The sequence below is a fragment of the Diabrotica undecimpunctata genome, chromosome 2 (genome assembly GCF_040954645.1).
Source record: "Diabrotica undecimpunctata isolate CICGRU chromosome 2, icDiaUnde3, whole genome shotgun sequence".
NCBI lineage: Eukaryota > Metazoa > Arthropoda > Insecta > Coleoptera > Chrysomelidae > Diabrotica > Diabrotica undecimpunctata.
Window position 1 is genome coordinate 64982015 of NC_092804.1, and position 72089 is coordinate 65054103.

The following is a 72089-nucleotide window of genomic DNA, read 5'->3' on the forward strand; positions in this document are numbered from 1 at the left end:
CTATAGACAGGAAAGATCATGTACGTCACCAATACTAAATCTTGCCCAACACAGCAAAGATGGGTACAAAAGATATTAGGTATGAGGAGTGGTATTTGTCAATCTAAGCAGCAATTTGCAGTTTTCATTCAACATCTAAGTTACGTTATGCCCTACTCTACGTCCTCTCTCTTGTATGTTAAAGAAATTTATTTAGTCATCTGGGAAAAATTTCTCAAACGATATTAATATTAAAAGGGACTTTAAAGAGCCAAAGCACGCTAAACCGTAAGGTGACTAAACCACACAAAATGGTTATTTGAGAAAAATTATAGCTCGTTCCAAAAAGAATTGTAAATATAACATTAATGTAATTTAAAAAGAAACGCTGAAGAAAAAAAACAGTAGCGGTTAGCCTAAATAAAGAAAGACAAAAAGATGTAATTTAATGTTTTGAAAAAATCTGATCCGAAGACTATCTGAAAAACATTTCATAGTATAGACATCGAGCGCGGCGATGCCTTTGCCGTCTGGCGGCCTATATACTACCATTTGACTATTTGTGTACGATTTTGTGTATGGTTAAGTGGCACACCACAAAAAGTGTTTTTATTTTCTCTTTTGTTCAACAATTAAAATGTATTACTATACTTCTAGATGTTCCAATACAATAAAGGATAATAAACATAAAGCACAGGGTACAAAATTTTATTATTTTCTATGTGCTAGTTATTATAAACACATAAGCTATACTACAATCAAAAACTATGACCACTATGAAAAAATACGGTAGACTATAACTACATTTGTGCTTTAGCACTATAGTAAGAACAAGATAAAAATCTAAATTCCTACATAATTATATTAACGAGAAGTTAAAAAAACTTTTGTTCGTTATCAGTAATAGAAAGCGCATTTCAGAATATATTATGAAAAATGTTGTTGATATTACAATATCAGATGATAGGAATACAAAAATAAAAAACAACTTACCTTTTCAAAACAACAATGAATCACTTCATTTTATCACGAAAAATTTAAAAATTGCAATGTAATTGAACCCATTTTGTGAGCTATAGTTACATTGATACTTATGTGGCAATTAGCTGTAAAGTCATTAGTCTTTTCCGTCGTATCATATTTTCCTAATATTTTTTGTAGGCAAGCGGTTTAGTTTGTGTAATATAATATCCCCAATTCGTCTCATAATATTTAGTTTTCAAAACAGCTGTTAATAATTCGTTCACATTTTTTAGAGCTCTTTGCAGTACATTTGAAAATAAGTCGACAGTAAGATACTTTACTTGTAGATTACTCCTTGTTAAATTAGTTTATTAGGTAAGCCTAGTTCTGCCATGGTATTTCATAGTTTTATTCTTATGATTATATCAGTGTTTGTTTAAAATCTATAAATAACTAGTTTAATGTTTTTTTTTGTATTCCCAACATTTCTCATTAACTGCCTAATAGTGAATAATTGATCAACGATTTATTAGTTTTTCTAATTCCACACTAATAGTCTCCTATTTGATAGTTCACCTATTCACTCAATCGTTCCAGGTGTATTAGAAAAAATACTGTACATCCTAATAATTAATAGATATATAGCTTATATATAGCTTATATCGCTATAGTTTGTGCAGTACATTTTATTATCCCTTTTGTGTATGGTATGCTTTTCAGCAAGTTGGTACTTGCTCTTACTTCTAAATTGACAGATCAGCTGTTTAACTGCTTGTACTGAACTTTCTTCTTCATTTTGCAAATATATATAAAAATTAATAAAACTCTGACATACCGTTAATTAAAATATTGGATACCCTATACTATTCAATCAACGGAAATACTAAGATCACAAGAATCTATCTCTATCTAATTAGCCTTTTTCGGTCCATCTTTGGACATAGGCCTTCCCAATCCTTTTCCATTCTTCTCTGTCTGTCGGTATAGTCATCTACCTAGAGCCCACGTGCTTCTTGATATCATCTGCCCATCTCATTTGGGGCCTTCCTCTGCTTCGTTTATATTCCCACGGTCTCCAACTTATAAGAATTTTGTTTCATCGGTCTTCTTTTTGTCTTATATTGTGACCGGCAAATCTCCATTTCAATTTTGCAACTTCTTATCTAACATCCCTCACTTTTGTTTTCTCTCTTATCCACTCGTTTCCCTTTTTATCCATTAGTCTTATGTGCAACATTTATCTTTCCATTGCTATTTGGGTTTTTATGGTTATGTCCATGTTTACTTTTGTAAATGTCCACGTTTGGGAACCATAAGTTAGAACAGGGAGTACGCATTGATTGTATACTTTGGTCTTAAGATGCTGTGGATATCTTTTGTTTTTAAGAATGTAGCTTAGTTTGCCAAATGCCGCCCATGCCAGTCTAACTCGTCTTTTTATCTCTGCTGTTTGGTTTTCTTTGTTACGTTTTATAGTTTGACCCAGATATATATAATCCTGAACTTGTTCTACTTCATCTTGTCCGATCCTCATTGTGATGTTTTCATCTGTATTTGTTATAATTTTGGTCTTGCTGTAATTCATATTAAGGCCTATCTTTCCAGCTTCTACGTCCAGTTCTTTCATCATTTCAAATAATTATTCTCATTTATCTGTTATCAGTGCGATGTCATCAGCGTATATTAGATGGTTCAAGCGTTGACCATAAATTTTTATACCTTTTTCTTCCCATTCTGATCTTTTAAAAATATCTTCCAGAGCCTGATTGAAAAGTTTCGGTGATATTGTGTCACCCTGTCTCACGCCTCTATTTATTTGTATTGATTTTGTTTATTCATATACTTTAATTGTTGTTTTGGCTTCCTTATATATATTGGCTATTAGTTCCGTATATCTGTGGTCAATTCATTTTCTTATTCATTTTTCATTATTCATTTGCTCGTTCTATAAGTATTTTCATACTTAGTAAATGGTCACTTGTGCTGAATCCCTTTCTAAAACCAGCTTGTTCTTTTGACTGGTATCCATCGAATTTTGTCGTCAATCTATTGGTTAAAATTTTTGTTAGGAGTTTATACATTACATTGAGGAGTGTTATAGGACGGTAGTTTTTTATATCTGCTTTATCCCCTTTCTTGTGTAGGATAATGGTTACGGATTCCTTCCAGTTGTTTGGGATTCTTTTTTCTTTTAATATCTTGTTAAAAACGGAATGTAGATTGTTAATTACCACTTTTCCACCATATTTCAGCATATCTGCAGTTATTCCATCTTTTACTGGCGATTTGTTGTTTTTCATTTCTTTCAATGCCTTCTTTATTTCTGATTTGCTTATTTCTGGCTGTAGCTCTGAGTTGACATTTTTTACTTTAGCCTTAAATTGGTTTTTAATTGTTTCTGGTGGTTCCTTTTTTGTTTTATATAGTTCTGAGTAGAAATGGTGGATAATATTTATAATGTCATCTTTAACGTTTGTTTCTAGTCAGTTTCATCTTTTTGTTTGTTTATTTCACACTTACCTAATTTCGGTCTTAAGCATTTCATATTTTTGTTGTTTTGTATTACTTTTTCTATTTTTATTTCTTGTTCTTTTCGCTTATTTTTTCTTATTATTCTGCTTATTGTTTTATTGATTTCTACATATTCTATAGCTTCCTTCTTTCATCCATAAGCTTCTTTGTTTCTGTTGATATATAATTGTTCTTTTTTAGATCCTTTTTTGCTATTTCTTTTTCTGATGTAATCATCGTTGCTGTAAGTATGTTGTCTATTTCATCTATATCTTTGTCATCACTGTCTAATTTTTAAGTAAGTTGTTCTTTTAATAGGTCTTTGTATATCTCTTTATATTGCCCTAGTTTGTTTCTATCTACTAGATCCTAGTTTTTAATTATTTTTCTTTTCATTTCATAGTTATCGTCAACACTAATTTTTGCTCTGACCATCCAGTGATCGCTACCTGTTGTGAATCTGTTAAGAACTGTTACATCTTTAGTGATATATCGTTCCGTGGACAGTATGTAGTCGATCTCATTTTTTGTGGATCCATTAGGACTGACCCATGTCCACTTTCGTTGGGGCTTCTTTTTGTAAAAGGAGTTCATTGCGTATAGATGCTTTTCTTCTAGGTAGTTCATCAAAGTAGCACCTCTATCATTTCTCTGACCATAGCCGAAATCTCCTATTTTAGTTTCTTCATTGTTTAGTTTTCTACCCAGTTTGGCATTGAAATCTCCAATTACTAGTATAAGACGATTTTTATGTTCTTCCATAGTCTTTGATATATCTTCATAAAATAGTTCGATATCTTCCGTCATCATAAGCTGTCGTGGGGGCATATACCTAGATAATTTTAATTAATGTTCTTCTTATTTTAAGTATGACATAGGCTGTATTCGGGTTTCTTCTTTTCGTCGAGTTTCTGATAGGCCTATGATATCTCATTTTATGGTTGTTAATTCTTCTTTCAGTTCATGTACTTATTCATCCGTAGACATCGATCTAATATTGTATGTCCCTATTGACAGGTTGACGGATTTTTTTGATTTATGTTGTGTTCGTCTTAGTGGGTTTTTGTTTATATCTATCAAAAGCGAATTATTGCGTCTCCCAGATACAGCGAGGCAGACCTTTGAGGTGTGGGATAATATTATGGGTTATTTCTGGTTTCGTCATAATTTACACTGAAATTACTAACAAGAGAGTGCTCTTACTTCCACATGTTCAAATTGATATATAGTACCAACAGATGCTAGTTATATACCATCAGTACTAATAAAATGGAAACTATCAAACTAATGTCAATTTCATTGAATAATCAAAACAATCGAAAATATAAAATATACCAAAACAACACAATAAAAGTAAAAGTAGAAGAAGAACTAACCGACCCTATTGAAGCTGGTAATGGGATAAGACAGGGAGATTTCCTGAGTCCTCTATTGTTCAACCGGATTATGGATGAAATAATAAAAAGTAAGAAATAAAAGAGGATACCAAATGGGAGAAAAACAAATTAAAATAATATGCTATGCAGACGACGCAGTACTATTCTTTCAAAGTAAAGATGATTTACAACGTATGCTACACCAATTTCATATAACCGCCAGAAAATTTAACATGTTAATTTCCTCAAAAGAGACAAAATGCATGGTTACAACAGCAAGTTTACTAATATGTTAATTGGAGCTAGAAGGTCAGATAATAGAACAAGTGATGAAGTTTAAATATCTAGGTATCACATTATCTAGCTACGGAAAGCTCGAAACTTAAGTGGAAGATCCACTGAATAGAGCAAACAGAGCCGCAGGCTGCCTAAATGAAACAATATGAAGAAATAAAAATATCGGGAAAGAAACCAAAGGCAGAATTTACAAAATTTACAATAATGACATACGCAGCAGAAACAAGACCTGACATAAACAGGACAAAAAGGATGTTAGAAACAACAGAGATATAAACACTTAGAAAAATTGATGGTAAGACACTATGGGACAGAGCTAGAAGTACAGATATACGATGTAGATGCAAGGTGAAGAACATCAAGAACTGGTTAAGAAATAGAAGAGTAGAATGGAACGATCATATAAGCCAAATGACAACAAATAGAGTAGTAGACACGGCAAGACACGGTTACCCAATAGGAAGACGATCAGTAGGAAGACCACGAAAACCATGGAACGGCAACTTACTGGAGGCACATTGAAAAACAGACAGAGTCATGGCTATATAAACAGAAGAAGAAGAAGAAGAAGAAGTAGAAAAAGATACACAGGATAAACATTAAAATAGCTGCAAGAAAGAGAAAATGAATCAGTCATATTAATGTAGAATAGCAGAGGACAGAATGTTTAGAGAAAATAATGAATCAGTCATATTAGGACAAAGTATTTGTCATAGCCTTGGACAAGTGTCCAATTGAAAAAAGACCACAGGTCGTTCAAAAAAGACGGAACTCTAGAAAGAAAATAGAATAGATTTAAAAAAAAAGCATAAACGTGTCTTTTCCTACTCTTTTAATATTGAAAATACGCAAATAGAACCTTGAGTTAAAATGTAACCTTTGATATCTGTGATAAACCCATCACCTGAACAATGGCACCGATGTATGAAGTTAAAATTTTTTACACCTATTTTAACTGTTTTTATTTTTTTATTATCTATATATGAGTTGCGAACGATATCACAAACTTATTTATTTTCCACAAACAGGCTCTTTAATACCTTAAATTATTACTATACAAATCTGATTCGAAATATCGTCAAAAAGTAATACACGGCATGTAAAATTTAAATTTTCAATAAAAAGTAAAATATTAGGCATTACTTATGGGGTTCAAAGAACGAGCCTTTACGAAAATTTAAGTACTAAGAAAACCACCACAATCGGGTATACCCAGGGTAATGATTAAATAATTAATCGGCTAATTCTTCAGTCACCCCTTTAATATGATTTTGTCAAATTGGTCCTTTTTAGGACCAACTATTCTAATAACATAATGTTTATAACTGTTAAGGGTATATCTAGAGATCAAGAAATTTTACTTTCCTTAAACTTATCAGACATATGCGCTAAACACGAATCTGACTTATTTCTAGTGCAGGAAACACATATAGGGCCTAACGTAGGGTATTTGGAATAAAGCTTATCGCTGAAAACCACATTATAGATATAGACATGCTATCTCTGTCGGAAAAAAAGCAAAGAATAACTCAAAGTAAGAAAGGACAAAACCAGTCAGCTTTCATAGAAACTTTCAACGATGTTGAGCTTGGATCCACCATCTACATATTTAATGAAAAATAATACAACTACCGACATTGAGGATCTGAGCACAAAGCTTATTACGAAATCTGGACCAAAAACACCACAATGGCTTATCCGGATGATGAACAACTGTATTCAAATTATGGAAACACCCAAAATCTAGAAACAAGCCAAAGTTGTTACCTTGCTTAAACCTGGCAAAAACTCCAACGACCACAAAAACTATCGGCCAATATCTTTATTTTGTCAGCTATTTAAAATACTTTTGCACAAGATCGTTAATATGATTTCACCGATATTTGAAGAAAAGCTCAAATTAAAAGACAAAAGTGGCTATAGATAGGGAAGATCAGGTACATTACAAATGCTAAATCTTACCCAACACATCAAAGACGGGTACGAAAAATATCGGGTATCAGGGGTGGTATTTTTCAATCCAAATGCCGCTTACGACACCTTAAATTACAAAATATTTCTCGAAAAATTATACGATATCCCCTTAGATAACAAACTCACTTATATTATTTGCGTATGCCTACACAAGAGAATATTTTTTGTATCACTCAATGTTAAGAATAGCAGATGAAGAACGGTCTCGCTTGGGGTAGCATAAAGGCACCTACACTGTATAACATTTACACAAACAAATTATCCATACCGGTAGATACTAGGACTTCTATTATATAGACGAGACACCTATTATTGCACAATAAAAATAAACTATGAATCAATTTTCAGCCAAAACCCCTGAAAAACTCGTGGGTGCTCCTTCAATTTCCTCGACATAGACGTTTTCACAAAACTGAACATCCAATCTTGTCATAAAATCATTGAACTGTAGACTTCCTATAAATTCCTTGAAAATAGTTTGTATTACACCGGGTCAGTCACAGATTATTGTTTAAAACTAAAAGGTAAATTGAGGACCAGAAATAATATTCTTCGCAAGCTTGTCAGCTAAAAATGAGGCGCACGTCCTTCCGCCCTTAAAACATAGACGCTTGTACTATATGCTTCTGCTGCCGAATATACCTTGTTAGACAAATTAACCATTCTTTCTATTAATTTTAACACAAAAATATCTATTGTAGCACTTAACCATATTTATTTTGAGATAACCTTCTATCAAGATATCATATGTAGTACACAAATAAGACCAGAACTAAAATATTAAAAAAGCTTTATACAATATATCGCAGAAGATTGGATAAAATAAAAGTAGTTTTTATTATTCAGATGCTTACCTAAAATGTACAAAGACATACTCACGTAAACAAAATATATTACGAAATTTCTTGAACTAATTGAACTAATAAAATTATATTAAATAAAAAAACAACATCTTTAAAAATACAGAAAAAATAAAATTTTCGATGCAAGCGAACATTCCATTCAATAATAAGCCCAAATCCTTTTGTATCTACATACCTGTTTTTTAAAGAACCAGTTAATTTTAGTACTTAGTTATACCAGGTAATATAATATCCTCTGTTACACAGTGTAATGCGTATGACATTCCACTGTCTACAAACAGTAGATAAAAATAAGGAGCCCATATAAACCGTTCAGGGTATATGTTGAAAACATACGGTATAATCGCACAGTTGCCAAACTCTCAGAGCTTACTTAAACCGATAAACGTATGGTTCAAATATACAATGAAGAAGATCTGAACGACCCCTATAATATATACACGTGAACTAAGCGATATACATTTATGATACAGGGGTATTTACGGGCTCCAAAAAATTTTTATAAATTATTAAACTCTACATGTTGATGAATCGACTGAACCAATATTACGGAATTGTCAAGTGAGCTCCGTATATCGGTATCCACTTGACCACGGAGCTCAATTGAACCTGAATTTTAACATGGGCGGAGTTCACTTAATGCCGTAGATATATATATATATATATATATATATATATATATATATATATATATATATATATATATATATATATATATATATATATTTATATATATATATATACATATATATTTATATATATATATACATATATATATACATATATATATATATATATATATATATATATATATATATATATATATTGTTATGATGTGTTGTTTTGTTTGTATGATGAGCAATGAGTATTTTTAATAATATAATATATAGGGTTTTTATCGCGGTTCTCAAAGAATTAGCTTGTAAGTACTTTTTTAAATTATCTTTATTATAACTATTATGAAACACACATATATATCTAACCTAGCCAATGTAAATTTAAAATAAACTATCTTTAAATTGATATTCTTATAAAACTAATTAAATTCTATAGACAATGTAAAATTTAAACAAACTATCTTCAAAATTGAAATTGTTATGACACTAACTAAATTATATTAACAAAATTTTGTACCTTTCTTTCACTGAATGCCTAAATGAACTGTTTTCCACTATATAGATTCTAATCATCACTGAATGTCTTCGTACTTCGGTTATCCTTGTTTTTGTGAAATTACTTTTTTCAATTATCAGCTTCTACCAATTTAAGATATAGTTTTCTTCACCAGCATTTATACACCACCAAGCAAACCAGCAAACACCATTTATATTTATTCTTCTTTTCAATATACCAATATCCAATTATTATAAGTTGATTTATACTAATCTCCAATCATAATATAATTTTAATTCCTTCCAATGTCCATCCAATATTCTTCTAATATACTTTTATAATTATATTAAACAATTTGACTATTTGTAACTGATTCACTGACTCCAACTAACTTTCATATTTCTTACTAAACTTTTCTGACTGACTTCTTGAAAATTCTGAACAATTTACTTCACTAACTAAATGTGTCTACTAACTTTCATAATAAACTGGCCTGACTTCTGACTAAAAACTGCCCTCTTGAATCCAAATCACGGGTATTTATATCTTTTTGGATATTCTAGAATCATCTGGTAAGATATCATGTTCTATTTAGTTCTATTTAATACATGTCTGAATTTTCTGGAACAAACCATTTCGCAAACATGGCCATCTCCGGTGATCCAGAGAATTCCATTCTTTTCTATTAATAATTTTGTTGACATTTAGGCTTTTCAGATCAGAATAAACATTTAAATCATCAAATATATATAAATTAAACATTTTAAACTAACATTATTATTATAACCCCACTTTATATTCGCAATTATTTCCTAAAATGTCACTTGGAGAGTAAGTATATCTGTCTATCACTCACTGTATAGTTGGTTGCCTATGCACATGGCTCACTTAAATATATTTACAACAATAAAATACAACTTTTTACAATTATTATATGCTAATTTATTAAAAATGCCCTCACATAAATATATTTTTATTAAATTCTCTAGTATATAACTTCTTAAAATAATCAAATACTTTTTTATATCTAATATTATGTAGTATATAACTTATAAATTATTTTCTATAAACCCCAATCGTCACAATACCCCAAAATGATATTTAAAATAAATAATTTACCTATTATTTTTTTAAATATTAATTTTCTCATACCTTATTAAATTTAATAAATCAAAATTTTTTTTTTTTTTATTTAAAATGTGTTAAATACATCCCTGTTCGCTGTCTAATGTCAAAGCAGAGAACAACGGAGAACAGTTCGGCTATTCTATGGTCAAACTGTCATGTCAAATGGAGCAATGGATGATGGATGCAATATCAGAGAATAAAATATAACCTTAATTAAAAATATAATCGATATGGTGTTCTGTTTATTTATAGACAAAATCTAGGAATTATTTCCATTCAAAATAACTTTCATCAATATAAATTGGTAAGTTTTTTCACTTTATTATATTAGAAAGACATTTTTATAGCAATTATAGTATCAATTTTGTGTCTAACCCCAAATTATGATTTTTAGGGTACAAATTAATTTCCATATATACAAAATTCAACACGTATGATGTCAAATTGATTCAAAATAATGAAATCTACCATCTATTTAACAAATCAAGTCTATTGAATAAAATAGATATTATATCAGTAAGCTGTTAGTGTTAAGTTTATAACCTAGATATATCACTACTTTTTGAAAAAATGTACATTTTTCTTGATTTATTTTAAGTCCAACTTTATCTAATCTGTTTATTATAATTTTTAGGTGTTTCTCATGATCTTCAGCCGTTTTAGAAAAAATTAATATATCATCAATGTAGTGAATTACAAAATGTTCATATTGATCCAAAATATCATGAAGACATCTACATAGAGCACTGCAAGATGATTGAAGTCCAAATGGTACTACTTTGAATTGATATACTACTCCATCTATCTGAAATCCTGTATACTGTCTACTTTTTCTTTCTAGAGGTATTAACCAGAAACTATGCTGTAAATCGATTTTAGTGAAAAATGACATTCCTGTAATTCTTCCTAATATTCCATCTATACTCATTGGTGCTTCAAATTGCTTTTCAGTAATCTTGTTAATATTCCTTGCATCCAAACATAACCTGATTTCACCTGATCTTTTTCGTACTACTACTATGGGGTTAATAAAACGTGTGTCTGCCTTCTCAATGATCCCATCTTCTAACATATTATTAATTGTTTTGTTTACTTCTTCTCTGTATTTATATGGTATTGGGTATGATTTTGTTTTAAAATCTTTTTCTTCTTTAACTTTTATACTATGGATATAATTTTGTGCAATTCTATTTTCTTTATTGACAAGTCCCTTGTGTTGCTGCAATATGGAAATGACTATTGATTTATATTCTTCAGGGCAATTTAAAACTTTCATCATATCTTCTTCTTTACAAATCACATTATTCTTCAATATGTACTCATTATTCCTTGCTTCCAATTTTACGCACTCCGCCTCGTAGGCATCCATCTGCTTAAAATTTCCATTCCTTAAATATTCACTACAATAATTATTCTTTACATTCTTTTGGGACATTTCCCTATCATCAAAATACATTTCTTCTTCATAAACATCATTATTTTCTTTTAATAATATCCTATCAACTCTTATTCCTTCTTCCACCTCATCTTTCTGCATAAATTTAATTATTTGCCCTTCCAAAGTTACCATTTTTTCTTCAAAATCTATCTTTACTTTCTTCTTTTCCAATTCATCATTTCCCATTAATATATCAACACATAAATCCTTGACAATAAATCCTTGCATATTAATTTCTTTATTAAGAATATTAATTTTAAAATTGGCTAGTTTATCAATTTCACCCAACTTCTTATTATTTGCACCAACAATTTTAATTTTTGGAATCTTTATTATATCTGATAGTTTTAATGTATTAAAAATAAAATTCTCCGAGACTAAAGTACTTTCTGAACCAGTATCTATCATAATCTTAATCATTTTATTTTTGGCCAAAGCATTTATATAAATTAAATTAATAGATTCAATAATTTTCTCTTCATCTAAAGAAATAAATTCAGAAGGTTTTTCATAATAGCAATGGCCTAACTTGTAATTCAGAAAGTTTACTGCACAAAATTTTGATTATTAGAATTGTCAGATTGTATCTGACCACTTGGATCTGATGTCCTATGTCTTTCCCTACTATGACTTCTACTCACATTTTCTTGCCTTGTACTATTTCGTTCCCTGTCTTCGCAGCTCCTATTCCTTTGTACACAATTTACCTGTCTGTTATAGTTAGGTCGCTCTGTATTTCTTCTATTGTTAAAATCTTGTCTATTATTATTAGTACTGTTATTAAAATGTTGTCTATTATAATTAGTATTATTATTAAAATTTTGTCTATTATAACTAGTATTATTATTAAAGTTCTGTCTATTTGGATTACTGTTATTATTATTAAAATTTTGTAAACTATCACTATACCTAGTATTATTGTTATATGATTGTCTATATTGTTGATTATCATTTTTATTATATTGAAAGTTATTATTGTTTTTTCTGTTGTTATTATTACTTGTCATATTGCCTCTTTGTATTCTTTGAATAAAATTAATAAAACTATCTATTGTTTGAATATTTTGTACAGTTACGGTTTGCACAACATCAGCATCAAAATGTCTAGATACATTTAAGACTGTTTCATCCTCTCTAAGTGGTGGTTCTAAATATTTTGCAACTGTTATCAGTTTTAATGCATAATCTACCATATTTGATTTTAAATTGTGATTATACTTTCCAAAATATAGAATTTCTCTAAACTTGGCTTGCTCTAATTCACCCCAATAATAATTTAAAAATTTATATTCAAATGTTTGAAAATTATCTAAATCATTCTCAATACTAGCAAACCAAGTTGCTGCATTGTCATTTAATGTCATTCTAATATAATCTTTAATATCATTAATATTATTCACAAATCTTAATTTATGTTTTAAACTATTTATGTATACTCTAGGATGCAAATTTTTTATATTACCAGAGAATTTAATCCCAGTCTCATTTGTTAAATTTAAGTAAGGTCTCCCTATGTCTCTCATTTGTGAAATATCATCTATTCTCTGTTCCACATTTCTTATTTGATTATTATTTATTTGGATATTTTGTTGTATATCATCTAATTTTTCTTCTGTGTTTCTCCTGTCTTCGTTAATTTTTACTTCTAAGTTACATTTTTGCAACTCTATTTTCTGTTCTATATCTATCTTATTATCTTGAATAATCCTCTTTACTTCTGTCCTCTCATTGTCTATCCTTTTCTTGTAGTCATTCCGTATACTTTTTATTTCATTTGCTACTTTTTTCTCTGCAGCTTCAAGTTTTTTATCCATTTGTTTTACAATTTTATTATTATTATCTTCTATTTTCTTTTCTAATTTTCTATGATTCTCTTCCAATTTCTGTTCCATTTTTTTCATGTCTTCTTTGACTTCTTTTGAATTCTGTTCCATTTTTTGTTCTATTTTTTTCATGTCTTCTTTGACTTCTTTTGAATTCTCTTCCATGTTTTCGTATTCTCTTCTATTGTCTTGTTCATCTGCATCATTAATGACATCAAAGCTGCCATATTGACATTTTCCTCTCTTTCTGGATTCATTTCTGCAGTATCTTGTGGAACTTGAACTAAACTCTCCTCTTGTATAGGTTGTGTTTCTACTTCCACATCTTCTTCATTCTTTTTGCTTCTTGTACCTTTCTTTCCTTGAGACATTTTGAGACTTTACTTGTTCAAATATAATTAAAAATAAAATCTATAATTTTTTCTTTCTACTGATAATTAATTTAATTATATGAGAGCACTTATCTTCCCAAACTAATTCTTTTAAATAGAGAGCCCCTCGTTGGGCTCCAAATTGTTATGATGTGTTGTTTTGTTTGTATGATGAGCAATGAGTATTTTTAATAATATAATATATAGGGTTTTTATCGCGGTTCTCAAAGAATTAGCTTGTAAGTACTTTTTTAAATTATCTTTATTATAACTATTATGAAACACACATATATATCTAACCTAGCCAATGTAAATTTAAAATAAACTATCTTTAAATTGATATTCTTATAAAACTAATTAAATTCTATAGACAATGTAAAATTTAAACAAACTATCTTCAAAATTGAAATTGTTATGACACTAACTAAATTATATTAACAAAATTTTGTACCTTTCTTTCACTGAATGCCTAAATGAACTGTTTTCCACTATATAGATTCTAATCATCACTGAATGTCTTCGTACTTCGGTTATCCTTGTTTTTGTGAAATTACTTTTTTCAATTATCAGCTTCTACCAATTTAAGATATAGTTTTCTTCACCAGCATTTATACACCACCAAGCAAACCAGCAAACACCATTTATATTTATTCTTCTTTTCAATATACCAATATCCAATTATTATAAGTTGATTTATACTAATCTCCAATCATAATATAATTTTAATTCCTTCCAATGTCCATCCAATATTCTTCTAATATACTTTTATAATTATATTAAACAATTTGACTATTTGTAACTGATTCACTGACTCCAACTAACTTTCATATTTCTTACTAAACTTTTCTGACTGACTTCTTGAAAATTCTGAACAATTTACTTCACTAACTAAATGTGTCTACTAACTTTCATAATAAACTGGCCTGACTTCTGACTAAAAACTGCCCTCTTGAATCCAAATCACGGGTATTTATATCTTTTTGGATATTCTAGAATCATCTGGTAAGATATCATGTTCTATTTAGTTCTATTTAATACATGTCTGAATTTTCTGGAACAAACCATTTCGCAAACATGGCCATCTCCGGTGATCCAGAGAATTCCATTCTTTTCTATTAATAATTTTGTTGACATTTAGGCTTTTCAGATCAGAATAAACATTTAAATCATCAAATATATATAAATTAAACATTTTAAACTAACATTATTATTATAACCCCACTTTATATTCGCAATTATTTCCTAAAATGTCACTTGGAGAGTAAGTATATCTGTCTATCACTCACTGTATAGTTGGTTGCCTATGCACATGGCTCACTTAAATATATTTACAACAATAAAATACAACTTTTTACAATTATTATATGCTAATTTATTAAAAATGCCCTCACATAAATATATTTTTATTAAATTCTCTAGTATATAACTTCTTAAAATAATCAAATACTTTTTTATATCTAATATTATGTAGTATATAACTTATAAATTATTTTCTATAAACCCCAATCGTCACAATATATATATATATATATATATATATATATATATATATATATATAAAAGCTGATAATAAATATAAAAGGTGTAATAATTCTCAGGTTTAGCATTTTTGCTCCATAATTATGTACCTACCCTGTTTCAATCAAAGCATATTTTTTGGCAAAATACTTGACACAGGCAGATCATCGTCATCACTAGATAAGAAACTGTGTCGCCTTGTTGAACTGCTACTTTCAGAAACATAGTCTTGAATCGTATTTGAAGATGTATTTCGTTTTCTCTTACTAGTACTAATTGTGGGTCTGCATTATATTTAGGATTAAAAAAATTTTGCTGTCGCTGTTACCACCAAAATAAATTTAATGATTACTTTATAGATGCACCAGTATATATAATTAGTAAAATAATTAAACCAAATATAAATTTTCAGCATTCCAACGATTTTGTTCGAAATAGTTTGTTCCTATCTTATGTATCAGAGGAAGATATCTTAGACATAATAAAATATAAAATTAAAAACAAAGCGCCGTGTGGTTTTGCTGAATTATCAGGTATAGTAATTAAGAAAAATGCGTCTTAGATTTTAAAACCTGATTTAAGTATTTCCATCAACGGTGAGGGTATTTTGAGTGAGTTGTAGTGGTGTGAAGTTTTTAGAAGTGACTTTTGACTCTCATTTATCTTTTAAGACTCGTTGTTGGAATCTATGTAAAAAACTTAATTCTAAATGTTATCAATTGAGAAATTTGGGTAGAATACTTAGTCTGCAACACCTTCGTCTTTTTTATTTTGCTGAGGTGAATATTACGAGAGTGTATCTGTGAATGCCCAAGCTGCAACATAACCAAATTTAGTATAACTAAGAACTATTATCCTAGCGGTGTACTATTTTCATGCAACAGACAAGTTGTGATATACTGTTATCTTTAAGAACTTGCTTGTTAAATTTAAGCTGTTGAAATCAATAAGAAATTGCAAAAAATAACAAAATATCGTAACGTGATCAATACGTATGTCCGAACGGTACAGAAGCTAAACAGATACTGGTCGAAATAACAACCCGTTCTTGTGTAATGTACAAATAACAAACAGCTCGTTTATTTTTCAACCACTGTGCCTCTATAAAGGGTTAAAATCAACATCATCAGTGACCACCGTACCGTGCAATAAGGAAGTGTGTATTGATAAAAAATGTAGTCGTGTGTTATATTCTTGGTAGATTTACAAATATATAATTGTTTACCTAATAACTAATGCAAGAATCCTCAGGCGCATATACATTACATATACAATTATTACATAAAGACAATGGTTTTTGTAATCATCTGACAAATAATGACAAATGCCACAAAGGTCGTCGTTTTTTATTCGTCAATAAATAGTTCACTATCGAGGTGTTAAATGGTAATAACTGAGGCACACATCGATACATGTCTGCAGGCTATCCAAATAAGTTTCTATAAAAGCATCAGCGACAATAAACGCGTTGCATAAAAGCTTTAATTTATTTCAACGCACGAATTTAAATAACGAAAAATATTGTGGATTAATTAGCGGTTAATTTAATGTTAATTAATATGTATAATTTAAAAAAATACAATTATTTGGAATAAAAATCAAACTTTTCATGCCTCCTTTGAACTTAATTTATATAAAAAATGGCAATAATAAATTTTATATATAAACTTAAAAATCAAAATTTTTTGGTGGATTAAGTTTAATTGCTAATATCACAAATTTTATTTTTTGACGCTATCCTGTGACGGCTCTTTAGATTCCATGATATTTACTTAACACTGTTAAATAAATTGAACATAATATTAGTCGTATAATAACCAAGTCACAGCAAAGCGTGGCCGGGTCAGCTAGTATTATATAAAAATAGCACAAGTGATGTATGTTTAGTCAACTTTTGAAAATATTTTTGCCAGTTTTGTCGTCTTCTCTCTTCGTTGATTATTAGTTCGTCGTTATCTTTTATACAGTATATATAGTTACAGAGTACAGATACGCAGTTAGGTCTAAAAATTCTCTTTTTATTTGACACCGATTTGTGAAATGCTTGAGTGTTTGACTCTTGTCTATTTGATTTTTGCATTGTTTTACGTATTATTTGCTTCCACGGCATTTTAAAATAATTGATTTATTCTGCTATATTTAACTGTTATCTTATTTCCAGTACGTATTTTTCTTGATTCTCTTTATTATGGCGTTTTTAGATATTTCATTGTCCCAATAATTCTTCGTTTTGAGTTTTTGTGACGATAACTTGTTTTCGCTTCTTATACTCCTTTTAGACTTCTTGCATCCAGAACATTACTCTCATGTCTAGCATCGACAACTATGTGGTCAATTTGGTCCCGGGTGAAGTTCTCATTAGTCCCAAGATTGTTTATAAATATTTTTATAGTCGCTCCGAAGATTCCTTTTAGGATAAAATACGTATAAGCGGATACACAAACGCACTGTACGTGAAATCAAATCTTAACTGTCTTTCCTTTTATTTCGGTATACTCTCTATGACTACTAGAAACTAATTCGCTAAGGATTTTTGCTTAGTTAAGGAGATATGTTGTGGAATGAAATTTTAGATTCCCCATGTTTCTAATTACATCTTTATCAACGTCTGTTTTGCCTTGCAATTCTTAGAAGGCACAGATTAAAGCAGAAATCTGAATTTGTGTTCGACAATTAGAAATCTTCGGATTTCATTTTGTGATTTATCATCAGATGTCGCTATTGTGTCCATATCGAAGCCATTTTATTGTTGCTTACGACAGGAAAGATTGTTTTCACGTTCAGAGCGTTTGTGAATAGCCGCTCTAAAGATTCCTTTTAGGATAAAATACGTATAAGCGGATACACAAATGCACTGTACGTGAAATCAAATTTTAACTGTCTTTCGAACAAAGCAAACTTTACAAACGTGTTATTAGCCGATGTTAGTTCTACGAGATTTTACTCATAGTTGCATAAAAATGCGGGAAGAAAACAGGTTTTTTAAGTTTTACAGGAAATATAAAAAATTAATAAATTAAATGAATAAATAAGTAGGAAAATTAATGACAGACCACTGGGAATCAGTGACAAAAAGGTTATTGTGAGACTTCTACAACCAACAAAACAAATATGGAGGTTCATGAGACAACAGAAAAGAAAAATGAAAGAACTTATTGAAATTACACAGAATTGGAAAATATTTTGTCAAGCATACAGTTATAGGATCAAATAATCAAATAAAATCACATAGCTAATGAACAGTTCAAATATGGGGAAAACATGCATATTAAACAAATCCATTGACTAGTTCATAAAATCATTACGTATCAGAACCGAAGATTTAAAATGGTTATATTATTAAAATGGAACACTATCAAGAAAAAGCAAACACTTTAGCAAAACACTCAGAAAATGTATTTTAGCGGCTAACAAACAGGTTAAATTAAGATAACGATATCTATGAATATTTAGAAGGTCCTTTTTAACTAAACAATCTATCCAAATATGCAATTAACGAAGTCAAAAGTTTAATAATAAACCCTAATAAATAGAAGTCGCCCAGACATGATTGTCTGGGAGAGACTGCGCTCCCGGTAAAAAGACATCGAGGTATATCGCAAACCAAACACAATTCATTTCGATATTTTTTTAATGACCAAAAAGTCGAAAGAGTCAGGGTATGTAAAACATTTTTTCTAACGACTCTTGGATTTTCAAAACAAAATAACTTATAAATAATTTTAATCATAAGAAAATTAACAGAAGCGTCATTAGAAATCATATAGAGAGTTACAAACCATGTATTGCTCATTACAGAAGAGAACATGCACCAAATCGCCGATACCTCATAAATGATGTGACGATTCAAAGGATGTATGATGACTTTAGACAAAGTGAAAACTTTTGTAACTGTTCTTACGATGTATACAAAAAAGTTGTTAAATGAACTCAATATATCATTTACGAAACTCGGTCATGAAGAATGTAGCATGTGCTTCAAGTCTAAAGAACATAATAAAGACCACATTCAGGAAAACTTATCATGAGATTATTTGGTTTGCGTCTGTTGAAAAAGCCATATTGCAAAATGTACAGAGTCAAGACAATTATATACAGAGCATACAATGACACCATGTTCTTTTGTTCATTTTTTTTTTAATTTAAAGATTCTTATGTTAATGTTAAAACCATAATTTTAACATTGAAACAAAACCATTTACACATTAAATTCATTTAAAAATATCAAAACTGTGATGCTGGAGAAAAAATTGGTTTTCCTTGTCTCCTGTAAAATTTTGTTCCTGTTTGGAGATAGGGTTTTTTAGCTTATGAGGTCAGAATGTATAATAATTAAAATAATAATATTATAATATTAACTAGTCAAAACATATCATGTGGATGCATGACGATTCGTTATTAAATAAAGTATTAGAAGCTACCGACATAGGCAAAGGAAAATAAGCAAAACAAGAAGAAGATAAAAAATACAATAAAAACCTTAGAATAATGGGAAGTAGAAGTTTGGATGAAATGAAATGTTTAGTACATAGAGATAAAGATTAGGAGCTGCATGTGAATAAATCAAAAAATCAAACACCTGTGATACGTACAAAAATTTACGAAGAAGAAATAACACTTTTAATATTGATTTATTTTTTTAACAGGCTTTTAACGTAACTAGTTATACTGTTTAAATAGGAATATAGTTTTCATATAATTTTTTAGCTAAAATACGCATTATAAAATTTTTTAAATTTATATGCACATTATTCTCCACAAAAAGTTTTATCTCCTCAAAAAGGATCCCGTAATTTTGCTCTGCATTCTATTAAGGAGTTAAAAATGTAATATTTCTCCTTTAGGAAAAAACAATGAACTGTTCAGTTAACTTGCTTTCTACCGTTTTATTTTGAACTCAGTAGTTTTTGCCTAATATTAAGCAGTTAAAATTGCAACTATGTGCAATTTACGCCGGAAAAGGGGTTTTCCATGCTGCACTATATCATTCTAGGAAAAGAAACCATATATCACATATCCAAAGGATGGTAAAATATAGCGTATGTTCTTTTTACAAAAGATTTAAGATATTTGCTACGTCATTAAGTTTTAAGTTAAAAATAGTGTTACCACACAAGTCTTATTAAAATGTTTCTTTATTGGGAACGGCCTGATGACTTTTTGTCAATAGCGGGCAAACAAATGTGGATACTTGTTTATTTTTTTTAGAATATATATATTATATATATATATATATATATATATATATATATAAGAAAAAAGAAGTACTTGTGACTCGTTTGGAACAAATATATAACTGTTTTGGATGGGTTGGAGTCAATAATAGGGCTATTGGTTAACTATTTTTTTAATCTCGAGCTTTCAATTGTGTTTACAATTATTATCAAGAGCTAAAAAAGACAAAATACTTACAAGGTTGAACTAAAAAGAAAAAACAATTTTTGTTAACTTACCAAATAAAAATTAGTTTGGTAAGTAAAAAATCACTGCTTACATGTTCAAAATATTTTATATAAAAATGTTTTGATCTAACAAATGTTTCTCTGAAAATTTCTATAATTTTGAAAACATTTTTTTAATATAAAAATAATTGAATTTATAAATAAGTTCAAATAGCAACCAATTACAAATAGCCTCAATGTCATAAATGCCAACATAAAATTTTTATTTTTGACAATTATATTGCCAAAAGTAAAACTTCGTTTAAACATTCTTTTTTGTTTAGTAACAAAAAGAAGAAGATTTATTCACCCTTGACAGATGTCTGAAAGAATGTGACAGATATATGGAGAATTGAATATGACATTTTACAATTTTTATATATAAATCATAAAGAAAGAATATAATTATATATTTTACTTAAATTTTGAATCTCAGATCTTTTGTTTAAACTCTTATCATTTTTGCTAATACAAACCATTTCCAAAAAAGTCCTTTTAAATTTATTACTTTCACTACATAAAATTTTAATGTTATCAAAATCCATAATATGGTCTTTATCGATTACATGTTCTGCCAAAGCACAAGATGGTTTTTTAATTCTGCAATCACTTTTGTGAGAAATAATGCGATTTGAAAGATTTCTTCCGGTCTCACCAACATATTCAGCCTCACACTGAGTACAACTAATGCTGTATACTAAATTCGTTTTTTCAAATTTGTCTATAGGATATTTAGTTTTAGAATATAAAGATGAAATAGTTTTGATGTTCTTTGTTGCTATTTTTATATTGTCAATAACCTTTAGTGTTTGTATTAATTTAGGTGTTAATGATGGTATAAAAGGTAGTGAATGATAATAGATGTTCTGATTGTTAGATACAATGTTTTGAGATTGAGCAAAAAATGGTGTTAAATTATTTATATTACCAATATTAGAAAAAAGCATCCTATGTAGCATATCTGGAGGATAAGAGTTTTCAATTAGAATATTTTTTAATAACTGAAGATCTTCCTGTAGATAATCTGGATGAGAAAGTTTTAAAACACGTTCTTTTAATCCTGTTATAAGGTTCATTTTCATTTTATTTGGATGGTGAGAGTAATAGCTTATAAATCTATTACTACATATGGGTTTTCTGAACCATTTGGTTTTCAACATATTGTCTGTATTTCTTACAATTCTCATGTCAAGGAATGGTAGAGAATTATCTACCTCTTCCTCAACTGTGAATTGTATATGCTGATTATGACTGTTGAAAATGTTGACTGTTTCATGAATTTTGTGTTTAGGAAGTGCCAAAACTAAATCATCTACATATCTCTTAATAAAAGGAATGAAAAAAGTGCAATTACTGATACAATCACTGATAACATCATCCATGACATAGCTACTTAGAATGGGTGAAAGACTAGATTTTAGTTCTTTCATTAATAATTTCCAATTACCACAAAATTATGTTTTAGTTAGTTTTGATGTAACATCTCTTTTTACTAATTTGCCTTTAGATTTAATCATAAGTAGTGTTGAAAAACATTGGAATGAGATTTCACAACACACTAATATTGACTTATTACATTTCAAAACACTTATCAACTTTGTTTTTGATTCTAATATTTTTATATTTAATGGTGTATTTTATAAACAAATTTTTGGTAGTCCTATGGGATCTAGTCTTTCACCCATTCTAAGTAGCTATGTCATGGATGATGTTATCAGTGATTGTATCAGTAATTGCACTTTTTTCATTCCTTTTATTAAGAGATATGTAGATGATTTAGTTTTGGCACTTCCTAAACACAAAATTCATGAAACAGTCAACATTTTCAACAGTCATAATCAGCATATACAATTCACAGTTGAGGAAGAGGTAGATAATTCTCTACCATTCCTTGACATGAGAATTGTAAGAAATACAGACAATATGTTGAAAACCAAATGGTTCAGAAAACCCATATGTAGTAATAGATTTATAAGCTATTACTCTCACCATCCAAATAAAATGAAAATGAACCTTATAACAGGATTAAAAGAACGTGTTTTAAAACTTTCTCATCCAGATTATCTACAGGAAGATCTTCAGTTATTAAAAAATATTCTAATTGAAAACTCTTATCCTCCAGATATGCTACATAGGATGCTTTTTTCTAATATTGGTAATATAAATAATTTAACACCATTTTTTGCTCAATCTCAAAACATTGTATCTAACAATCAGAACATCTATTATCATTCACTACCTTTTATACCATCATTAACACCTAAATTAATACAAACACTAAAGGTTATTGACAATATAAAAATAGCAACAAAGAACATCAAAACTATTTCATCTTTATATTCTAAAACTAAATATCCTATAGACAAATTTGAAAAAACGAATTTAGTATACAGCATTAGTTGTACTCAGTGTGAGGCTGAATATGTTGGTGAGACCGGAAGAAATCTTTCAAATCGCATTATTTCTCACAAAAGTGATTGCAGAATTAAAAAACCATCTTGTGCTTTGGCAGAACATGTAATCGATAAAGACCATATTATGGATTTTGATAACATTAAAATTTTATGTAGTGAAAGTAATAAATTTAAAAGGACTTTTTTGGAAATGGTTTGTATTAGCAAAAATGATAAGAGTTTAAACAAAAGATCTGAGATTCAAAATTTAAGTAAAATATATAATTATATTCTTTCTTTATGATTTATATATAAAAATTGTAAAATGTCATATTCAATTCTCCATATATCTGTCACATTCTTTCAGACATCTGTCAAGGGTGAATAAATCTTCTTCTTTTTGTTACTAAACAAAAAAGAATGTTTAAACGAAGTTTTACTTTTGGCAATATAATTGTCAAAAATAAAAATTTTATGTTGGCATTTATGACATTGAGGCTATTTGTAATTGGTTGCTATTTGAACTTATTTATAAATTCAATTATTTTTATATTATAAAAAAATGTTTTCAAAATTATAGAAATTTTCAGAGAAACATTTGTTAGATCAAAACATTTTTATATAAAATATTTTGAACATGTAAGCAGTGATTTTTTACTTACCAAACTAATTTTTATTTGGTAAGTTAACAAAAATTGTTTTTTCTTTTTAGTTCAACCTTGTAAGTATTTTGTCTTTTTTAGCTCTTGATAATAATTGTAAACACAATTGAAAGCTCGAGATTAAAAAAATAGTTAACCAATAGCCCTATTATTGACTCCAACCCATCCAAAACAGTTATATATATATATATATATATATATATATATATATTGTGATGGGTAGCTCTTTCGGGGCGACAGACTCAGTAAAACACAGGTTTGAAATAAAAATAAATCTATTTAGTATATATACAATAAATAAAAAAATAAAAAAGGAATTCTACGTTGTATACTTATAAAACAAAAATAAAATGAATTCTACGTTTCCGTCTGGGTCCCGCGATGAATGAATTCCCCGGCGAACGTCTATAAAAGAAAAGAAACTAATTATTACTAATGAAGAAATGAAATAGCAGACCCACGGTAATGTTCAATACACAAATACCGATGGGTTCCGCTTGGCTAAGGACAGAGTACGATCCTCAATACGGAAATCTCTCTGTCCGGCTTGGCTCTGTGCAGATCCACGGTAATGTTCAATACACAGTACCGATGGGTTCCGCTTGGTTAAGGACAGAGTATGATCCTCAATACGGAAATCTCTCTGTCCAAGATGGCTCGCAGGTTCACTACACCGGCGAGTCAGGGAGCCTAGAGCGCTAGCTACAAGACTGTCTAATTCCGCTATTCACACGCCTTAAATAGCCGTTCTGATTTCCACTTCGCCGTCACGTTGTAGAAGTGGATGCGCAAATATTGACACTCCCACGGTTCGAACTGTTAAACGATCAGAGCATCGTTACACCCCCTTCTCTTTGAAAAAAAAAAAAGTAACATACCTTTTTTTTTGTGTATATGGTGTCTACAGCCTTGTGATGTCATCTATCCCTCTCGGTATCTTTATCACAATCTTCCTCCCCACGGTTTTAAATCTTTTACATGCGCCGTCGTTTGCTTGCGGCTACTACTATCGGCCAATTTCAGTTTTACTATTACTGGTGATATCACTGACGTTACTATGTATGGTCCTGAGTACTTCGGCGCTAGTTTGCTGGTGAAAGCTGCACTAGCCGATGATAGATGGTGTTCCTTTTTCATGACTCGATCTCCCGGATGTGGCTGCCAGTCTCTTCGTCTTAGATCGTAATGTTTCTTTTGGTCCTCGAAAGCGTGTTCCATGTGCACTTTCGCTAGTTCTCTTAACGCTTCTAACTTGTTTAAGTTTTCTGCATACCCCTGTATATCTTGTCCATTTGTCGCCTCTGTTGTGTCTAATTCCCTTCCGAAATTAAGAAGCGCTGGTGAAAATCCTGTTGAATCGTGTCTTGACGAATTTATGGCGTAGCAGAATTCTGGTATGAATTTGTCCCAGTCTTTATGGTTATCCTCCACGTAAGTAGCTATCATCGTTTTCAGTACTTTGTTCATTCATTCTACTGGATTGCATTGAGGTGAGTACGGCGGTGTTAGAATGTGATTTATGTTATAGGACTTTACGCCTTAAAATTTCCGCTTGTGAATTGCGCGCCGTTGTCCGAGATGATTTTCTTCGGGATACCGAATTGCATGACTACTTTTGATCGTAGAGTGTCGATGATTGAGTTCGTAGATGCTGCTCTTATTGGCTGGGCGACGACCCATTTGGTAAACCGGTCTTGCACGACTATTAAGAAAATGTTTCCTTTTGCAGATCTTGGGAATGGTCCCATTAAATCAATTGAGACAGTATGCCAAGGCTTTTCTACAGTGGACGGTTGCATTTTCCCGGCTGGTTGCATTTGAGACGGTTTATATTGGAGGCACTTCGTACAGGCTCTAACGTAGTCTGCAATTTGTTTAAACATCTTAGGCCAATAGTACTTTTGCGCTATTCGGCAAATTGTTTTTGCAATTCCTAAGTGGCCTGCTGTGGTCGAGTCATGATTTTCCTCCAAAATATCTTTCCTTTTATATCTTGGTACGCATAATTTCCATGGGTTAGTAAACTCTGGGTCGGCTAAATTACGGCTGCTCCAAACGTGTTTATATAATTTCCCGTTTGATATTTGTAAATCCGGGAAATCGTCTGGGTTCTGGAGTACATTGATATATAAATTATCGTACCAACTGCATGATTCCAGTTCTGATGCTAATAATTCCGACTCTGGTTCTTCGCTCTGGTTTTCTTGTGGTTGTCGTGACAAAGCATCTGCTACCTTGTTGAGGACTCCCTTTCTATATATTACCTCGAAATCGTACTGTTGCAGTTCTAAACTCCACCTGGCTAACCGACCTGACGGGTTTTTAAGGTTCTTTAGCCATTTGAGGGACTGGTGGTCTGATATGACCTTAAAATTGTATCCTTCTATATACGGCCTCATTTGCTTTATCCCGTACACGATGGATAGACATTCTTTTTCCGTTGTGGAATATTTTGTCTCGGCTGGTGTGAGGGTTCGACTAGCATATGCAATTACTTTATCCTGGCCGTCGTATTTCTGTGTTAGTGCAACTCCAAGTCCACAGTTCGACGCATCTGTTTGCAGGTAAAATGTTTTCGAAAAATCGGGGCATGCTAATACTGGGGCCGATGTAAGTTTTGATTTTAGCTCTTCAAACGCGTTTTCCTGCTTATCGGTCCATTTCCATCTTATCTTCTTCTTCAGAAGCATGTTTAGCGGTCCTGCTATTGTCGAATAGTTCTCTATGAATCGGCGGTACCATGATGTTATTCCTAGGAACCGGCGGAGTTGACGCACATTTCTCGGTGCTGTAAGTCCGGTTATCGCGTTGGTTTTCTCCGGGTCGGTTTTTATTCCTTCTGCTCCAACCACATGTCCTAAGTATCTGAGTTCTGACTGGCAAAACGTGCATTTCTCGAAGTTCAGCTGTAATCTGGCTTCTTTCAGTCTTCGGAAAACTTCATGTAGGTGATTTAAATGCTCTTGGAGCGTTTTAGATATTACTACGATATCATCCAAGTAGGCAAACGCGAATTCCATATCGGGAGGTATTACCTTATCCAGTAGGCGTTGGAAAGTGGCTCCTGCGGAATGCAGTCCGAATGGGGTGGTTTTGAACTGAAAATGGCCTTTTCCGGGTACGCTGAATGCTGTCACTGGGCGGCTTGTTTTTTCTAGGGGTATTTGAAAATATCCCTGTTTCAAATCGAGGGTCGATATAAAATTTGCTTCCTTAAGTCTATCCAGAATTTCCGATATTCTGGGTAACGGATATGCGTCCTTATCTGATAGTTCGTTGACTTTTCTAAAGTCAATGCAAAATCTGTACGAGTTATCCTTTTTCCTAACTAGTACAATCGGTGAACTCCAACCACTTGTGGAGGGTTCGATGGTTCCTTCTTTTAACATCTTGTCCACTTCTTGGTTGATGATCTGTAGCATTGCGGGATTATGCCGCCTATAAGGCTGCTTGACTGGATCGCACTTTTTCTTCAATTTTATTTCGTGTCTTATTAAGTTCGTGGGTCCTGTTATGTTCTCAAACTCCCTTAGTTCTTTTCTTAGGAACCTTACTAACTCCGTATTTTGAGTGGAGTCTTTTAAAGTGTTACATGTCTCTTCTTGATGTTGTATGTATTGTTCGGTCGTATGTTTATCGAATTTAAGTTCGATAGAATGGTTCCTGAGGAATTCCACTCCTAGTAGGGCATCTTCCGTCAACCCTGGCATCACTATGAATGTTTGTCGGGTTTGTAACTTATCGATCTCGCATTCAATTGTCAACTTCTGGTTAAGCTCCATTGACGCTCCATTTGCTAGTCTTGTTCTCCCGCTGTAGCTATCTAAAGAGTCCTTGTATATCTGAGCTATTCTATCCCCGACGTAATTTTTAGTAGTTCCTGTGTCGATGAGCGCTCTGTATGTTCTTTGCCCTATTTTTAGTGATGCGAACAGTCGAATGACATTGCTTGCTGGCTGTGTAACGGCGAAAACGAATGGAGTCGAATCTTGTTTTACAGACTGGGACGACTCCTTGTTTCTCTAGTCTGTAATTCGTTTCCCTGACGCCTGAAACAGCAGTCGCTGCTGTAAACCCCTTCTCTGCCGCAACGCGAACAAAACTTTTTCCATGGGTTTTTGCAGTTTTTACGGCTGTGACCTGGCATCTTGCATCTAAAGCATGCCGTTTTTGCATCGTACTCCGCTTGGTCCGTGCGTCTCCAGTTTCCACGGCAAATCTGATTTGCTCGGGTCTTTTCGTCTTCTAGAGCTTCGTATTCTTGGGCTAAATCCTGTAATTCGGTTAAGTTTCCGAAATCCCGGCGGCGAGCATAAAGCTTATATTCTCGTAACAAATTTTTGTATATCCTTTCAAGTTCTTGGTTTTTAGAAAAAGATCCTTCTCGTCTGATTAATGTTTGAATATCCGTGATATATCTATCTACTGGTTCGTTCTGTCTCTGTTTTCTGTTTCGGATTTCCTCTTCTAGTTGTAGCAAATATCCCCTGGGATAAAAAGCTTTTTTAAAATCCTCGCTGAAATCTGTCCATGACTTCCAATTTTTGTTATTGTTTCTGTACCATAACAAAGCGTGGTCTCCTAATAATTCTGGTAATGCTCTTAGTAGATCTTGTTTATAGATCTCGTAGGCCAAGCTTAATTCGTCTATCCTCTCTAAGAATTCTATTGCATCCGAATGTTTCTTGTCGAAGTGTGTGTTCCACTTTCGTACTTGATTTAGCAACTCTGGTTGCCCCATTTGTTTCGTTATTGTTAATTCCTGTAATTGTCTTCGAATGCCCGAAATTTCCTGGGTCAGTGTGTCGGATTCTGTTCCCTTGGAAGTTTTTTCTTTTGGGATTGTTCCTGTAGCTTCCTCGCGATTTTTAAAATAGGTTCTGAGTCGTGCTCTCAATTCGTCGACGGTTCCCTTGGGATCTAAGGCGCATTTTTCGGCCTCGCTCTGCAATTCCTCTTTGCAAAGTCGATTTATCCACGACGTACCTGTTACTGAGTCTGTGTCTTTATCTGTCGGCATGTTATTAATTTTTGCTCGGGCGCCAGTTTGTGATGGGTAGCTCTTTCGGGGCTACAGACTTAGTAAAATACAGGTTTGAAATAAAAATAAATCTATTTAGTATATATACAATAAATAAAAAATTAAAAAAGGAATTCTACGTTGTATACTTATAAAACAAAAATAAAATGAATTCTACGTTTCCGTCTGGGTCCCGCGATGAATGAATTCCCCGGCGAACGTCTATAAAAGAAAAGAAACTAATTATTACTAATGAAGAAATGAAATAGCAGACCCACGGTAATGTTCAATACACAAATACCGATGGGTTCCGCTTGGCTAAGGACAGAGTACGATCCTCAATACGGAAATCTCTCTGTCCGGCTTGGCTCTGTGCAGATCCACGGTAATGTTCAATACACAGTACCGATGGGTTCCGCTTGGTTAAGGACAGAGTATGATCCTCAATACGGAAATCTCTCTGTCCAAGATGGCTCGCAGGTTCACTACACCGGCGAGTCAGGGAGCCTAGAGCGCTAGCTACAAGACTGTCTAATTCCGCTATTCACACGCCTTAAATAGCCGTTCTGATTTCCACTTCGCCGTCACGTTGTAGAAGTGGATGCGCAAATATTGACACTCCCACGGTTCGAACTGTTAAACGATCAGAGCATCGTTACAATATATATATAAATATATATTGAAAAGAAATCTTTGCTGACAACGTTAGAAAAACGGAGCTTTGAGGTTTATAAGTGTACTCTTTTAACTAAGTTTCAAGCTTTCGAAAATGTTTATTATCATCATCAGGAAAAACTGAAATAAAGTGCTACTGTTAGTAAAGCATCATCGAAATCTATTAAGAGTGTAAAGATTGTAAAAAACTTACGTTATTGAAATTTGTCTTTCGTGGATGTTCTACTCACAGGTGACAAAGTCACGCACGAATCATTGATTGAGTCAATTATTAAAAAATATAAAAATTGCATGGTGTCAAAGACCAAACTTAACAAATTATTTTACCTTAACACATTAGAAAAAGACAATTACAAAGATTTAAAAAGGCAACTTATGCCGGCCAACAGTGGAGTGTTAGGTTAAGAGTAGCTGTCATTCCTGGACATGGCAAATGACAGTACTTCTTATTTTCTTTGTCTTATGTAGTACTACTAATATTACACATCAAAATTTACCAAAGATTGTATTTAAGTTAAAAAAACAAATTTGTATAATGAGAACTATAATAAATGACGAAACCTGGAAACTTTACAATGACTTAGTTGTTGAAACATCATTGGATTGTGAATGTGTATCCAAATATAATAGGTAGGAGTAAATGGTGCTTAATTGATTAATGTCACTCCTCATGTTTTTTGAGCAATGAATGCCATTTCTAAAAGAGTCTTTTTTGTAATTGGATTCAGTAGCTAAAACTTTGACTGATTTATAATTCAATATATGATGTTCTTTATTAACATGTTCTGCAAGGGCAGATCTTTCCGGATATAGTCTGCTGTCGCTACGATGACTGATTAAGCGACTACCGAGGCTATTTGTGGTTTGTCCCACATATACCAAATTACAATTATTGCAAGGAATCTGGTAAACTACGTTGGAACAATCTTTGATGTCACTTTTATCTTTAACCTTGAAATATATAGATCTTGCAGTTAATGAAGTTTTAAAGGCTATTTTTAAATTGGTGAAATCTTTAAAAAGGCTTGTCAGTATGGGTGTTATGCCTTTTATGTGTTTTAATAAAGTATATGAGCAATTGGTATTTTGTCAATTATTGTCACAAGCGAACAAAATACCAATTGCTCATATATAATATAATATATAATAAAATCATTTTCGGGAAACCCTAAAACAGCCCTTTCCTTTCTCCCATACAAATATTTTCGGAGCGGTCTGTTCGACCCGGTGAACACTTTGAAAGAATTAATTCAAACAAATCTTCCACTATTGAATGAACAACTGAAGTATGTATTTGATACACTTATGAAAGTAACAAATGATAAAACAGAAGGGATTTTCTTCTTAGATGCACCTGGTGGTACAGGAAAAACTTTTTTAATTTCATTGATATTAGCAACAATTTGCTCACAAAATAAAATTGCACTTGCACTTGCTTCGTCGGGAATCGCTGAATCGCAGCAACTTTGCTTGAAGGTGGTCGAACAGCCCAATTAGCACTAAAATTTCCATTAAACATGCAAAGCAATGAAACTCCAACCTGCAACATTTCGAAGAACTCTGCAATGGCAAAGGTTTTGCAGCAATGTGGATTGATTGTTTGGGATGAATGCACGATGGCACATAAAAAATCTTTGGAGGCTTTAGATAGAACCTTACAAGATCTACGGGGCAATCATAACCCATTTGGTGGTGCAATGATTTTATTAGCAGGAGATTTTCGTCAAATCTTGCCAGTGATTCCACGATCAACGCCAGCTGATGAACTCAATGCATGTTTAAAGTCTTCCAATTTGTGGAAACATGTCAAGGTATTACACTTAGGCAAGAATATGCGTGTCGAGTTGCAAAATGACCAATCTGGAGCCATATTCTCTAAACGGCTCATTGACATTGGTAATGGCAAATTTCCTATAGACACCTTGACTGGTTGCATTAACTTTCCTCAAAGTTTTTGTCAATTAACTCGATCAAAAGATGAAATTATTCAAAAGGAGTTTCCAGATATTGCTCAAAATTACAGAAACCATGATTGGTTTAGTGAACGGGATGTATTGGCTACAAAAAACATAGATGTAAATGAATTAAATTTCAAAATTCAAGAACAAATTACAGGCGAATTGATTGCCACTTCACAATCTTCAATTTAAGGTTGGATCGGTAGTTATAATGTTGAGAAATATCAACTAACCGCGTCTTTGGAACGACACACAGTTAGCGATAAAAAATTATTGAACAACGTGAAAAAAGTAAGTGTCAACGTCAAGCAAAATCAGATAAAACACGACTTCTACGGAACGCAAAAAGTAGGATGAAGAATGATCAGAGGACAAAGAAAAGAGATAGAAGAATTAACGTAAACAAGACACATTCAGAAGGAAACATGGGTAGACTAATTTCGATCACTATTTGTTAAAAGTGGCGATAATGAACCACCACTACCAAAAGTGACGACAACCGTAAAAATAAATATTAAGAAGGGATAGGTCTAAGAAACATTAAGGAAATTTAGAAATAAAAATCATTGGGAGAGGGCAGAATACTGAACGAACTCCTAAAGTACGGAGGACCATATCTGACCAAACACCTATTAAAACTAATCCAAAAAATAATAGAACGAAACAGAATACCACAAGAATGAAAGACAGTTTCTTAACACGATCAGTAGAAAGACCACGAAAACAATGGAACGGCTAAATACTGGAGGCAGATTGAAAAAAAATCATGACTACATAAAGAGAAAAAGAAGATATTACGGCATTGTCATTGTTTTCTTCGATAGTATTTTAACATTATCATCAGTGGTATCACAGCTCGTTATTAGCCAAGTCTTTTTCAGAACAATCCTCCATTCACACTTGTCTCTGGCAAATCTTCTTCATGCTCTAATTCCAATAGATTTTAAATCGTCCTCTAAGTTGTCTTTATACCTTAGTGTCTGTCTTCCTCTGGGTCGTTGTACCATTCGTTCTGTTTCTTTAAAAGCTTTTCTGACTATTGCACCTTTCTTTTGCCTGATTACATGCCCTATCCTTCTAAGGCGTACTACTTTAATGAATTTTAGAACGTCAGGTTCCCAGAAACTTCTAAACAACTCAAAGTTACAACGCCTGCGCTACAAACCTTTTTTTTATTCCTCCATATATTCTTCTTAGTTCTTTTAAGTTTATGGTAAATTGAAAATTAGCAATCAGAGGGTTGTGGTCGGCTCAATCTCGGCACAGAAAATTACAGAAGATTATGGCCAAATTTGGGTAATTTTTGCACTGTTGTAAAAAGAATAAGGGTTAATAAAAAAGATTGAAGAATAATCAATAATTTATACAATATTACAAAATATATGTGTAACGTTCGTATATATAATTAATCAATGTATTTTAAATATTAATATTAGGTAGATATAATATCAATAAGCTAAATCATGGGGAACAATTATTCAAGTGTAATCAACGGTTTATCCTTAATGCTAAACATTAATGTTAGTCCCGCATTTATTTTCACTGAAAATTTATTATTTTTGTAGATGGTAGGAACGTATGAAGCATATATTCACAGTTAACCGAACATTGATTATTAAACTGTGGAATTACTTTAGCATTTAATTAGAATAGGAATTAATCGTTGAATTTGCAGACCTATTAATATTTAACGGTAAAAAAGGGCTGGATAAAGTTAATTTTAAATTAAATGAAATAAAAACTTTAAAATGTTGAAATAAAACCCTATAAGGATAATGTTGAATATAATTTAAATGTATATTTATCTAAAGCTGTAGAACTGAAGGAAGCAGTAAGACCCGGATGTATTCAAATCACGGGCTTAGAGGTTCTTTACAACTTAGATATCGTTATAACAGTATTCGCTGATAATTCGCTAAAATATTAAACTCATATACCAGTGTAATATGATATTTTTTATTATATGTGTATTAAAACAATTCGAATGATTATCATTGAGTAGAAAAATAAATTGAAACAAAAGAAACGATTTATTTTACGTAGGTAACGGTTTAATGTACAAGTTTGACTATTTGAAATGACTATTCTACCATTATTAGTAATTGGTATAATCACTTCTTTTGAAAATTACTTTAACAAACTTAAATTCTCTCCTTAACCCTTAATATCCCAGCGTGACATATAAGTTACGCAATATTGTGTAATTTAAACAGCACCATGTAAGGAAACTTGTGATAGGATCGCATAGATGGTGTAAGTATTGTGCAATTTGACACTTCTTCCAATGCATGTTTACTAGTTTGCAGACATAGTGTGCGAAAATTTTGTGCCTGTAAACATTTAAAATAAGCTGTCGATAAATATTTAGAAAAAATGGACATCAATCTAGAGTAAGTACATTAATTTTTTTATCTTGCAATTTTTTAGATCAAAAAGTAAGTTAAGCTTTACAGAAAGGTACACAACCTACATCTTTCAAATTTTATTTAAATATTTCACTACCACTTAGTTCTGTGTAGCCCCAAAGTTCAGTATTACATATATGCAACGCTAGGATAATGTACTACCGTATTTCAGCAAAAATAAACATAAGACGTGATTTTATTCCCAGTGAATTATTTACTAAGATTTATAAATCATTATTAACTGCCAGTTGGATAGCGATGATCATTGACCGGATATCATGTATCAGCTATCACTTTAGGAATCAATTTGAGGAACAACGGTTATTGCCATCTGGGGATTTACCAACAGAGAATTTTAAGAAACTATTTTGTTTTTATATAATACATAAACGCCTTAAGGGGAATGTATTTCTTATTTGGCATTTAAAGATTTTTTCCACTTTAGGCGCGGTTAGATTTAGATGCCATCTACACAGAACCTCCAGAAGTAAACGTCCTCACAGACGAAGAATCTGGAGATGAAATTGATGATGGAAATCTTGACCATTTGCCAGGGAGACAACTTCATGCCCAAGCCGAGGTAAAACTTTTAAATAATGATAGAATTGGCGCCACTGAAGCCAGCGCACCTAGAGATGAGCCATCAAAATGTTCATATTCTTGATTAAAAGGAGGTGATTTTCAAAATTTTTTTGATTATGAGAATTTAACATCTGTTGAATTGTTCGAGTTATTCTGAGATGGCCCGTTATTCCAATACTTAGAGCCAGAAACTAAAAAATATACTCTTTTCAAAAATATTGCCGACCCACATATCTCACTTGAAGAACTGAAATGCTTTATTGGCAGTTTGATTCTTAGTGGATACGATCCAAAACCAGGAAAGAGATATTACTGGGATTCAAAACCAGACATGGAGCATCGTTTTGTTAAAAATGCAATGAGGCGTAATCGATTCGAGCAAATTATGCAATTTGTATATTGGGCAGACAATAATAGTATAAACTCAAAGGATAAAGCATGGAGAGTCCGTCCCCTTATGGATTATTTACAAAATAAGTTTATAAAGAACTTCATGCCAGAAAAAGAAATATGCTATGACGAATCTATGGTTAGATACTGTGGAAAGCATTCATGTAAACAGTTCATAAGGGGAAAGACAATCAGATTTGGATTTAAAATGTGGTCGCTAAACACAAAAGACGGTTATCTAGTTATTTTGATATATATCACGGAAATAACCCAAAATCCAGCGAAGTAGATGAAAAATTATATGAAAAAGCTACTGATTCACTGCTAAACATGTTGCGTGATTTACCCACCAATAAGAGGAACCTACCATATAGACCAGGAGTAGACCATATGGTCTACTCCTTGTAGACAACTTGTTTACCAGTGTTTACCTACTGTCCAATATGCGAGAAAATGGTATTTGGTGCACTGGTACCATTCGTGAAGATCGTTTACCTTTACCCTCTAAAACTGATTATCAAAAACAGACAGATCGAGGTGATTGTAGTGGCGTTATTGAACGTAACAACGGTATAATTTTTGTACGTTGGTCCGACAGTAATATTGTTACTGCTGCGTCTACCTCTTATGGCATTCAACCCATGACACATGTAAAAAGGTTTTCTCAGAAAGAGAAGAAAATTATTTAAGTACCTCGTCCGTGTCTCATAGGAAAATATAACTCATCGATGGGAGGGACGGACTTGATGGATCAAAATATAGGAAGGTATAGGATTGGTATTAGATCGAAAAAATGGTGGTGGCCATTATTTACATGGTTACTAGACGCATCATTGGAAACCGCTTGGCTTATTTATAAAAAGACCGACAATTCTATAAAACAAATCGATTTTCGCAGAGATATAGCCACCTCATATCTTATGAAGTATGGTACAGAAGCTAAAGGTGCAGGTCGACCAAAACCCTCAATTTCAAGCAGTCTCGGTAGTGGAACCAGCGACACCGTCAGATCTGGCAGACAAGATCACATCTTGATATATATTCCAAACAAGAAAAGACGACGGTACGCATTTGAAAATTGCACTTCTGTTGTTAGAACCATGTGTAAAAAGTGTGATTTGGGGTTGTGCATTGATTGTAATAAGCAGTTTCATACAAGATAATTCTCTATACATATGTAAAACATATTTTTTGTTTAAATATAGAATTTAATAAAGCTTTCGCATTTTTTCTTGTTTTGCTCCCTGTATGTCCCAGAGTGACATATATGTCACAGCTAATAACTTTTTTTTGTTAACTTTTTTTTTGAAAATAAGCTCAGAAACTCGACTAGAGGACTTATACGAACAATAATTTACCATAAAATATATCATTTTTCAAAAATATAATAATTCAGGATATTAAAGGTTAATATAATTAGCAGCTACTGTGGAAAAATTCCATCATATTCGGTGAAGGTTTAAGTTCGTTTACATTATGCTTCTTCTTGATATCCTATCCGTGACAAATTTTGACGATCATCATGGTAATCTTTGTTTTATTTACAGCATCTTTCCTGATGGTAGCCAATAGTTCGACGCTATATTGTTGACATATTCTTGACTGACTTCATTCGGATGTCGCCCGTGCAGAGGTTTACCCAACCAGATGCGCATTTTTTCGTTCTTAGTAAGATGGTGTATGCGCATTGCTTGTTCCCTCAGTTTGATCGGTGTTGTGTCATCTACTGCACAAATCGCGCGATGAAGAGTAGATGTCTCTGCCTGCACCTGAAAATAAGTTCGTAAATTAGTAATCTGTTTGTCTAATTGCTCGCTTATATCAATAAGTCCTCGTTCTCCTAAATATCGCGGTAATGTCGTTCTTTCTACTGCACTTCCGAGGATGGTGTTTTTGTGCCTTTGTGAGGTGTGTTCGTACTTTTCGCTGAAGAGTTCCTATATCCGTTTTAGTCCACTTAATAATCCCAAATGAGTAGCTTAGTGCGGAAAATGCATAGGTGTTTAATGCCTTAAACAAATTTTTACTATTAAGATGTGAACGGAGTAGCTGTTTTACTCTTCGTATGAACTCTGATGTTAACTCGATTTTCATTTGTTTATGGTCAATTTTCAGCGCTTGCTTTACTTCTAGATATTTATACATGTTATTTTCGCCCATATCCTCGATGTTTTGGCCATTTTGCATATCGAATCCTCCGCGCTGAACCTTTCTCTTGACTATATTTAGTACACATTTGTCTAACCCAAAGTGCATACTGATATCATTTGAAAAAGTTTCTACAGTTTTTATCATTTGATCTAAGTGATTTCGAGTGGAAGCCATTAGTTTCAAATCATCCATATACAAGAGATGATTAAGCCTCGCCACTACAGCATTCTTGTTTTTAATGCTAAAACCTGAGTCAGTGGAGTTCAACAGCTGGGATAGTGGGTTCATCGCTAGACAGAACCACAATGGACTCAGCGAGTCTCCTGGGAATACGCCGCGGTTAATTGCGATATTTTCCGTTTCGATATTGCTGTCACCAGGTATTTAGAGGTGAATTTTAGTCTTCCAATCTGTTATTATATGTCTTAAAAAGGTCACTATATTATCATCGACTTTATATATTCTTAATATATCTACCAGCCATTCATGTGGCACTGGGTCAAAGGCTTTCTATAGTCAATAAAGGCAGTGAAGAGGTTTCTTTTTTTGGTGTATGCCTGGTTAGAAATGACTGAGTCGATAATAAGTTGTTCTTTGCAACCCATGGAACCCTTAGCGCATCCTTAGGTGATCACTGAAGCATGCTTCTGTAACTGCCAGTTCGTGATTTGATTTAGTATTGGTGAATGTATAGTCTATATGTGATTTTGTATTACTTGTGACTCTATTAGGTATACTTTGATTTACAGAGAAAAAAGCGTTAACATTTAGAACCACTTCATGACCAGTTTTTGGTTTGGTACTTGCTAGATAATTCACATTTTTATCACCCATAATCCAACATTTCTTGTTCAGCTCATTCAACATGTCAAGTTTGTTTTCTAGAATAGAATAAAATTCATATACACTAAAATCTCATTGTCTATATATTGCATCAACAATTATATTGACTTTTTCAATATAAAGAAATAACATTGAACATATATCGTCATATCGAGTAATTTCACTACTTGTATGTGATTAACTACGTGATCTTTTACTAAAATATTAACGCTAAGAGATATTTTACTAAAATACCAACACCACTACCTCGCTTTTCTCTGCTTGCATAAAATGACTAATAACCATTTATGTTAAAAAACTTCTTCTTCTGGATATAACCATGACTCCGTTATTATCACAATATCAGGCACAATTTGGTAACATAAGATTTCAATCTCACTAAGTTTGTTTCTCATTGAGCGGCTATTCATACCTATATAGGATTTTAAATTTAGCACTTAGTCCACCTGTGTTGAAAAACTCTTCTAAATTATCAAATAAACAAGCTTGAATATTTTGATTCATTCTTCTTCTTCTTCTTCTAATGGCGCTACAACCCTTTGTGAGTCTTGGCCTGCTTAACAATGTTCTTTCATTCTGCCCTGTCGGATACTTTCCTTCGCCACTGCCTGATGTTCATGGTTTTAAGATCCCTCTCTACGTCGTCTATCCATCTTTTACGGGGCCTTCCTCTTGTTCTGTTTTCTTGGGGCTTCCATCTCTGGACTACTTTGACAGCTCGATTATCTGGCATTCTTTCTAGGTGACCAAGCCAGTTTAGTCTTTGTGACTTTACAAATCTGACAATATCTGCGCTTTGCATTAGTTCATCCAGCTCGTGCTTCATTTTAATTCTCCACGAACTATCGCTGCATTGGGTTGGTCCAAATATCTTCCTTGGTATTTTGCGCTCAAATATTCTCAGTTGATTTTCATCAGTGGTTGAGAGGGTCCATGTTTCACATCCATATGTGACCACTGGTCTAATTACTGTTTTGTAGATTCTCAGCTTAGACTCACGATTCAGTAACTTACTTTTCATTAAGTCTTTGTATGCATAAAAACACTTATTACCGCTATTTTGATTCATAGCCATTTTATTTCATATTTTATTGTAATCCAACTATTTTTCCTCACATATTATTCGTATAAGGGAACTTTTATCATCTTTTAACAAATAAATTTTCCTATTTCTAACCCACAGATATTTATAACCTTTTTGTTTTTTAGTTTTGTAGGCCATATTAAACAAATTTCTGCCATCTTGAGTAAGGGACTCATTGACATATACTTGGGTTTTTGTTTTATTGTTTTTGTTACAGCTGAGCATATATGAGTCTAACTTTATCCTTTGTCAAATTTCATTATTTTTTTTTATTTCTTGTGTTGCAAATTTTGCAACGATAACAGGGCCTTTTTTGTGTTCTTCCTAGTACATTCTTTAATGTCTGTTACTTGAATATTACGCTGTAGCAGATCGTTAGCAATCTCCAAATCTACAGAATCAGCACTAACCTCTTCCCTTAATTGTGTACCCATAAATTTAATATTGCATGAGATTCTGTCACACTCTAAATCATTTATTTTTTCTTAAAAGTCCAAATCCAAAGTCAAAGTATTTTGACTTTGGATTTTAGCTGTATCATTTTTTAATGCTTTGATTTCAGCCAGAAAACTTCGATTTTCAGAAATTAGTTGATCAAATTTTTCGGACATAAGGTCAACAGATTTCTACAATTTTTTACAGATTGCTGTAATGAGTCATTAATAACAGGGATTTTATCATTTTTTCTATATTACTCGTTCCAGAAGCAAGTTTTACACTGTTTTAAGGTACTATAACCTCGCTTTGTTTACAACTTGAACATCGGATAATATTATTGGTTATTTGACATGCCCTTTCAGCACAGCTTTTGTGGAAAGCACTTGCAAATACTGCATAATATAGCTTTTATTACTGATTTATTGCACTATCATACACTAAAGTTGTATTGCACATGTTTAACCTTCAAAGTCTTCTTCTCTTTTCTCAAATTGGTTTATTGGACAAACAAAAATTTTATAGAAACGTTACCCAATAAAGGAAGAAGAAGAAGAAATATTATAGAAAAAAAACTAAAACTGCACAGCATACTTCTAATATTTAATAAGAGTAAGTTTCTGACTTCCATAATTATTATAAGTGTCTTATATAATACAAAATGTATAGCTCTGGAGCCAACAGACATATTTCCAATGTAGATATATTATCTATTTAAAGGTTTCGTGACTTATTTAGTTAAGAACAAGATTTAAAATATAAAACAACTTCATCATTTGTAGTGAACTATTCGTAAAGTTATAAATCACAAAGTTTTCCTAGTCTTGATATATTTACCCATTTCATTTTGTTAGTTTTAAAGAAGAAAGCAAAACAAAGAGTATATTCAGTTAGCAGACACTTATGAATAATAAATGCAAAAAGTTTTCATGTAACTGAAGATTAGTTTGTTTGAAAATAATTGAGAAGTACTTGTTGGCGTATTGTTTCACAAAGAGGATATATTTTATCAAAGTTAAATTTCGTAGTTTACTGTATACCAACCGGGAACTCTTAACTCCCGTAGGAGTGCTGAATTAATGAGTAATATTGAGATTAATGAGCCAGGTAAAATTATAAATAATGAACAAACTTTTCAGTCGGTAATAATGCTGACGTTTAAAATGGACTGTACTTTTATTATCAAAAATGTAATTTTGTATATACTCTTAGGAAATTTACCTCTCCATTAAGTCAAATATATTCGCTAATTACATTGTCTTCAGGATTTGCATATTTAATCCAGACGACGAGGCCATTAGACGAAAAATTAATAAAAAGTTATTAAATACCTTTACTTGTTTTAGTTTAGTCAATAACAAAAGGAGAATATATAATAAAAGTCTATAAGTTTCCAATACCGGGAAATGGATAACTAATGAACGTTCTAAATAAAAATAAAATAAAAAAACAATATGGGCAGTGAGGGCAAAAACGAAAGGTTTTCTTTTCTATTCGTTATTAGAATACAGTTTGGAATAAAAAAAATTTCCTTGTCAAGTACACATTGTATGTTAGATATTAAGACAAAAGAATAGTTCTATTTCTTCTTTCAAACAGAAGAAAAATTTAATTTTGTTAAACATACGCATTTTCTACTTTGCCGTCCATAAATAGGGCAAAGTGAAAATCAATTTCGGGAAAGTGGACAGTAATAAAATAAATAAATGGCTGCAGTGAGCGTATTTTGTGATTATAATGGAATTCAATGCAAATAATGATTCAATAAATGAAAATGTTTGTTGTTGAAATTTATTTTTTTTAATTCAAGCATATATTTGTTTGACAAAAATTGCAAATAAATACTCCTCCATCAAAGGAGAGTTTATGAGCCCACTTCTAACAAATATAGCACAAATATGAATCCAAACTTACTTGCTCTTGTAGTTGTATGGTTTGCTGCATATAAGACGCAAAACATTGTCCCTAGTTTAAAGATCTTCTGGAGGTTTCGGTATGATGAATTTTTGTTTGTAATATTTACTCTTGCTGTTTTTGATGCTCTTCGTCAAATTCCTCATTGGTATTTTTTTATTGATCGTTTTCTTATTTTCCTTGTTTTCTATTTTCGTTTTGAAAGGTGAGCTTGTAAGTATCTACTTCTGATATTTAGCATCTCTTCTGGCATTTAACTTTAGTCGATCTTTTAGCTGTAGGAAAAGGTAAGATTTCCTTAGGAGACACTGTAAAAATGCCCCCGCTGCAGGACACCTGTGGCAATTTTTTGATTGTAGATATTGCTAGTTCATCTTAACTGTAAAAGCGCTGCAGTAAAATTTTTTCTGTGCCTTCTATGGATGTAACTGAGTTTTTAGTAGGATGCAACTGTACTTCAGTTTAGCTACTTGTGTCCTTAATCTGAAGCATTTTCGAGGGGGTTTCTTCTTAGATAAAGTGGACTTCAGATGGAGAAAAGTCCTTCTTCTTCTTCTTAACATGCCATACACCAAAGTGCGTAGGCGACTATCTCATTACTAGAATTCTGTTCTTGGCGGCGTGACACAGCTCGCCTGTATTGTGTATTCCTGTCCATTCTTTAATATTCCTTAACCAGGATAATTGTTTGCGGCCGGCTCCTCTCCTACCTTCGATCTTCCCTTGTAGGATTAACTGTGGTATTTCATATTTTGGTCCTCTCAATATGTGCCCAAGGTAACCAATCTTGCGTTTTTAATTAATTCAAAGAGTTCTCTTTCCACGCCGGCTCTCTTAAGGACGTCATCGTTTCGAACTCTATCTACCCAAGGTATGCGCATCATTCTTCTCAATGACCACATTTCAAATGCTTGGAGAAAAGTCCAGTTTAGAGGAAACTTCTCCATTTATTACGCAAGTGCCACATTTTTAAACCCCGAGGTGATACTTTAAGAGGTGAAAATCTTTTTAAATGTAGTTTTTAAAAAACCGGGTATGTCATATTGGATTATTCTCCGACCTGAAAAATTCTTCTGAAAAGTGTCGACTACAATTTCAAACGCCCCCTTAAGCGATCTGAATACCATCACATAAAGTGGTTGTAGTTTATTCGTGATGTGTGGTGAAACAGATAACATAATGACGGCGTTTTCTCTGGTTTCTCTATTTTATTAAAGAACTTTAGTTATTCATGAAAGATATATGCATTGATTTATCCAAAATCGCAGCACCAAGCGGCGCTACCCACTGGTGCAGAGTCCAACATTATATCTCGTTCTTTCTTCCTCTTTTCTAAAATAAAGACCGGCAGAATAAAATTTTCAGTGCCATGGAGGAAATTATGATCGCTCTCCTAGCAGAACTTTTTTCTCCTACTTATTTTTTCTGTTTACTGACATGAGCCTTGGTGACTTAAAAGATAATGTTTTCACATCAGACTCGTCTATGTTATATATGCTGGATGAGTTTTGTAATTTTTGGGTTTTGTATTTTTCTTACAATTCCAACAGATTTTCAAAAACTCTCCAATTTTTCGTCTATCGTCTATTTCGTCGGCTCTGGCAATCTAAACGATAATTGTAGATTCAATCCACGCTTTTCCTGCACGGTTATTATTAAATAAATGTGGTACATCATTTTTAACCGCAAGCTAGAACGCAAGATTTTGAACAGAATTCCGTATGAGGCCATAAACCGGCATATATACCAATTTACAACCAATTTCCCAACTTTTTTTTGCTAATCCTTTCTTTATGTGGCGGTATTTTTTCTGGTTCGTTGACCATTAGTGCAGGGCAAAAGATCAGTAGGAAGACGCCAGAACTCGTGGCTGAAAGACCTGAGGAGATGGTTTGACCGCTCATCCGCAGAGATCTTTCGCGCAGCAGTTTCCAAAACTACAATTGCCATTTGGATTGCCAACCTTCGAAACGAGACGGCGCAATGAGAAGAAGAAGACCATTAGTGGTCTTTCGTTTATATTTATTAACCATTTTAATCTAGAACTACAGATTTCCAATTAAAATAATTGTTACATACGTATAAGGGCAAAGTGCAATGTTTCCACTTTACCCACAAACGAACTTTCCACTACACCTCTTCAATACAAATCATGAATTCTAATACTAATAATAGAACACTTGTTTAAAACAAATGTGGTGGATATTCAGTGATTTTGGTCGAGAATATTGTAGAAGGTGTATATTTTGGAAAATTATTAAAAAATACTCACCCCAGTTTGTTTGATGATATATGTTCACTAAAACACAACTTATGATATACAGCCTTGCACGTGGATAACACAAATAACCACGTGGGAAAAATACAATGCTGCCCTCTGTTGTAGATGATATATAACATTCAATATACTCTCTATAAGAAGCTACAATGTGCAGTTATACTCTCGCCATCTATTAAATATCCATGTGATAGCGATTTCCACTATCCCTCCCGTTCCCCTAGTGGACCGTAAAATAATTTAAATTCATCATAATCATCATAAGTGGCTCGACAATCCGTTGTGGATCTTGGCCTGCTCACAAAGAAGTCGCCAGTCCTGTCGATTCCTGGCAACTTCCCTCCATCTTCTAACCCTTGAATCTGTAGGTCTTCTTCCACGTCATCAATCCATCTCATTCGTGGTCGTCCTCTGCTTCTTGTGCCCTCTGGTTTTGAAAATGTTAATCTCTTCGTGTATTCGTGATCTGACATCCTAGCAATGTGTCCAGCACATCTAAGTCTCTGCACTTAAACGAATTTCACAATATCTGGATCGGTGTATAACTGATACAGTTCAAAGTTGTATCTTCGACGCCATAGCCCATTTTCATTTACGGCCCCAAAAATCTTTCTAAGAATTTTTCTCTCAAAAATACCAAGAAGTCCTTTATCATTTTGAGATAAGATCCACGTTTCAGCCCCATATATCAAAACTGGTCTTATTAAGGTCCTGTATATATTAAGCTTTAGTGCACGTTTTATATTTTTATTTTTTAAATTTAATGTCTCTGGAGGCCGTGAACAGTTCTGTTTGCTATTGCTATGCGTCTTTTTATTTCGTCGCTTGTCGTGTTTGTTACGTTTACTAGCGAATAAATAATTTAAATTGCAGGATTAAAAAAGAAATAAAAGCAGGGAATGAAAGTTGGCCAAATGAGCAGTGCTAAGAAATTGAGAAATATAAAAAGAAATATGACAGCTTTATCAAAAAGTGAAGGAAATATCAATGAAAAAACAAAAGCACATACATGTAATAAAAGACTTAAATAATAAAATTCCCAAACAGACAAAACATAAACTGAATAAATGGTTAGAATATGTCAAGGAATTGTTCAGAGATGAGATGCAAGAAATAACAGATGATTAAACGGGAGAACCAGGTCCAAAAATTGTAAGACAGGAAATAGAATATGCACTAAAACAGACAAAAGAGAGAAATACGATGGGCCCAGATGGCATCGCAACTAAGTTTCTTAAACTCCAAATGATGAAAAGGTTGCCAATAAAAGTCCATAATACCAGTATATGGGTAATGACTAGTTTAAGTAGTTTTTAAATCATGGTAAGTTTTGGGCTGCCTGTTTCAAAGCTCACAATATATGCCCCATCATCAGCCCCAGTATGTTACTCCTATTCATATTAAAAACTACAAGATATCAAATACAGGAAAGCTCTATAAACTAAGGTTATCCTAAAAACCACCTTCCCTCTTAAGAAATCCATTCACTCAATCCCCTGAATGTATTACTTTTATAGTTTATGTATATTATTATGTCAATATGTAGCGAGATATTTTTTCCTTATATATTTATTAATTTTTATAGCTCCTATGTCAAGATATAATATAATTTTTTTTTGGATGGCACATGAATAAAAACACAATTAATTAAAATTTAAACAGTCCTTTGCCGTATGATATATTGTCATTTTAGGGAGGTTATGTTATTAGTGAGGAGGGCATAGACATATAATACAAGATAGACTGATTGTTGCAATACCAGCCCGTTCCTCTAGTGTGACAGAGAAAACTTACGCAAATCAGTCCCTACATATCTTTCAAATTTGCTAGGTTTATCAACCACGTGACCTAAATGACCAATGAGAAGGTCACGTAGTCGATAAACGCGGCTTATTAGACAGAAATGCAGTTTTCTCTGTCACACTTGGGAAACACGACTGTACTGCTGCAGTCAGTCTATCTTGTATTGTATGTTTATGTAGGAGGGTACTGATAACATAAAATCTCTAAAGTGACAACATAACATAGGGCAAAAGGTTGTTTATATAGGGGAGTAAAAGGCTGTTCTTTTGGAAAAGGATTTATATTAAGACGAAAGCTACATAAAAAATAGCTATTAAAAATAAAAACAAAATAATTTTAATCATGAATGTGTTGTTTGTGTGAGTCCATTTTAAAAAGAGAAAAAAGAAATAAATTAGACTTCCTCACAATCAATTTAATTTTACTACCCAAGACGACCGGTTTCGCTTTCTAAAATTTTCAAAGCATCATCAAATCAGTGACCAACACAGTTTAACACACATTGTGTGTTAAAAGTATGCCAATATTATACACACTAGCTTACATTTTCAATTTAATTTAATTGTTTAACTACTAAGGTCTGTTAGCTTCAAAAACTAGTTTACTTTAGAAATGAAAGAAGAACTGTCACACTTTAACCTACATTAGCTTGTCAAATTTACCTCTTAAAATACTAGTAGACAACAAAAAAAAACCCAATTCCTCTCCTAGCAAGTAATGTATAATTATTGTTTTGTCCTGTTAATTGTGTTCTGTTTGTCCCTAATTGTGTTTTTTATCTTATTATTTTAACATTTGACATCACAATTCTCTGCCTAGCAGAAATTAAATGCTTTTATTCAAAAGTTGATAATAACAACTCAAAGAAATTGCACACCCACAAAATAGTACAAGTACTTTCATTCATTGTCATATAACTGTCCTCTTTTTGTATAAAAATTTTCAATAATTTAACACACATTTCAAAATATATCTCTTTAATAAATATAAATAACTTTAATATTTTAAATAATATAAAACATCACATTTTCTTTCAACAAACAATAACATATACCTTACTCCTATATCATCTGGTAACATCCCTCCCCTCAAGAAACTTCCTCCTAAGTTGTCAGACAGTTACAACATTGACCGAAGATCACTCATTATCAGTAATACGGGATAGTTTGAACTATGTATCACCAATCACTATATAAAAACTCTTGTACAGGAATGTAAGTAGTATTTTGTTTATTTCTAATTTATTACAATTCAATAGATTTTCTTCTCTTGCCAATCTGAGGGTTGTTACTTTGTCTGCTAAAGCAATTTTATGCATATTAATAAACACAGACATGTAATATTGGCATAATTACTAAAATCTTTTTTTTTTTATCTATAACTTGTTTCATCTATATCCTTATAAGACAGCACCCTAATATGGGCTTTTTATAATTTCAGCATTTAATTTACTGTACAAAAAGGGTGTACATATGTGAAATTATGAATATAATTTCAGTTGATGAGGACTGTATTACATAGGGCTGGTTCAAATAAATTAGGATATGTGGTAAAAGGTTATACAGATTATAGCAAATTATGTTTATACAAAGTTTTACCAATTCTTCTGCTGCACATACACACACTCGCAGTATTTAGAGGCTTTCAGTCGCGGTTGTTCTTCATACGGGGAAACTGTCCGGTTACCGGTTTCTGAACACGTGTTTCGCGGTACTAACACTTAGATCACGTAGAGAACATTTGCGTCTGTACACAATTTAAAATAGTATTTGCGGTATTTTTCGCGTAACTATAAGCGAGAGAGGTAATTAGAGTGGAGAAAAGCGTGGTAAGTTTGTACCAAGCGATAGGTAACAGGCTAAAAAGATTATACGCCTGCCTAGCGAGACTCTGCAGACGAAAAAAGAGGACAACTGTTTCTAGCAACAGTCAGCAGTCAAGAGAGAGTGTCCGTTATCATCGAGAGACAACAGGCAAGAGAGCGTGTCCGTTATCATCGATACACAACAGGCAAGAGAGTGTCTTTCTTCTTTGCTATCTTACAACTGTCTGTATTTCTAATGGAGTGGGGTTAAAATGTAAGTAGGAAGGGTTGGAGAACGGGAAATAATTGTAAAATTGTGGTAGAATGGTAGCTAGTAATACAGCGAAAAAATGACATGATTTTTCGCATGTGAAAAAATTGAACATTTACTTTGTACCACTGACCTGATGATGCTTTGCAAATTTTAGAAAGCGAAACCTGTCGTCTTGGGTAGTAAAATTAAATTGATTGTGAGTAAGTCTAATTTATTTCTTTTACCTCTTTTCAAAATAATTCTTTTAACAATATATAAGACCACAATGGCTTAATAACCTGGCTTTACAGTTGAGAGATTCTAGTTGTTGTAAATTTAGTTATCCTTAAAGGATTTGAACTTGAACTTAAGTTTAAGTTCAATTCAGTTCAGTTTTGTTCATGTGAACAAAATTTCAAGAGCAGCAAGTTTTTCTTTATTATTGTTCATCGTGGGAGTATCTCGCAAAAACTAAATAAAATGGAAAGAATTCTGAGAGTAGATTGTGTAAGCTATATCCAATAGGCGTTTGCAAGTGCTGTTTCATAGCAAAATTTATGAGAGTACTTTCACATGAACATACACCTGAGAGCAGATGGCGCTAGTTACTCTAAGAGAACCTCTCACATGGACACGTACCATTAGAGCAGACCAGGATCCACAGAAGATTGTCGAGCCAAAGATGATGATGATGAATTTTGAAACTAATAGACTTGATTAATGGATATACAATTTAAAGTGGTAAAATTACTATATAATGTGTAGTGGACAAACCTTATATTCACAAATAAATTTGGTAGAAATTCAATATACCTCTTCGTTTTATATTTCTATACTTACAGAATATTACTTTAATTAATAACTACCGATGAATACAAGTCCACCCTGTATATGTATCTCTTCCATAATATGAGCGCAAATTTTGAATTCGCAACACTTTGCAAATATTTTTGTTATAAAGGACGCGGTGAGTGACGAATTAGCATTCTTACCAGAGAGCTGCATTGTCTAAGATAACGAAATAAAGACGTATCATGAATATTCAGAATGCAACTGTGCCGCGTTGTATCATCATCCCCTAAAAACCCTTCAGGTGATGTATGATGTAACATTAATGAAGCATGCATGCGAAAAGAGAATTCATGAGGAGGTTAAGGATAAGTAAACCTTTGTAACAATGAGGTTTCGAGAGCCCTGCTTAGCGCTTGTTGTATACTGACTTGATTCGCTTCGGCTCATTACTCTACTTGTATCTATTTTCTAGTGAAACAGAATATCGTCTTGTGTGATAAACTCCTTATTAACACAGAATATTGTTTCTATACAGTGAGATCTAATTAGTATTACCGATAACTTTCTTAATTAAGTAGGTATATAACATTTTATCAAACAAATGAAAAATTAAATGATGCAAAAATATTAGAATTTTATAAAACTATTAGAATACTAGCACAGAATACTTTAGAGTTACATTTAGCTTTTACCATTTCTACTCGTGGTTTTCCGAAATTTGTTTATATATGTATTTTAACATAAGACGCTATTATATTTGCCGTTTTTTTTTTTCGAAAAATGTTTTTCTGTAAGCTGTTTAAAGGAATATGACAAATTACCTGGTCGAGATATCCATTGGAAGTCTAGAATGATATAAGAAATTAAAAATAGAAAATAAGGCTGCATGATGAGATAGAATTTATGTATCCCCAAACACAAAAATCGCAATGATTAAAATCCGGCGACCTTGCTGGCCAAGGAACTGGACCGCCTCTTCCAATCCAGTGGTCTTCGTAGTTATTATTAAGAAAGTGTCGTACATTCCAGCTCAAGAGAGCCGGACAACCGTCTTGTAAAAACCAAACCAAGTTTTGCCGAATATTCAAAGGCACAATATATCTAACAAAGTAGGTAAAACATTTAGCAGGAAATGTAAATAATCAGCACCATTTAAAAAAGCAGACAATTCCACAGGCCCATGTAGATAATCGTTAACTAATCGTATCTAGACGGTTATGTTAAAACTATGGTGATGCTTAAATTCTTGAACAACGTGAGGATAGTCACCAACGTATGAATAATACTGTGCATTATGCACACTCAAAATTTTATTTTTTGTAAATGTAGCTTTGTCGCAAAACAAAATGTATCTGAAAATATCTTCAATTTGATTTTTCTGATTTTGTAAGCATCTAGCGAATTCTTCTCGAGCAGAAAAATCTACTTGTAGCAGTGCCGTAAAGTGCTGTGCAGTGAAGAGCTGTAAATTTTGAGTGAGTGGGATCACGATTGAAAAACTTTTCAGAGTATGTATCTACGTTGTGCTGCTCGAGCATAACACCTCATTTCGCGATAAACTAAAGCATATCACCGTATTCCCCATTAGTAAAAACCATTTTTGTTGAATTAAAAGTTTTATATTTGAGTGCTACAAAGTACAAACAATACTAAAAGACAAACTTCACGAACTGATCACAATTTGACAATGAAAAACGTATGTTATACTTCTGTTGACAGGTCACGGCCAACTAGTGCAAAAAATATTAATTTAACTTTCATGACGAAAAAACCAAAAATTTTCAAATCGATTTTTCTAGAAAACAGTGTATCCTATCGACATTGAGTAAGAGTACCTTTTAGTACTAGAATAACTAAAAATTTAATAATCTAGTATCACGAATGCGTAGAAGGAAAAGACAAAAAAAGTTATGCTTTAAAATAACCATTGACATATCCAAAACAGACGCTTATGATCGGTACTAGAAATTCAAGAATGATGAAATTGATTAAACTCTGGAGGATAAATAATCGTACCAGTTTTCGTTTTTCTAAATAGAAGCGTTCTGGAGGTATTTAAAAACTAATTACAAGGTGCCATCTTCAAAGAGCGTTAGCTCTCTTAGGAAGCATTTTCGGACTAGGTGAATTGTTTCTGGTAACTGTGTATAGATTGGTTATGTGATAACTTTTAATTAAATTAAACGCAGGCACTTTGTTCCAAAGAAGAAAAACCATGCACAACTTAAAGTCGAAGAGTTGGAATGCGGATGGTCCTTTGCCTAGGAAAGCACGTCACTGTAGTGATCGATCTCATACAACGCATTATATGTTTCACTCACATGCTTTTTTTTTAATAAAGTATAATTATCTCTACCATGCTGTCATTGATAATTTACAATTAACAATTTACAGTATGAAAATATTATTTCCTTCCAGCACCTCCTTTGAATTATAAACACCCCCTCGAAAATTGTAAATAACAAAGGGAGTCGTGCAGCACCTTGTTAGAAAGGGATTTTAGTCCTCTTTTCAACAATATAAAGTTTTTTGAGTTTGTGCAATCGTATCTGTATATGTATCTGTAGAGTAGGGAGGGCGAGTTAAGTTTCACAGCACTTAGGCTACAATTGACCCATTGTGCATCCTCCCAGGGAGCTGTCACCCTTAGCTCATTGTCCATCCTGCCATTTCTAGGAAGGTGGACAAGTCACCAGGAGACATGTCTCTTATGTGGGCAGGTGTCGGTCAGGACTCGCCAAACGCGTACTCTCGTATTAACGATAACTCCAGGCATTCACATAGGACATGCTCTACAGTTTCGTCTTCTCGTTCACTTCCTACATAGAGGTGTGTCTGCTAGCCCCAGTGTGTGGAGGTGTTTGCTTAGTTGACAATGACCAGTTAAAAAACCAACTGCCAAACGTAGGTTTTTCCTGGTCATTCCCAAGTACTTCTTTGACGTTAACTCTTCAAGATTACTTAGTGTTACCCTGGCAAGTTTACATCCTTTTCCTTCTTCCCATCTTTTTACGGTTTGCGTATGGGAGTAACATTTAACAATTTCCGCGATTATTGTAGTTGACCAACCAAAAAGATCCCCAGGTCCTAAGAGTCTTAGGCCTGCCGCCTTCCTAGAGAATTGGTCAGCAATGCGGTTTCCCTTATTGCTATTGTGTCCTTTAACCCAACTCAGGATGATGGTATTACCATCCGAAGCTTGAGTTAGTGACTCGTGACACTCCATTACTAAACTTAATGTGACACGTGGTCTATGCAAGCTTAGTAGTGCTTGTCTGCTATCTGTGCAGATCATTATAGTTTTCCCTGCTATGCCTTTCTGGGTTATCTCTTTTGCGGCTATGAAGATACCAGTCAGTTCTGTCTAAACTAAGCTGGCATTTTTGCCCATACCCCACTTTATTCTTAGGTTCAGTGATCTGGAGTATATCCGGCATCCTGAGCCTTCTTTCATTTTAGAACCATCGGTGTATATGTAATAGGCATTTGCCACGTTTGTCTTTATATACTGTCTTGTCTTCATATACTATACTCCCCGCCAGAAACGAGTTCTCAATTGTCCCATTCCTACACCAAGGTTTGCACCAGCTGAGCGCAGTAGCATCATTGTCACTAGCGCCACCTCTTTGACATATATATATCTAGAGGCATGATGCCAATGAACAACTCCATTGCAGCAGTTGGTGTTGTTTTCATGGCACCTGTTATATTTATGCAAGCCATCCGCTGAATATGTTTAGTTTGTTAATCGCTGTTGCCTGTAGCACTTTTGGTACCCAAGCACCGTAAGTTAGCATTGGCCTAATGACAGCGGTGTAAACCCAGGCGATCACCCTGGTCGTGAGGCCCCAGGTGCGTCCGACCGTTCGTCGACACTGCTCATAGGCAATATATGCTCTTTTAGCTCTACCATCTAAGTGTGAGTTTCATGTTAACTTCCTGTCAAGGGTAATACCAAGGTACTTCACCTCGTCAGAAAAATTTAGACTGTAGTTTAGAATCCTTGGGGGTATTAAGCCCGTGATTCTTCTTTTCCTGGTAAAGAGGACCATCTCTGTTTTCTCAGGATTTATAGATGGTGAGTGTTCCTTGCACCATGTTTCTATTAGTCGGAGAGCAACTTGTGATCTCTCACATAGTGTGTTCTCAAACTTACCGCTATGCAGGACAGTAATATCGTCTGCATAGGCTATTGTGTAGAAACCGCTACTGCTGAGTTGGTCAACCAGAGAATCTAGAACTATGTTCCAGAGTAATGGTGATAGCACCCCTCCCTGTGGACACCCCCTCGTAACCATGCCTCTAACAGAAACGTCTTCTACATTTATGCTTATTGCTCTATCAGAGAACATACTGAACATCCATTCGCTTACGGCCAGGTTAACATTCCTGACGTTGAGCTGTTGGGTGATAGTTGGGAATGTGGTTTTATCAAACGCTTTCTCAATGTCTATAAATATACCCAGGGTGGATTCTTTATTATCCAGTGATCGTTCAATTCTTCCCACTCCATGATGCAGTGCAAAATCGGCAGATCTTCCCGAAGTATATGCATGTTAATTTGGGTGAAGTGGGTTATGGACCAGAACTTCATCCCTTATGTACCTCTCGCATAGCCTTTCCATCGTTTTTAACAGAAAGGATGTTAGGCTAATTGGTCGGAAACCTTTGGTAGGGTGTAGTCCATCCTTCCTGGTTTTGGTATAAAGACCACACGTACCTCTTTCCACTTCCTAGAAATATATCTTAGAACCAAAGAGGCTCTGAATATTTCCACGAGGTGCGGCAGAAGGATATCCAGTCCCCACCGTAGTAGGGCTGGATATATTCCATCAGGCCCTGGTGATTTTAAAGTGGCGTAGCACAATATGGCCCATTTTACCTTTTCCGTATTAATCATTGTTCTGGCAAGATGCCAGTAGAACCGGGAAAGTGTGTTTTCATCAGAACCTCAGCACATTCGCGAAGGTTGGAAGTCTTGTTCCTATCTTCGTTCGTTAGTATGCCGACATGCCGATGTGGGTCCTTTGAGAGCGCTTTTTGTAGCCTGGAAGCCTGCGGGAAATCTTCGATTTCCTCACAGACGGTTCTCCAAACAGCTTTTTGTCTTTGTCTGCAGACTTTTTTAAACTCTCTGAGATTTGATTGATAAGAATCCCAATCCTTTTTGAGTTTGGTGCGTTTTGCTCTATTAAAAGCTGTTCTTGCTATCTTCCTAAGGTGTTCCAATTCAGTACACCACCAAGAGTTGGTTTTGCGACTTTCCTAGACCATCATTACTGGACAGGATTTTTTAAAAGCATTGCTTATTTTGTTTTGGATAGATACCGTATACCTTTCCAATTTTGTATTAGTTCCTGGAGTTAAAGCCTTTTCATTCCGCAGAGCATCTTCTAAGAGTCGGTTGTAGAGTTCTACATCCGTCCTTCTAGGGTCGTGCGATTTAATAAGGCTTTTTTTCCAGACTAATAATATAGGTTAGCCAGTGGTGGTCAAACATAGAAATATCCTCCGATACCTGCCAGTTCTGAATTTTATTAGATATTTCATCTGTTGCCAGCGTGATATCTATGACTGCTTGGCTACGAACATTAATAAAGGTAGGTTCGGTGCCCTTATTTAAAATATACAAATCTTTTTTAATAATATAGTCATCAAGACACTTACCTAAATCGTTATCTCTGCTGCCTCAGCCTAAGTGGTGAGAGTTCGAATCGCAGCCGATAATAAGTTCTACCTTCTGGCTGAGACAATGGTCTACCAGATTTTCCATTTCTTTGTTGGTGGTAGAGTGGCTGCATCTGAGGGTAGGTATACTGATGCTGGTATCAACTCCGTTTTTGCCCTTTTCCCATGGGCATTTCACTTTAACCGCAGTTACGTTTGATGTGCAAAACTGCGCCATGGGGGAGGCTTTGATTTTCTGGGAACATATATTGCTGTTCTCGGTTGTTGATTGCTTGGTAAGCTGAAAATTTGACTGTTTAGACTGCTAAGACCAGTTATTTTGGTCTTATTTATCCAAGTTTCTTGGATAAGTGCTATTGCATCCTCGTCTATTTCCTCCTCGGTTGAGGAGGGGGCAGCCTCAGTTGTTTCGGGACCTCCTCCGCTAAGTTCGTTGACCATCATCTGATGATCTTCTTCCTGCTGTGGGACCAGGGGTATCTCAGTCTTAGCAACCGTCGTCGGCTGCCGCGTGTCTGAGGTTCCTGGTTCCGAGGAGATATCCTTCACTTTGTTTGTGCCTGCTTTTAGATACAATGAGGTGAACGTGCAGCTCAGCCTCATTGCCCTTTTCCTAAGGACAGCCATGTCATCGTCTCCGATTCCGAAGACAAACAGGTGTCCTTTAGAATCCTTTTTTACCTCATGGTGGATGGTGCACCATCTCGCAACTGCCATGTCTGGATTTTGCGCCGCTAACCTCCGCAGCACTCTCTCTGGGTCATCAGAGGTGCTAATGACATCTTTCGGAATCCATAGAGAAGCTCTGGTAAGTTTTCTGAGCTTATCCTGACTGACAACAGCCAGTGATGCTTCCTCCCACGGTTTGAGATCAGATGTAGCCTTTGATGATCTCACCCGAGTAAGTCCACGATTTGAACGTGGGTGCTTTTACCTGGATGCTGGAGGGTGACAAGATTGTTCTGTCCATTTCCTTGATTAGGCTGTGTTTAATATGGTTTGCCCGGTCGGCGGTGAATTTTCTATATGGGTTTACCTTATCTATAATAGCAACCTTGAGATGTCTTAAGGTAGCTTCCGCGAAGCTTTGGGAAGGCGCAGCGGTATTCTCACCACTGCGTGTCTTCTTATGCTTCCTCGGCGTGCCCTTCGTGGAGGTACTTGGGTGAAGGCTCTGCACACCGGTTGCTGTTGGTTCCTGTCCTCTTTTGGAGGTGGAACCGTTGTCAGCCTCCGATGTGGGCATCTTCACTTTTGTTTTGGGAGGGGCTGGAGAGGAATGAGCTGCTCCCGTGGGTGCTTTTTCCATCGCCTCTTTGGCCTTCTTCCTTCTTTTTGCCTCGGCGCCGCTAATTCTGCGGCGTTTTGGCCGATTTTCCCAAGGTGGTCCTTGTCCATTCTCCGCTTGGGCCGAAGCTTGAGGTGAACATTTCTGTTCATCCTTAGCTCCAGCTTCAGACTGAGGTGAACGTTTTGGTCCAGCCTCCTGTTAGGCCAAGATTAGAGGTAAACATTGCTGTCCATCCTTAACTGCGGCTTCAGACTAAAGTGAACGTTTTGATCCAACCTCGGAATTTGGTTTTGGTTTTTTTTGTTTTGTGTATTCATGTTTTTCCCACGAGTAGCTAGGGAAAGGTTGGTCACCCCTGGCAGAGCCCCGCATTACTAGGGGAAGGCTTTATACAGTGGGGTTTGCCTGGTTCCCCAGGGGGATCGTTCACGACCACATAAAACCCTGTGGTCATACAGCCATCGGCACGATTACCTCACACCTTAGCTTGGGTAGGCTGCTTCTTGGTCGCTGAAGCAGTTCTTCCATTCCTGGTCTGTCGAATACCAGGGAAAGATTCTCAGATACCCCAGAGAGCTATGTGGTGACAGGAAATGTTATAGCCTGGTCGTTTTACACCTTTCTATACTTCCCATTCACCAGGCCTAGCCCGTTTATAGGGGGTACCTTCATTCAACGGAGAGGTCCTTATTAGGGAGATCCCATGCATTCACACACACATACTTGTTCCACTTCCTACGCCAGACTACAGCCCTATCTGCACAGTCAGCTTAAGCCTCCGAACCTACGTCAAGGTCGTGCAGCCCCTATCAGAGGTTGTGCAATCGTAACTGACAAAATTGATTTTCACAATTAAATTAAATGTTCCACTTGACCACCATTACTTACTTCTTGACAATAACTGAGGCGATTTTGGAATTCTCGTACAAGATTTTGTATGACCTCGGGGGTTATTTTGTTATCCTAACTTTTAAATCAAGAGTATTGCCTGGTCTATTAAAATATACTTTAGAAATAATCAGATATTTTCGTATCTGTTCTGCTAAACATTAAAGAAAAAACTTTGAAGATAATAAAATAGTCAAAAATCCAAATAAACAATTGATATGAATCTAATAGGCAGCTGTCAATTAGGTGTTTAAAGTTACTAAAAGACGTCAGTCTAATATTTGTGCGGGTATTAAATTTAGTTATGACTCATTTGTCCGAGACTCAAAGAATAGACATTTTAATTATGATTGGTTGTGGTAATAAAACAAGAACTCAAAAGGAAGTTTGTAAAATGTTTAATAATAAATACACTGGTCAACAACTTTCACACTCTACAACTAGCAAAATTAAAAAGAAATTTCGTTATACTCAAGGTGTAAAAAATATTGAAAAACCAGGTAGAAATGTTAAATTTACTGATGAAAAAAAGTTGGATGTACTTCTAAAGATTGAGAAAAATCCGCATAAGACAACTCGAGAACTTGCCGCCGTCAATGATGTAAGTAAATCATCCATTTTGAGAGTTCAGGAGTTAAAAAAAGATGATCCTGATAGAAGGCAATAATTCTATGAAATGATGATGAACAGAATGAACGCAGATTTGCAGTTCATAAACAAAATAGTTTTTTCTGATGAAGCGACGTTTCATTTAATCGGAACGGTTAACAAACACAACTGTAAATATTGGAGCAGAGAAAATCCTCAGTGGGTGAGTAAGACTTACACGCAACATCGTAAAAAAGTTAAAGTTTTGGCTGGTATCATTAACTATACAATTATTGGTCCTTATTTTTGGAGGGTACAGTTGATGGTGAGGTTTATCTAGATTTTTAGTGCCTACATAACGAAGATTTTTTCTTGATGTTAATCATCCAAATTAGATGGGTCGATTTATTTACTACCAGCAAGATGGAGCTCTACCGCAGTTTGTACGTATAGTTAGAAATTATTTAAACGAGGTTTTTCTCAATAGGTGGATTGAAAGTCGTGGAACGATCGAATGACCGACTAGATCCCCCGATTAGACTCCTCTCGATTACTTCTTGTGGGGTTGTTTAAAATCTAAAGTACATTTTAATAGACCAAATAGTATTGCTTATTTAAAAGTTAGGATAACGGAAGAATTAACAAAATATCCCCCAAGGTCGTACAAAATGTACGAGAATTTCAAAATCGCCTCGTTTATTGTCAAGAAGTGATTGATGGCCATTTTGAACATTTAATTTAATTGTAAAGTATATTGAAAAATACGTTCTAAATATTATGTGACAATATTATGTTCATTCAACCTAAAGTTTTGTGACAGGGCATTATCAAAATTTTACATCTTAAAAATCAATTTTCTCAGTTATAATTGCACCAAACTTAAAAAACTTTATATTGCTGAACAAAGGACTAAAATCCCAAAATCCCTTTCTAATAAGGTGCAATACGACCTCCTTTGTTATTTAAAATTTTCAAGGAGGTGCTTATATTTCAAATGAGGTGCTGAAGGGGTATAATATTTTCATACTGTAAATTGTCAATTTAAGAATAAAAATCAACTTGTTTTATGTTTTTTTCAGCTAGTACAGAATAACGCTAAAAATGAATTTATTCCATACATATGGAATGCATGGTATAATTGCCTGTTGTATTCTTTCTTACACATTTTTGGTATATTTTTTAGTATAGTATCGAAAGTTTTAATAACATGTATTAACATTTCCATAAAATGACTTCTCCATTCTTTATTCTGTTCATACTACTTGTGTTTGAGTCCTTGTGTATACTTTTTAATTTCTATAGCCGCAAATGAGTTTTATAACATTACCTACCTCGTTAATACTTTAATTAGTTTTGCTTTAGGCAAACGCTTCGGCAGATTTAAAACTCCAAATCTACATTCGTCGTTATTTCGATGATCCAATTAAGCTTGTAGACTCCATAGTAAAAGGGTCGTTTCTATCTTGCAGCGAACAAATGTTAACAAGTCGCAAACAACTGAAATTTTCGTCTCGTAGTTCACTTGAGTTTCGTGTATTTGTTCAAAGTTAATAAACCCTGCTAGTTTACTCAGTTGAATTTGCATGACCACTGCGGCCGAACATATTTGAGTTTAAGCGGTCAAATTAGACTAAACAGTCCATATAGCTCTTTGATGCCGAATCTTGTTATTTACTGGATATGTTTATTCTTGTGTTTTCTAGTTTATGAATCTGGTTCACTAATATCGATTCAAATTGCAATACAACAATTTAGCATTCCATTTTGCATTTGGACAAAAAGCCTTATTATATGAATATTAAGCAATTTGTTAAATTATCGATGAAATAATCAGGGTTTTATATATACACAGGGTGTTTACAAATGCTTGTCACAAAAGAAAACTACTAATTTTTGAAATAATTTTAAGTCGATTTGATGTAAATTACCTTATTAAAAAATACTTCCTAAAAGAGCTAGAGCTCTTTGAACATGACGCCCCAACATCGGTTTAATTCAAATATCTCAAAAACAGTTGTGGTTAAAGTGATAACACCATCTACAGTGTGTAGAAGCCAAATGGAATAAATTCATTATTTAGGTTACTGTACATATTTATAAAAAATCCCGAAACACTTCAAAATTAAATTATACCTTGACATTCTTTAACGTGAAAATGCAACCCCTACCTACAACCCCCTTAGAATGACAGGTACAACCCCCAATTTTTAAAATAGGAAGTATAGGCGTCTGATATATCGTTTTAAAGGTATTTTCATTCTCCATTCAAAAATGTTGTCGCTTAGAAGTTTGTTAAGATTAATTAAGATAAAATAAATTAAAATCATGTGGTTACCGAAATTCGCTACAATACAATCAAAAACTAAAATGTAATGCAAAACGTAATAAAATGTAGAACACGAAAAAGAACTATGAATGTTACGCTAATGAACACGAAAAAGAACTATGAACGTATTGGCAACATCCTAATCTCAAATAAAACTGTCTTCTAACATTATTTAACATAACAGGCGTGATCGACCTAATCGCAAGCGTTATTCGTTCTTTTAAGTCGTTTAAATCAGAAGGTTTAGTTTTGTACACATGGCTCTTCACATATCCCCATAAAAAAAATCTAACAATGTAAGATCAGGTGATCGCGCTGGCCATTCAATCGATCCTCGCCTCCCTATCCACCGATTGGGAAATATTGTATCAAGGTACTGCCGGACATTAAGTTGGTAATGTAATGGTGCTCCATCCTGCTGAAACCATATCGTATTCTCTGGAACTTGAGGGTTTCCTGGATCAGGCTATAAATTTGCCAACGTTGGAATGACATCATTTTGAAGTAGTGCCAAATAATTGTTGAAATTCAAGTTGCCCTCAATGAAAAAGGGACCAATGATATTGTTTGCTACAATCCCTGCCCAAACATTAACCTTTTGAGGGTATTGAGTGTATTCTTCTCTCATCCAGTGAGGATTTTCCGTGGCCCAGTAGCGACAATTTTGCCGATTAGCATGACCGTTAAGTGAAAAAGTACACTCATCAGAAAACATAACGTATTCTAATTGGATAATATTGTTAACCAACATGTCCATCAATCAAAATCGTCTTCCATGAGCTCCTGAGTAGGTATCATCTTATAGGGATGCAATATATTTTCTTTTAATATGTTTACTATCGATGTATGCTAGCATTGAATGTAGTGGACGCCTGTTCTCGATGTATGTGGATTTTCCTGAAACTCAAGCAACACATCTAATTTGAGTTCATCACTCAGTGCATTGGCAGCTGCTTTTTTTATCTGCCTTACATGACCAAACTCGCGAAACTGCTTCTCTATTTTACTTATTGTTCCTTGGGATATAGGCGGTAAATTAGGAAATTTCTCATGAAATAGGCGAGTTACTTCCTGTTGTGTTCGGGTGTTATCTCCATAACCAATCATTTGTAAAACTGTTATTTTATGCATTTCATATCTAACTATTTTTCAGAATTGAATTGAACGAACTTTTTACTTAAATTAAAATACTGACAACTTAAATAAAACAATTTACTAATGCGTGTTAAAATAACGTTGCCACGGAAATTCTTTAGTTTTTTAATGGTTACCATCTAAAAACCACATTGCTATGGTTTTTGTTCACTTTCTCATTATCAAGACCTAAACGGGAAATAAGTTTTGAGTATATTTTAGCGAATTTCAGTAACCGCATGATTTTAATTTATTTTATCTTAATTAATCTTAATAAACTTGAAAGCGACAACATTTTTAAATGGAGAATGAAAAGACCTTTCAAACGATATATTACAAGCCTATACTTCCTATTTTAAAAATTGGGGGTTGTACCTGTCATTCTAAGGGGGTTGAAGGTAGGGGTTGCATTTTTATGTTAAAGAATGTCAAGTAATAATTTAAATTTGACGTCTTTCGGGATTTTTTATAAATATGTACAGTAACCTAAATAATGAATTTATTCCATTTGGCTTTTACACACTGTATATTTATTTAGTGGAGAGTGAATGTACCTAATTGTTGTGCGTGAAGATGTCTTTTTAATTACATTTCTATTCACAACTTTATATTTTTCAAAATTTTATCATTTTGACATATAGCATTTAACAAATTTTGATTTTGTACACCAATTTGACATTAATACAATTATTATTTTATTTATTTTCATGGCCATCTCCTACAATTAGAAATGAATTTGTAAGTCAATGGAAACGTTTTTTCTCGAAAATGTGCTCAAGATAATAAAAGGTTAAAAACAGTTATGATAAAAATATACAACACTCCTCTCAAATGAGCCGCTTATAACAGCAATTAAAAAAGCATATGTATGTCAAACGACTGGGTACATTCACATTTTACTAAATAAGTATACAGAATGCTATCATTTAAAAGACAACCATTTTGAAGATATTTGAATTAACCCTCCGATAGGCGAGCTCACCAAAGTTGTAGCATTTCTATTTTCTTTTGTGTGTATTAAACACCGAAGAATATTTTAAATGTATTTCTATTTTCTATCGTACATGTTAAAACACCGAAATATTTTCTCAATCCTTTTGCGTCATTGGGATTGATAATATAAACATTTCTGGTTTGTCTATAATAAGTTTAATTGCCTTCTTTTGATATTTATGCCGCTTAATATTAAGCGTCAAATTAAAATATCCTCTTAGATCGCTGAGAACGTGACGCCGGAAAAAGAATTATATCACTCTGCAATAGACCACGATACGATTCAGGTTATTGTGGGTCACGAATTTTCTTTTCCAAATTCGTATAGGTTTTTCGTTATTCGTTCTTGTCATTGGAATATAGTGTATAGTTAGTAAGCAGTTAATAGTTCAAGTTGAAGTTGGATTTGAAATTTTGAAAGGTAAAGAGGTCGGTGTGTAATCTTCAAAAAGTTGGCAAATTTTGTTTGTGGAAAGCTGAATTTATTTCAAATATGCGATTTGGCAGTTTTTTGTTGAGTTAATCACCGATGTGTTGTATTGTGTCCTATTTCTCATTTAAGATAATCCGAGGCCCTAATCCAGTGCCCAACTTCCAAAGAATCGTCTATTTGTTTTCCCTGGTCATTTCAGACCATTTGGCAGCTTAAGTGAGACGCATTTGTGTTTGTTTGCAGTGCAGTTATTCCAATTCTAATCCCAAGTATTTCTTAAAGGAAATGCATCAGCCAATTGATACAAGGTACTTTTTCTTTAAATTTTACTAAGTAAAAATAGACAGTTTTCAATAATAATTGTTTTCATGACGAGTTAAAAAATTGTAAGAAATAAAGACTTAGATTTAATGGATTGGCTAATTATTATATTTTTAAATGCAAATAATTTTACAATATAATTAACATTTCCAAAAGGTTTTGATATTTCAATCTTGACATATGACAGTTAACACTATCTTTTTCGGACATTTGGTACAAAACCATAAATTTTGAATTGTTTTGTTTGTATTTGAAAGTTGACCTCAATGTAAGCTCTTTTGAAAACTCTAGATACCTATTTTCAATTTAGTAATAATTTAAATTCTTATAGTGTCCCCAACGTCTAGAGTTTGTTGTAAACCGATAGCACCATTGTAAGTTGTTTTTTCATTTTGTTAATTTTATTTGAATTAACTGTTTGTGGTGAAGTAATAATAAATATGTGACTTTTCTACCTAAACCAAGTGAAGTATTAAACGACGGCAGGCCCACTAGATTCAATATACAGAACGGTGAATCTTCATGTATAGACCTTACGATATGCGAACCAGGTCCGACCCCACAGCTCACCTGGGATAGGCTCGACTTTTTATACAATAGTGATCACTATCCAATTTTCATTTATAATAACAAAAACCAAGGTAGACAGACATTAACTCCAAAATGGAATTTAAAAAATCCTAACTGGAATCTTTTTTCCAATTTAATCGAAAGCAGTATGACCACATTTAAAAGTACCCCAAATATACACGAGACACTAGAGAACCTTGTTACCATTATCACAAAAGCAGCAGAAAAAGCAATAGGAAAGACTACATGCATAAAACAACGCAACCCTGTCCCATGGTGGAATCACGAATGCAAAACAGCGGTTGAATCTAGCAAAAGAGCTTTTAACCAATACAAGCGCTACAAAACTGTTGAGAACAAAATTGAATTCAGAAAACAACGTGCTATAGCCAAAAAGACAATTAGAAATGCTAAACGCCAGTCATGGACTCAATATGTATCAACGTTAAATGCAAACACTCCCATGACTGAAGTATGGAACAAAGTCCGAAGAATATCCGGATTAAATAGCAATCACAATATTAAAAGCCTTGAAATAAATGGAAAGGCAGTTACTAGTAATACTGAGATTGTCAAAATCCTTGCTAACACATACAAAAACCGATCCAGTAATACTAATTATAAAAAATCTTTTATTTATTACAAACAGCAAGAAGAAAATAAGGAAATGAGTATTATACCTAACACAGGTGAACCGTTAAATTTACCCATTTCTCAATTAGAGTATACAGAAGCATTATCAAATCTCAAAGAAACTAGCGCTGGTCCGGACGATATTCCTAGTATTTTTATCAAACACCTTCCAAATAGCGCTCACAAACAACTTCTAAATCTGTTTAATATTATTTGGTTACAGCACAAATTTCCAGAAAAATGGCATGAATCCACTGTTATACCTATACAAAAACCTAATAGTAATAAAACAAGTTCCGAGTCATACCGACCGATATCTTTAACATGCGCCCTGTGTAAGTTACTAGAAAAAATTATTAATAATAGACTAAGATGGCACCTGGAGAGACAAGATTTAATTATTCCAGAACAAAGTGGTTTTAGAGAGCAAAGGTCAACCATAGATAATATCATAGATTTATAAAGTGACATTTCTGAAGCATTCGCACTAAGAAATAAATGTCTAGCGGTTTTCTTTGACATATCAAGAGCTTTCGATACAGCCTGGCACGATTATATAATAAAAAAATTACATAGTTGGAACATCCAAGGTCACTGTTTTTTCTTTATTAAAAACTCTCTTCAAAATAGGGCTTTTAGAGTTAGGACAAACAACACAACATCAGATATAATGTATCCAGAAAATGGCATTCCTCAAGGCTCGGTTATAAGTCCTACGCTCTTTATAGTGACAATCAATGATATTCTCAAAAATCTAAAATTGCCTATAAAAGCACGCGTCTACGCGGATGATCTTGTAGTTTTTTGCAAAGGTAAAAATATACAAAATATATTTTGTCACACACATAACTTTATACAACACTTAGAACTCTGGTCACAAAAAAAAGGTTTCTGTTTTTCCACTGAACAAACTCGTTTTATCCTGTTTTCTAAGAAAAATATTACAAACACCCCCAACCTAAGACTATGTGATGAGAACCTAAAACGTGTAACGTCAATAAAATTCTTGGGCATGACATTCGAAGAAACTCTAAGCTGGAAACTTCATATAACAAATTTGATCTTATCTTGTCACAAGCGATTAAATCTTCTAAAAACTCTAGCCAATAAAGAATGGGGTGCGGATCGCCAAACACTTTTAATGTTATACAGAACATTAATCAGATCAAAATTAGATTATGGATCTACTGTGTATTCTACAGCCACTAAGACACTGCTAAAAAAACTTGACAGTCTTCACAACCTATCTTTACGTATAATATCTGGAGCTTTTCGCACAACACCAATCGAAAGTATTTATTGTGAAGTTGGTGAATCGTCCTTAGAAGACAGAAGACTTTATATAAGTGTAGCATACGCCGCAAAAATCAGGTCTAACCCAAAAACCCTACTATTCACAATTGTTTTACAGAAAAATTCCCAAATCTCTTCATAAATAAGCCAAGAACTGCCAAACCTTTCTACGAAAGGATTAGAAGCTATTTAAATCAATTAAACTACACGTTCCCAGAATGCTTTTCCTCCCAATCGTCCTCAATTCCTCCATGGCAAATAAAGAACCCTCAGTGCCTAACCCGCCTCATTTCTTTCGACAAACATTCAACAAGCCCACAGTAAATCAAATCTGCGTTCAACGATATGCTTTACAACTACAAGGATTATACACATATATACACAGACGCATCTAAATCAAATGAAGGTACTGGTGCTGCAGTCATAACTCCAACATCGACAAATAAATATAAACTCCCTTCAGAGTACTTAATTTACTCTGCTGAACTATATGCTCTATACCAGGACACCCTTGCTGTCAACGCATCCAATAATGCCAATTATATTATACTCACAGACTCTCTAAGTTCCGTACAGTCAATCCATGTCTATCCAAGTAATCCTTTAGTCATCAAGATAAAAGAAGAAATCCACATCGCTCAACTGAATGGTAAAAACATTATATTATTCTGGATACCATCCCATATTGGAATTTCAGGAAATGAACAGGCAGACAATGCTGCAAAAGAAGCTGCAAGTAGTGATAGTGCGGAGTATACTAAAACATTTACGAGTGCGGACGTGAAAGCGGCGGGTAAATATAAAGTGCGATGTATGCGGGAAGAAAAGTGGAAAGTGTCATCGGCCAAGCTACGCGATGTTAAAAAATCGATAAAACCCTGGCCCACATTACCAACCAGTCGGAGAGACCAGGTAATATTAACGCGACTCCGACTGGGTCATAGGCGATTAACTAATAGCTACGTGTTCTCCAACAAACAAGAACCAAGATGTGACAACTGTGATGAAAAATTAACAACCAAACATATATTAGAGAAATGTCCAGCACTAACGCCAAAGCGCATGTTGTACAATATACCAAACAAACTTAGTGATATTTTAGGTCTACAGTACAATATTTCAAACATAAAAAGTTTCTTAACCTTAATTAACGTTTTAAATGCTATCTAAACTAACATTATAAATGTAATACAAATTATTGTTCACTATCATTGTTTTCGCTAATAGCCAATTTGGCTGATGCGATTTTGTTAATAAAAAAAAACCTCTATTGTGAATTACACTCCTCATTCGATTTGGCATTGAATTGATCAAATTCTGGATGTCGTTTTGAGGAAAAACTTCCCATTCTTCCATGAACGCCAACCGAAGCTGCTCACGATTTATTGGAGCAGATATTTTGTTTCTTACCTTTTTTTTGAGTTGGTCCCAAATATGTTCAATCGGGTTTAAATATGGACTTTGAGCAAACCCAGCAAAAGGCATTACATGCTCGTCTAGAATTTCGGTAATGTATCGGTGTGCATTCAATGCTCCTCTATCAATAAATACGAGATCAGTACGGCCCTCGAATGAAATGCCTGTCCAAAACATTACCAAACCTCCTCCAAAAGCAACATGTACCTACTCGGCGAACACGAGCAGCATATCGTTCACCACGTCTTCTGTATGTTTTGATGCGACCATCTAAGCCATAAAGAACCATCCTGAACTCATCGCTAAACAAAAAATGTTTCCAATTTTCCATCGTCCTGCAGTCGGCAATGTGCTGCTATTAAAAATGGTCCTGTTGCTGGACAGCGAGCCCTTAGACCAAATTCCCTTAACCTTCTTCTCACGGTAGAAGTGCTTAAAGTCTACCCGTGAGTATTTTGAAAACGGTTTTGGATTGATCTAGCCGTAAAGAACCGATTTTGTCAAGAAGTGCGTTGTAAAGAACGGTCTTCTCTGGCCGTTGTGATTCTTCTCGGGCCTGATCCTGGTCGTCGTTCGTGAGATCCAGTCTCTACGAATCGTTGATAAATTTTTTAGACCATACAACTACTGACTCCAAGCTGTATGGCCGCTTCTCTTTGACTCATTCCATTATTAATCAAAGTAACAATTTGAACAGATCTAACAAATATGTCAACCATAGTTTTAAATTTAAAAATTGCAGAAGTTTACTCTTCGAACAACTGTATACTAGTGAAAGGTTTTTGAAAAACAGAATAGCCATATTCCAAGAAAAATCAGGTACAAACAACACGTGCATTATCCGAAGTGGTAAAACTGATATCAATTCTGCAAACTTATTACCCTTAATTGACCTGTAGGCACCGTTTAATATTGTAGCAGTCACAACTGCTAACATATAATTAATTAATATAATTTATTATTGAAATCCTAAAACCCCTCAGAATCCCGTTTATGAAACGTTCATGGGCAATAGACGGTACGATGCGCGAACTACAGGTCAAGAGGAGCTCGCTAAAGTCAGTTTTGGCCAACAACTCACGCAGAGAGGTGTATTTCTCCAAGCCTTAACCGGCATTTTTTTGTCTTTAAATCGGGTAGAAAATCTGGGATTGGATTTAATATTTTCCCCGAACATCAAGGGAGAAATTAGAACAGATGATAAAGAATCTTGATTAAAAAACCGACTTCCAAATCTATAGAAATGAATATTTAAGACCCGGCTTCCAAATCTACCGAAATAATTATTTAAAACCCAGATTTCACCCGATTAGGATAACGTTTAATATTAGAATTAGTTTAACCGAACACCTACTTCAACCCATTGGTAACCAGGAACCGATTGTCTCCAGAACCACAGCGTTCCTCTTCATTCGTTTTTTTTTTCGGAGCCTCAAGGATCGTCAGAGTCTTAAGGGGACTTATCCAGGACCGCTGTAGTGTTGTGACAGACAGTAACAACTAGTTTCTCAGGGTTAAGGTTTTTCTTGTAATTTACAACTTTGTATATGCATATACCAAGGTTAGTACTTATTACAGTTTTTGTAACATCTATAAAAGTTAGGTAAATAGCTATTAATTAATTAAATTAGATTCATTGTTAGGGAAGGGGTTCATGATTTTTGTATAGCGGTTTTTAAAAGGGAAGGGAAGAAATTTATGTATCAGGGTTTTTAAAAATTATATATATATATATATATATATATATATATATATATCTTTCCGAGTCTGTTGGCCATACTCATCACACTTGATCACTTTAGATATCTCCCAGCATCTGTGTGTAAGCATAACCCATGGACTTAGATTATAGATTTACTAATACACCTTTTCGTTTGGCCCAGTAGTGGGGATATCTAATTTTGTCGTGGCTTTTTGGTCCTCGCATACCGTAGCCTCACTACTGTAATTATATTTTCTATATATATATATATATATATATATATATATATATATATATATATATATATATATATATATATATATATAGGTGAGTTTTGTTAGTTGTTAATATTATAAATATATTTGTTACAAATAGTTTTGCTTTTATTTCAGTTCCTGCTTACAGTTATAATATAGCAGAACAAGGTCAATAGTGTCTTTTCGGTTTTTAAACATTATTACAGGGTATTAAATCAATAGTACTTTATTCCTTGTTGTTCATAACTTCATTTATTTTTTTTTGTTGATTTCCTTCAGAAATTAGCTGGCGCCCATTTTAGTATTTTCCTAGGCATCTCCGTATATTCTCTTATCTTACCCCTTTTATAGTTCCAGATTTTCCGGTGCATTATTATATTGTATTCTTTTGGTTAAAAGATCTCTTTTCCCCTTATCTCAAAGCCAAATTCTAGTGTAGTGAGGCTAGCCCGAATTCGTGCTTGAGGTTTTGTGTCTCTGTGTTCTTTTGAGCTAAGCCATTCTTTTTATTATAACTTCTTTGCTAGTTCTTCTCTAATTGATCATCTCCTTCTCCATATACCACCCCTAAATTTTATTTAGGTTTCAATTGGCGCTTTTGCGTTTGCAATTTGGTTAGGTTTCAATTGGCGCTTTTGCGTTTGCAACTTGAGTTGTTTCAATTGGCGCCCAACGTGGGGCCTCTTTTTTTTTTGCACGTACTTTTGGCTTTATATCTTTGGTTTTTTTTCTCCCACTTTAATTTCTGGTTGTGTACCTTTGGTGTTGTATTTTAATTTTCAGCTGTGTTCTTTAACTCTTGGTTTCTTAACTGCAACATTGGTTTTTGTATTTCAATATTTAGTTTATCTACATTCTCTATTAAATATACCCGTAGTACCCTTGTTTTGCTATATTGTGGGTAGACTGAATAAATTGCTTTTTTTGATTAACTAAATATCCATATTGGATTAATAATAAATAACATAAGTATATATTAAAAAGGAAAATTATTTAAATATTTTAAATTTAACTATCTTAACACTATAAAAGTCCGGAGTAGCACCAAAGTAATTCACCACTGTCTGGAAGTAACATTTTTTTGAAATTTCTAGGTTTCTCAGGGATTGTAGCCGTACCTTGCATCTGAGTTCACGACTGGATAAACAAGCAAACATTACTGGTAAAATAATTCAATTATAATAATAACCTGGAAACATAGAGTAAGTTAGACTTTACCTATTTTATCATAGTTTTCCTCATATATTTTCTGGTATATTTCCAAGTTGTATAAAATGTCTGCTTTCAAGGTAGAGCATCTGTTAGGTCCAGAATTAGAGTACGAGTTGAGAGTCCGGCACTTAAACGATCCATCTTTGACAACAGTGGAAAGGAAAAGGGTAGTGTTGCGTGGTGCATTAAAGCAAGCTGCAGCAAATCGGAGTTATGCTGTTCTGTCTGCTTCCCATCTTAATTTTAAGGACGAGATTGCGGAAATAGAGGTTACTCTTGCAGATCTGGTGGTCAAAATTGGTTCTTTTGTGGGTTCTCCTAGTGATACTGCCTATGCTCGCTATACTTCTCGCTTAGGTCATGTTGCAGCTAGAGTCCATCTGTTAGAAGCTACAACAGAGGAAGAGGAGGAAGTGAAGAGGTCTCTTAATTTCAGGGTTCTGATTCTGGAAGGTGAACTTGATTGTAAAGTGATTCCACAGGCACAGTCAACTCCTCATAATGCTAGTGTTTCAGTAAATCCATTTCCCTTCGTTAAGTCTGCTCCTATTCATAAATGGGGTGTCCATTTTTCAGGTCAAGATAATGAAAATGTTGTTAGTTTCTTAGAGAAGGTAGAATGTCTGCGTATAGCGCGTGGTAACAGCGAGGAAGAGTGTTACTCTTCTGCTGCCGATTTATTTAAGGATTCAGCCTTCACTTGGTATCTCAATAACCGAGGTAGTTTTGCTTCATGGCAAGAGTTAGTTGCCAAACTTAGGTCAGATTTTCTTCCATATAACTATGAGGACAATCTTCTTGATGAAATTAAGTCTCGAAAACAAGCTCCGCAGGAGAAGGTAACTATATTTGTAAATGATATTGTTAGTTTGTGTAAACGGTTGGAGACTCCTTTGTCTGAGTCACATATCATAAGGATCATTAGAAAAAATTTGTTGCCATCGTATCATTCTAGTCTGGCACTTACAGATATTTCTTCAATTGCTGACTTAACGGAAAAGTGTAAGAAGTTAGAGGAAGTTTTGTCATGGTCTTCTGACAACGTGTCTAGAGTCCCTATTCATCAGAATTTCAGAAATAATGACTCATCTTATTCTGATAAACCCAATTATTCACGGTCTAGTAATAGTAGAAATTTCAGAAATAATGACTCATCCTATTCTGGTAGGCCTAACTATTCTCGGTCTGGTAATGTCTCTTCTTTTAATTCGAAGCTTACCTGTTGGAATTGTTGTCAGTCAGGACATGGGTATTACGAATGTTCTGAGCCTAGAATTCGGTTCTGTTATGGTTGTGGACGTCAAGGTGTCCGTAAATTTGAGTGTGAATCCTGTTCGGGAAACGACAGAAGGGGTGGGTTGGCCCTGGCTCCTACTCCTCGTCAAAATACAGGGAATACAAACACTGTCCAAACTCCTCAAAACCAAGGAACCAGTTTCTCGAGTCTGGATGCCCAAGCTTTCACAAGCCAAACATCTCACGCTCTACCGAAAGACAAAAGACCACAGAACGGCAAATACCAACCGAAGAGAGGACAACGTTAATTGAGCATGAACACCGTGATTCTTCTGTAGTTTCTTCAAGTAATCTCTTGTCGTCGTTTGTTGATTTAGATATAAACTCATTGTTAGTTCGAAAAAACAAGGATAATCGTCCATATCTTGAGATATCTATCTTAGGACATTCTTGTTTAGCTTTACTGGACACAGGGTCCAATATCTCTATTTTAGGTTCTCTAGGTCTGGAATTTCTCCAGAATTCAAATGTAAATATAGGAATAGATCAAAGTTTGCAAGTGACTACAGCTGATGGTCAAATTCAACCAATTTTAGGTCAATTCACTACTGAGATTTCTGTTAGTTTTTGTAAAAGAATGATTACATTCTTTGTTATTCCTTCAGTTAAGAATTCAGTCATCCTAGGTATGGATTTTCTGAAAACTTTTAATAGTGAATTAAATTTTACTGAATTTTCCTTATCTGTGTCTTCTTTCAATATCTCTTGTGTCAATGCTGTTAAAGATATGGGTCGACTTAATGCTCAGGAATTAGAGCAGTTAAATAGTGTCATCACATCATTCTCTTCTATCTCATCGAAAAATCAGTTAGGTCGAACTCATCTCATCGAACATCACATTGATGTTGGTTCGTCTAAGCCCTTCAGGCAATATCAATATCCCTTGCCTCAAGCCTGGCATGAAAGTTTAGTAAAGGAGGTAGATGAAATGCTTAAGTTAGATTGTTCTAACACTGCACCTGGAGGTGTACTCTATCAAATGGTAGATGGAGAAGAACACCCTATAGCTTATACAAGCAAGAAATTAAATAAAGCCCAGAAAAATTATACTACAACTGAAAAAGAGTTGCTAGCTATAATTACTGGTATTGAACATTTCAGATATTTTCTTGAGGGTCGTTCTTTCACGGTCATAACTGACCATAGTAGTTTGGTGTGGTTACAGAATATGAAGAACCCATCTCCTCGTTTGGCTAGGTGGATTTTAAAATTGGCACAATATGATTATAAGATTATTCATCGTAAAGCTGCAGGTCTAGTAGTCGCTGATGCACTCTCTAGAACGTTCGATATTAATTTGTTAGTTTTATCTTCCTTGCAACCAGATGACTGGTATCGAAAAATGTTGTATGATGTACAGAATGTACCAGGTAAATTTCCTGATTTTAAAGTTAAACATGGTGTTTTGTATAAACATGTCTTAAGTTCCATGGATGCCCTTACTGGAATGTCGGATTGGAAGATAGTCGTTCCAACTCCTAATAGAGCAGAGGTTTTGGCCACTTTTCATGACCATCCTACTGCAGCTCATTTTGGTTTTTACAAAACTTTCCGTCGTATATCGTAACTCTATTACTGGCCGAAGATGCGTCAAACTGTACGTAGCTATATCGCTAAATGCAAAATCTGTGCTACATGCAAACCGACAAATCTTCCCCAACCAGGTTTAATGGGTAGTTATCGACGGATTGATTTTCCATTTCAACTTATATCTTTAGATCTCATTGGTCCTTATCCTAGGTGTTATAAAGGTTCTCAGTATGCCTTGGTAGTTGTTGATTATTTTACAAAATTTCCTTTGGTTCATACTA